The sequence below is a fragment of the Cavia porcellus genome, unplaced genomic scaffold (assembly GCF_034190915.1).
Source record: "Cavia porcellus strain 051 isolate PalLab524CR breed Dunkin Hartley unplaced genomic scaffold, mCavPor4.1 scaffold_30, whole genome shotgun sequence".
NCBI classification, from domain to species: Eukaryota; Metazoa; Chordata; class Mammalia; order Rodentia; family Caviidae; genus Cavia; species Cavia porcellus.
This window is the reverse complement of record NW_026947513.1, coordinates 46,779,048-46,851,136: the sequence shown is the minus strand read 5'-3', so window position 1 is coordinate 46,851,136 and position 72,089 is coordinate 46,779,048.

Genomic DNA, 72,089 nt, shown 5'->3' with positions numbered 1-72,089 from the left:
TAATATCATCTTGTTTTGAAGTCCCATCAAGGTTTTGTTCTTCTGTCTCCATCAGTTTTATCCTGTTGTGTCTTATTGAATTTTATTATATGTGATAGTACAAACAAAATTTTTTATACACAAAGAGATAATATAGAAACCATGGTTTGTTTTCTGTTAGTTGGTCTAAATACCCTGTAATACTTTCATTCTCTTGAATGGTTTTACACTGTCCTGATATGTTTGTTCAATGCTATAGTATATGAAGTTACACTCAAATATGTCAAGGAAAGAGACACTATGGTAACTACTTTTATGTTGGGTTATCTTGTGGTGAAACACTATGTTGCTTAAATTTTTATGTTCTGTGCTGTTGTGTTGTTATATCCTCTCTTATCTCAATCTCCTTTTTATTTATTTTTTATTTTTTAATTAAGGGAACAAATAAATAAAAATAATAACAGGATATATTATAGTAACCATTCTGATTTCCTATTAACTTGATTTGAAGGCTTGTATTGCTCTCACCATCTTTTTTTGACTTATATTACTCTATTCTGTTTTGTTTGATAGTATCAAGTTTGAGGGTATAGACAATTACTTTGAAGACAATCAGATTCACTACTATGCCCATTATGGTTTGCCTATTATCTTCTCTTGAAGTCCTGTAAATTCTCCAATGTTTTGGTTTTATTTTTTTATCCTTTACTATTTTGTTCAATTTTATTATACCTGATGATATAGGCAATTCTTTTTAAGGTGGCAAGAGGCATTATGGTAACCATTGTTGAACATCTTGTATTCTGTTTTTATATCATGTACTATGTCCATCATTTTGTTTTGACTGACTCTGTTTTCTTTTGTTGCATTCAGTTTTATTCTCTTCAAAAAAAGGTAATAAGAACCATGGGAATGAGAAAACCCAAAATGTGTAATTGTTATTGTAAAAAAGAGAGGAAAAGAAAGTGCTCTAAAAGATATAACTGCATGTATATTTAAGTGTGTAAGATAGATAACCATATCACTAAGTTTTTATTGGATCATTGAACAGAACTGTTTACAGTCTCACTGTTTGAATGTCCACTTTGCATATTTTAATTTTGTAACTTGAACAACAATTTCTAAGATGAAAAATATGTAATCTATTAACTAGTGTTTTCTTACTTTTTTTGAAATTCTGTATTACTTGTACCCTTTTTCTGTTTAAATAAAATTTTACAAAAAGAAAGAAAGACTATCATGAAGAAATCTAATAGTAATAAAAGCTGGAGAGCATGCAGGAAAATAGGAACCCTTCTCCACCATTGGTGGAAACATAAACTAGTACAATCACTATGGAAATCAATATGGAGATTCCTCAAAAAACTGAAACTAGAAATTCTATTTAATCCAGTTGTTCCCCTTACATGTATTTTACAGAAAGAAAGACATCATGTTGCAGAGATATTTGCATACCTATGATTTATGGCAGCACAATTCATATTAGCTAAATCTTGAAACTGGTCCATATGTCCACCAACAGATGAATGGCTAAAGGAAATGTCATATTTACACATAATGAATAGAAACTACTCTGCCTTTAAAAAAAAGATAAACTAGTCATTTGTAAAAAAAAAAAAAAGGGATGCTCCTTGAGACCATAATGCTAAGTGAAACAATTTGAACACATAAACTTAAATATCACATTTTTTCTATTATGTGAGAACCTCAGAACAAAAATAAAAGATATATAATAGAAGTAGGGAGGTAGATCATTCCCAAAAGGGAAAAGTATCAAAACATGGGGAGAGTGGAGAGGGAAAGGGTAAAGGATGAAAAAAAGGAACTGGGAAATACCAACTATCAACAAAAAATGTAAACAATATGTACTACATGTGTTCACTAACAAACTAAGATAATACTGATAGAAATGTTTAAACTGAAATACATTGCACATATCTGTTTTGGTTAATATCTAACTGGCCCCTCCTGTGCTCACAGCCGGGGCAACCAGATTAGGAGAGCACCAGAGTTGTCTTGCTGCAAAGAGGTGGGGCCTGGTGAGAGTGGATCTCCAGGCATGATCCAATCCTGAAGGGCATATCTTCATCTTGAGTTTGCTCCTTTGTGTTCTGCTTCCTGGCCACCATGACATGAGCAGCTTTCCTTCACTCAGACCCTCCCACCATGCAGTTTCATTTTTGAGTCATCAAAAATGTACTGGACCTTCTGAGGTATGAGGTAAAATAGACCTCTCCTCCTCTAACTTGATGGTGTCTGGTATTGAGTCCTAGCAAAAAGGAATTGATTAAGATGACATCTATCCTACTATACATCATAGTTTAGCAATACAGTATATTGCTAAGTGTTGATTGTTTATACTGGTGGTCATAAGGTTACAAGGGTAAATGTAAGCCATTGTAAAATCAAGGATTAGATGTATTTTGATATCATGGTTGAGAAATTTAGCTCAAATAAACCAATGTACTTTTTAAAGTCATTTCACAAAAAGTGAACATTGAAATGAAACTCAGACTTTTCACATTTAGTAAGAGTCTAATTTCTCTGAGATAAAAAAATATTATTTGTAGTACTCAAGAAAAATGCCTTTATGTTATGACTATGCTTAAATGAATCAGAAAATGTAATAGATCATTTGGCTTTCGTATTCAACACAGCTTTGAGATATTTATGTTTCAACTCCAACAACACATAATATTGCTGACAAATAGGTGATCTTACTGTGGCTTCACAATAATTTTATAACAATTCTATAATTTTAGATGGTGAGTAATTAAAATACTCTGGGGCTTAAATCTCTGGAAAAAGGGAAGTAATAGAAAGAAAAAGGGGAAAAAGGAACAGTACAAATCCTAAACAGAGAAAAGCCTCTGATTTTATCTAAACTGTGTATTGTATTATTGATTTATTACCATATTGTAGCTGTTTGAAATCATCAGCTAAATGTAATTTACCACTGAGATTGTTAGCTATATAAAAATTCAAATCCAATAAATTGTTTCATAAAGTTCATCCTCAATTATGGATAGAAGAAGTACACACAACTTGACAGAGCTATCCTTCTTTCATTTTAATTTCTAATTCAACATAATAATCTTTAATACAAGAGAAATCTTGTCTATTACCTTCATTGCCCAGAGCTATATTTTGCTGTCTCCAGAGTTGATGATCCTTTGTGTTCAACTTGGCAAAACTTTATGGTAATTAAAGAAAGCTCCATTCTTTTTCTTTTTCTTTTCTTTTCATTTATTTTCTTTCCTACCCAAGCAATGAATATCCTACTTAGACATGCAAACCATAGTGTATTTATAAGCCACACGTGTAGAATAATTAGAATATTCAAATATTCTTCCACAACCAGTCACCTAGTAGACAATATGTGAAGCTGGATCAATTTAAATATCAGTTTCAAAAACATGTGATGTAGAAAGAGCACCTGATTTGGGTGCAGAATATATGGATTTATGTTCTGGCTTTGGCTCATATATTCTTTCTTGGACCCCTTCCTTTGCCAGTTAATGGAGACCTTTCTGTTTCTCTAGTATCAAAGGCCCCTTACACTGCTAATGGGCTATGGAGTTCATTCTTGCTGGTTGAAAATATAGTTAGGTTTCACTGTGCTGGTTGTTAAAGATGACCTCCAACCAACTCTTCCTTAGTCTGATTCTGTTTATTATTAACTACATTTCAGATTAAATTGGTTTAAAAGCACAGTGTTTCACAAAATTTATATTTTTATTTTGGCTTTTCTTACAAAAGAAAAATTTCTTTTAGCATTTAATCTCTTTAGGATTTGTGTGCATTTAAAAAACTTCAAACTCAGAGTTTCTTACAGCAGATTCTACTGCAGTTAATTACTTGTGACATTACATTATTGGAAGATATACTTTGATTATCAAATATTATGTAATTGGAGGGTTTTCCCTATAGACCACAATATAACTGAGAATTATGAAAGAATCAGGAGGTTATATTAATACAAAAAATAACCAAAAACATCCTTTTTGAGGCACAAACACAACACTGAATCTGTAAAGGTATTCCTTTTTTCAAGGAAGAGAGACATATGGGATGAGATGATTTAGCAATGAGTAAAATTAAAGACCACCTAGAGAAGGTACTACTAAATAAGTTCATTCAGTAGATTCAAAACATGATGTGATTTTTTTTTCACAAATCCATAAAGATAGCAGAGGATTCCTTTTCCTGCTATAAAAGTCTTTATTATTTCCCAATTGTTATGAATTAAAAACTGGTGGTCAACATAATGCTAGCTAGATTACATTAGCATGGTGTTGAGTGTGGATGTTCCACCTGAGGAAAGTTGCCAGCATAAATAGAGATGTGGAGAAGGAGAAGCTATTGAATTGTGGTGTTGAAGCATTGAGGCATTGGGGGTTCTCCTATGTGTTGCTGTTTGAGCTGTTGGTTCTCCTGGGGAAGCTCTGGTCCTCACATCAAGCATTGCTTCCTGGTCCTGGAGGGGAAGACCTGTGCTGCTTGATCTCCAGATAAACTCGTCATGCTGGCTTAATGGCATGTACTTGACTGTGCTTGTCATCAGAGGAGCTCAGGACCTCCGTGTCACTGAGGATGGCTGTGGTGCTTTTCAGAACAGCCCTGGTCTTTGTTGTGTTACTTCTTGGTTCCAGCATAGAATCCTCAATCTACCAGCACAGCTCCTTTACCCTGCTGGCACAGACTTCCTAGCTTCCACTGCTGAACCTTTGGAACTTCCCAGCATGGATCCACAAAAGAGACTGGCATGAGTCCTTCTTGTGGGTTCTAGACCTCGAGTTGGACTCATGGGAGGCATTGTCACAAGCTGGACTCACATGGGACATTGCTGTGGGGTTCAGGCCCTTGGCTAAATATCCTGTCTTTAGTTTTGTGGATAAGATTTCCTGCATTTTCTTGTGTTAATGCTGGGTAATCATCATAAAAATAATATTATAAACTCCATGTCCTGATTCTAATTGTTCTCCTCACAACCCCTGACTACACCACCAATCATCAGAACTTTCTTTTAAATTGAGGCTATCAAAAGTTCTTTTTTTATTTAAAGAAAAAAAACATAAAAAAGGATAAAAACAATACAGAATTTCAGAAAAACAAACAGTAGGAAATCACCAGTCAATAATTTACATACCATCATCTTAGAAATAGTTGCTCGAGTTATGAAATTAAAGCACACAAAGTGATATTCAAACAATGATACTGCAAACATTTCTGCTCAACAATACAACAACAACTTAGTAATATGGTTATCAGTCCTAAACACACTTGTTTTTAACTTAAAGAGGGTAAGATTAAACATAACAAACAGAACAAAACAGTTTATAAGGAAATAATTTAAAGAAACACAGATTTCAAAGCAAGTCCACTGTCTATCTTACTGCCCCTAGTTTTCTTCCAAATAGTTGTCCCCATCTTCATACACATTGAATATATACTGCATATTATAGAACTAATCAGATCATTACAGGATGATGTAGGCTTTTTAGGTCTTCAAGACCTGATTTTGGGGAAGTCAGTAATGTCTACCATAATGTTTCTCAGTCTCTTCATGGTAGCTGTCTTTATCTTTATGTAAGCTGAAATTGAACATGAGACTAGACTAATGTCACTCTGTACAGTGAATGATAGTATTGCTAGATTTCATATCATAACACTACATAACACTACATGGGTTTCTTAGTGTCTCTTCTTCAGAGCATCCATTCATTACATCATGTATTATATAATCTGTTTCCATAAATAGTTTAGAAATTCTTCCCACGTGTGAATCTCGACATGTATATCCATTCTTTCTGTGTTATAGGAAAAAACAGATCAAAACAAGACAACAAAATAAATTCCTAGAAGAACATTAAATGAAAAACATGTTTAGGACCACAATATTAGGTGATCTACAATAGTTACTATGCTTTCTCTTGTTTTCAATAGAATTGTCCACATCATCACGCATAGCATAATTGAACATAACATTACATAGCTGCTTTAATAGAAACACAACTTTGAAGATATTGTAGGACTTGAAAGAAGTTAATAATCAAAACCAGAATGGATATCTTTTTTTTTATTTAAAGGGAAAGAAACCAAAAAAATAAATAAATAAAACATGGACAAAAAAAGGATAGAAATAATACAGAATTATAGAAAAATAAACATTAAGAAATCACTAGTTGATAAGTTACATATTGTCATCTTAGAAAAAGTTTTTCAGGTTACAAAATGAAAGCATATAAAGTGACATTCAAATAGTGACACTGCCAACAGCTCTGCTCAATGATCCAGCAAAAACTTAGTGATATGGTTATCAGTCCTCCACACTTGTTTTTTATCTTAAAGTGGGTAAGACTGAACATATCAAAACAGAACAAAACAATTCATAAAGAAACAATTTAAAGAAATACAGATTTCAAAGCAAGTCCCCTGGAGATCTTCACTGTCTATCTTATTTCTCTAGTTTTCTGCCAAATAGTTGTACCCATCTTTGCACACATTGAATATATACTGCATACTATAGAACTAATCAAATCATTACAGGATGATGAAGGCTTTTTAGACTAGCATAGTGTCTCTCATTCTCTTTGTAGTAGCTGTTCTTATCTTTATGTAAGCTGAAATTGAACTTAAGAGACTAGACTAATATCACTCTGAACAGTGAATAATAGTATTGCTAGATTTTATATCATAATGTTACAGAATTAGCATTGGTTTCTTAGTGTCTATTCTTCTTCAGAGTATCTGTTCATTACATCGTGCATTATATAATCTGTTCCTGAAAAATAGTTTTAAAAATTCTTCCCATGTGTGAATTTCTATATGTATATCTATCCTCTCTGTATTATAAGGAAAAACAGATCATAACAAGACAACAAAACAAATTCCTACAAAAACATGCAATGAAAAAGACACATAAGAGCACAATATTAGATGATCTACCATAGTTACTATGCTTTCTCTTGTTATTTTCAATAGACTTGTCCACATCATTAGGCTCAATATAGTTAAGCATAGTATTACATAGCTATTTTTATAAAAACACAACTTTGAAAACATTGTAGGACTTGAGAGCAGTTAATAATCAAAACTGGTATGGATGTCTTTTACATTTTAGCATCTTCAGAGTAGTTGCCTCTACTTTTAGATTTGATCATATCAAGCATACCAAATTCAAACAAAATCAACCATGGCAAACTGTTGTCTAACACACCAGATTCAAATAAGATCAGTCATAGGTAAGACAATGTAACTAATACAGGGTTTCAGTTTAAGTCAATAGGAAATTAAGGGTAGTTATGATTGTATAAGCTGCTATTTGGGGGTCTGATGTCTGTGCCCTCAAACAAAATAATTCAAACTAAACAGAGCAATAAGACTACTGTGACTTTTAAATCCTGATACACTATTAACAATGACCTATCCCTTCTTTTTAAGGCTATTTTTCATCTTTCCCCTTTTCAAGATGCTTTGTATGTTTTGGGTCTAACTAGCCCCACTAGTTTTTAGATTAGGGGGCCAGCCCATTGTCTCTCTGAGTGTTGCTGAACCTTTCTACCCCTGAGCTTGATTTTGAGCTGTACTCCTTTTCTCCCTAAAGTCATAGGGTTTTCTTTCCTTCCAGCTGTGTGGTTCTACACTGCCCAAAACTGTCATAGCTTTAATCTATCTGAGGCTGCTGGATGAATTGTCCCTATTTCTCTCTGGTTTCCTGTCACATATAGCTTTGCTTTCTCATCTTTGACTTTCAGTTTATTAACCTTCCTTTGGATTGAGTGTATATCCCATTCAGAGCATCTCATTGGAGCCTGCCTACTAATCTACTCTGCATTTTTTTATTTTAGTGTATCAAGGTTATCTATATTAAAGATTATAGCTTACTGTCTCTGCCTCATGTCTGCTGCTCCATTTTACTGCTATAATTTGTCCCCCTTACTCCCTCATTTCACTGTCTGCCCCATTCATTGAGGCCTCTCTGCCACTGTTGCTGGAATCCTGGTATCCCTTCCTCTCTCTCTCTGGAATGTCCTTCAGCACTCTCTGTAGGGTTGTGTTGGTGGCCATGAACTCCCACAGTTCCCCCTTGTCTTGAAAACATCTTATTTCTCCATTGATTTTGAGAGAGAGTTTTTCTGGGTACAACAGTCTTGGTTGCAAATTATTTTCTTTCAGGGCTTGAAATATTTCCCCCCAGGCTCTTCTCAATTTGAGAGTTTCTGTTGATAAGTCCATTGTTATTTTGATAATTTTTCCATTGTAGGTAATCTGTTTCTTTCCCTGGCTGCTTTTAGTATTCTGTTCTTTTGGTGGATTTCTGGAATCTTGATTGTTATATGTCTGGGTATAGATCTGTTTTGGTTGTAGGTGGCTGGAGTTCTGTATGCTTCATTTATCTGATATCATTTCTTTTTCCTATGTTTGGGAAGTTTTCCTTTAATATATCTGTGAATATTCTTTGTAGTTTATTTTTGGTTACTCCTACTTCCTCACTCACATGCTTTATTCTAAAGTTATGTATCCTTTTGTCATCCTCTAGTCTTTGAATTGTTTCTTTCTGATTCCTCATTATTTTTAAGAGGTCTTTTCTTTCACAATCATATATCATGAATCTCTCTTCAAGTTTCAAAAGGCCAACTTTAGTTTCTTTCAAGGCATTTTGCCAGTTTTCAATGGAGTTTTTAGTTTTCTGGTAATCTCTTTGGATCTGTTTCATGTATTCTAGGTTATGTTTAAATTCTTCATCAGAGGTTTCTTTTTCTTTTCTGGTTTCCTCTGTTCTTCCATCTGTGTTCTCTTGGGTGGGGCTTATCATTTCTTTAATTAATCTTTTTATATCTTGCCTTACTTGGATCAGAAGTACAGTTGTAAATTCGTCTATGAGGTCATAAAGGTATTTATCTCCGCTGATGCTGTGTCTAATATGGGATATATAATACATCACTGGTTCTCTTCTGTATTCACTTTTCATGGGCTTATTTTCCCAGGTTTGGCACCTGGAGATTTTTTTTTTCTATCTCTTGTCATGTTTCTGGATTCTTTCAGAATGGTGTGTCCTGGGGGTCTCTGGCAGTCTCCAAATTGCTTAGGGTCTTTCTGAAGCATGCTTGCTCGAGTTTTTGCTGCTCTCCCTATTTACTGTTATTCTAGGTAGGGATGCAGGGACAGTGCAGGCTAGACTTGAGCCTCTGTGCCAGTCAATCTGCAAGTTAGGCTATACCTGTGGATGTCACAGAGTTGTGATAATTTTGTATCTGCTTATTGGGTCCCAACCAGAGGTGTAGCTCAGCCCCAGCTGACCCTGCCAGTTCTCTGTGCCAGGGGCAGCTGGCTGATGTCACCACAGGTTGGGCTCTGCCCAACTTCAAGCTGTCCTCTACCAGACCTCTCTGCACCAGAGGTGAGTATCTGACATCACCTCGGTGCTGGGCTCTGCCCAACTCCAAAATTTCCTCCACTAGTCCTCTTTGTGTCACTGATGACACTGTGGCATTAGGCTCTGCCCAATTCCAAGATGTCTTCCAGCCAGTAACAGCAGCCATGGGACCCAGTCCCTAGCACTCACTGGGAATCAATGGAGATCCTCCTCTTGGGTCCTCTGCACACTGCACCACATGTCTTCACTGCATTTCCAGCACAGCATGGATTGGTCAGAAAACTGCGTGGTATACGGCTTTGTAGCCGAGGAGCTTCTCACAGTCTCCTCCAGTGCCACCAGGTGGCTCTGGATGCTTTGCAGGGCCCCAGGTCCCAATTTCCAGCAGTCACTGAGAGTCAATATAGCTCTTGCCCTTGGATCCACTGCTCACTGTGCCACATCCTCCCGTTAAGGGCCTGGGATTTGCTGATTCCCGCAGCCACAGTCTCAGCATGACCTTGGATTCTCTGTGTGCACCTGTGTGCACGCATCCTTCTGCATGCAGAACAGGTCTCAAAGCACAGAACAGTTCTCAGTGAGCTCGTCAGGCTTCAGCTCATCCCTCATGCTTTTCCTTCCTCTTCCTAGTTTTATTTTCCCTTCCATTACTGCCTTGGTTAATATGAATCATTATCCATTCATCTGGCCCTCTCCATGTTGTCATATGCTAGCATCTGATCTGATTTCTCAGCAGAGACTCTGCATCCAGTCCCCTAGCAAGCTGCCATTTTTCCCCCAAAAGTTCTTACAGAAGTTGTTTACACAATCAGGATCACTTTGAAGAGAAACAAAATGGGCTAAACCTTATGCACAAAGAACCTTACAGAAGATGGGGCCAGCCAGTGTGGACAGAGAGAACCAGCAGACCCACCTCTGCCTGCCAGGAGCTACCACTAGAAGGCTCCTTCCTGTTGGTGGCTAGCAGGAGCAGGAATATGCATCCAGGTAAGCCCCATGCACCTATACACCACCTTTGGAGGCCTTTGATATTTCAGGCAGCCATCATTCACCAGCAGAGTCAAACAAACACATTCCTGTGCCTTCCACCATTGAGGAAGTCAATGGTATAGACACATAGACTGAAAGAAGCATCCCCATCTCCATGCACCCCTGATCATCAGAGATGCCCTAGTGTATCTGTGCAGGTCTGGAGAAGCCTGCCCCATGCCCTGCTGCCTCCTTGTAAATCTGGAGTTAGAGGAACCCAGGTGCCTATTCCATTCCCCTACACTGTGTAGTGGCGGCCAACCTGGGAAGTGCCTGAGAACCCACAATTGTCTTATTGGGAAGAACCCAGGAGAATGTCAAAATGAATGAGCAAAAGGCAATCTCAGATCTCCAGTCTACACAGAAGAAATCTGGGTAATATAGTCATGGAAGAAAATGGAAACCACACATCGTAAATCTCTGAGAGGATAGCAACTAAAGTAAGAAAACAACTTCATGAGATTGTAAAAGCAGTCAAATCAGAAATAACGTCTCAGGTCAAAGAAGAAATCACAAACATACTGAAAGAATAGTTCAGTAGATCTAAAGAAGACATAGACAAAAAAGAGTAGCATAGGAAAATAATGGAAACCTTGAATGAACATAGAAGGAGTTGCAATGCATGCAACAGATTCAAGGAGAGATTCAGAAAATTAGAAAATAAATCAAAAGCTGAAAAAGCCACTTGAACGAGACTGAAGATAAACTTTCAAACTTTGAAGATAGGATTGCAGCTAGTGATTGTGAAAAGAAAAATCTCTTAAAAATAACAAGGAATCAGAAAATAGCAATTCAATGACTGCAAGACAATACAAAGAAGCATAATTTAATAGTGCTAGGTATCACTGTAAAAGCAGGGGTAAACACAAATGAAATTAAAAGGTTATTACAGAAGTAAGAACACTTCCCAAACATGGGAAATGTATCTGGCTTGCAGATAAGTGAGGCTTATAGGACTCCAAATAGCCATAACCAAAGTAAATCTACACCCAGACATATAATAATCAAGATCCCAGAAATTCAGCACAAGAACAGAATATTAAAAGCTGTTACAGAAAAGAAACAGATTACCTATAAAGGAAACCCAACCACAATCATAGCAGACATATCAACAAAAACCATCATGTCAAGAAGAGTTTCAAGTGTTTCAAACCCTGAAAGAAAACAACTTTCAACCCAAATTGACATACCCTACAAAACTATCTTTTAAAATTGACAGAAAAATAAGATACTTCCATGATAAAGAACAACTAAGGAATTCATGACTACCAAAATAATCCTACAGAGAGTGCTAAAGGATATTCTAGAGAGAGATAAAAATGACCATGGTTCTAGGAATAGCAGCAGTGGAGGATCACCAATCAAGAAGGAAATTAAATGAAGAGGAAAAGTGGAGGGCCAACAACAGGAGGATAGCATGGCAGAGATAAATCAATGTATGCTGCTTGTGTAACCATTAATGTAGATGGCCTCAGTTAAACAATGAAAAGAAACCCTGGGAGAGTGGATCAAGAAACAAGATCCATCAACGTACTGTATACAAGAAATACATTTAACTGGAAAAGAAATTCATAGACTGAAAATCAATAGAAAGAAAACAATTGTCCCATATGACAGGAGACCAGAAAAAACTCATGATTAACTTGCCTGTCAACCACAGAATGGATATGATATTTACATGCAGTGGAAAGCTACCCAGCTATAAAGTAGAACAATCTCGAGGCTTTTATAGGTAAGTAGACACAACTGGAGATGAACCAGTTTGAACTAATATCAGTGAATCTTCGCATAATAAACAGTAGGAATTAATGGGACCCAAAAGCCAAAAAGTTATTGTTAAGAGTGATAGGTGGAAACACCTGGGAGGGAAAGGTGGAAACTACTGTTAATTTCTTATTGTCTTGTCTTGACCTCTTGTATTGTTTTCACAATTTTGTTAGGTTTGACTTTGTTCTGTCTTGTTTTGTTAGATTTTTACTTTGTCTGATGGTGTGGGCAGCTACTTTGAATATAATGGATTATATTATGGTAATCATGGTTTCCTATTATATTGTTTTGAAGTCTTATAATGCTTTCATTTGTTTAACTGGTTTATTTTGTTTTGTTTGATTTTGTTATGTGTGATAGTATTAATATATTTTGAAGAAAATGAGGCATTATGGTAGCCATTGCTGATTTTCTGTCATCTTGTTTTGAAGTCTTATCATACTTTTGTTCTTCTGTCTTGATTGGTTCTATACTGTTGTGTTATTTGATTTTATTATGTGTGATGTTGTGGACAACTTTTTGAGGAAAATGAGATCTTATAGTAGTCATTGTTTATTTCCTGTCATCTGGTTTTGAAGTCCTGTAAAGCTTTTATTCTTTTGAATGGTTTTACATTATTTTGTTATGCTTGATGTTATTGCATGTGTGACGGTATGGTCACCTATCTCAAAGGAAACAAGAGTCATTATTGTAGCCACTGTTGATATCCTGTTGTCTTGTTGTGAAGTCCTGTGTTGCTTGGATTGTTATGTTCTGATTTGCTTTGTTCTGTTTTGTTGTGCTTTCTTTTATTTTATTCTCTTTAAAATAAAAAAAAAGAATGTTAAAAAAAGATGAGGTATAAGTGGTGAAAAGATATATTAGACACAGGGATAATGATTCACTGTTCAAAGCCATAAAGTAATTTGTGTGGGGCTTTCCCAAGCTTCAGGAACATGCCAGTCCATTGTGCAGACCTCAATGTTTGGCTGTTTCTTTATTCTTCAGATTGCTCTATACCTAATAAATCTGTGATAAAAGAACAACTGAGAGATAAATGAGATTGTAGCATTCTGAGCTGTAGAAATGAGGAAAACTATCTTGCTTAAGTTTTGGTATGTATCCAAAATTCTAAGAAAGTCAAGTTCACAAAAGTGATTGGAATACCTTAGAAATTGTCATGGTACTGATAATTCCTCAAGGCAATTCCTGTAAAAGAAGGGTAATCCTTGAAAACAGACGAAACACAATAAAAGCACTAATGGATGTGATACTTTTCAATATAAGATCAATTATTTATCAATAACATGTTCTATGCCTGAGTAATTCAGTTTCAACACCAAAATGCACAATTCACACAAAGAAATATTGATTATAAAACTAATGACCATTACTCTGCAAAATCTCCCATAAAATCATGAAAATTCAAGTTACTAATTTGGAAAAAGTCTGTGAAGAGGTACAGACTTGCAAATCACATACTTAACAAAAAACAAAGATTTAGAATACACTCTTTAATAGAAAAAAGTTATTTGTTATTTTCTTGATGATACACATTTCTATGGAGTGAGATGGAATCTAAATGTTTTAATCTGCATCTCTCAAATGACCAGTGATGTTGGATATTTTTTCATGTATTTATTTGTTGCTTGTATGTCTTCATCTGAGAAGTGTGATTCATCTCAGAAACCCTTTTTTAGATGAAGTCTTTGAATTATAGGGACCTGATTTTTTTCAATTTCTTATATATTCCAAAAGGAAAGTCCTTAGTCTAAGGAACAACTGGCTATAGTTTTTCCCACTGTGTGGGTTGTATTTTCACTTTGTTGTACAAAAACTTTTTTGTTGTATAAAAGCATTTGTTAATTCTTTATTATATTTTCCATGCAGCCTGAGTTTTTTTCATGATGTCTCTGCCTATACCTATGTGGCCATATCTTCAAGATTTCTACCTACTTTCTCTTCCAATAGATTTAGTGTTTCAGTTTTAGTACTTAAATCTTTGATTCATTTGACTTAAGTTCAGTGTATGGTGACAGACACAAGTCTAGTTTTAGTCTTCAACATGTGGAAATCTAGTTTTCCCAGCACCATTTATTAAACAATCTTCTGGTGAGCACATCTGGCCTTTTTGTCAGAGATAATGTGGTTTAGTGTACTTGTAGTTGTATCTGCATTCTGTATTCTGTTTCATTTATCTTGCTGTCTGGTTTTTTGCTGTTGTTTTGTTATGTGGTGAGTGTGTGTGTGTGTGTGTGTGTGTGTGTGTGTGTGTGTGTGTTGTCAATACCAAGCTAATTTTATAATAGTTTTATAGTATAATTTCAGGTCAGGAATTGTGATGCCCCCTGACCTTCTTTTGTTGCCCAGAATTGATTTTGCTGTTCCAGGTCTTTTCTGGTTCTAAATTAATTTTGTGAATGATGTTGATAATTCTGTGAGGTATGCTAATGGTATTTAGATTAAGATGTCATTAAATCTATGTAACAGTTTTAGGAGTAGGACCATTTTCACTGTGTTGATTTTTCCTATCCAGGAGTAAGGGATATCTTTCCACCTTCTGATATTGTCTTCAATCTCCTTTTGCAAAGTACTATAGTTTTCAAAGTAAATATCTTTTAGTCCTTTTATTTGATTCATTCCTAAGTATTTCATATTTTTGGATGCTATCATAAAGAGTATGGTTCCCCTCAATCCTCTCATTGTGAGTTTGTTGTTTGTGTAAAGGAATGCTACTGATTTTTGATACTGACTTTGTATCCAGCTGCACTACTGAGTTTTACTACTGATTATTAAATCTTTTGGTCTTTTGGTGGAACTTTTGGGATATTCTATGTAGAGGATTATGTCATCTACAAATAATAATAATTTTACTTCTTCCTTTCCTATCCTTAGTCCTTTTATTGCTCTCTCTTGTCTAATTGCTCTGGCTAATGTTTCCAAACTATATTGTATAGGAGAGGTGATAGTAGACATCCTTGTCTTGCTCTTGATTTTAGAGTAAAATCTTTCAGTTTTTGATCATTCAGTATGATATTAGCTGTTGGTTTGTCATAGATGGCTTTTACCAGATTAAGATAAAGATCTATTCTAACTTTCTGTAGGGTTTTTATCATTAATGGATATTGGACTTTGTCAAATTCTTTTTTTTTATCTATTGAGAAGAGCATGTGGTTTTTGTTTTTGATTCTGTTAGTACAGTGTATTGTATTTCTTGATCTGCATATGTTGAACCATTCCTGCATCTCTGGAATGAATTCTACATGGTCATGGCATACAATACTCTTGATGATTTGCTGCATTCTCTTTGCCAGTATCTTATTGAAGATTGTTGCTTCTATGTTCATTAGGGAGATTGGCCTATAGTTTTCTGTTTGTAGTTGGTTTTTCTCTGCTTTTGGAATGAGCTTAATGCTTGCCTCCAGCAGTGGTTTTGGAAGTACTGTTTCCCTTTAAATTTTTTTAAAGGCTTTGAACATTAGTGACATTGGTTATTCTCTAAATTTCTTGTAGAATTCAACTATGAATCCATTAGGGCCTTCTTTGTTTGTGAATTTTTAATTACATTATCGATTCCATTGACTGATCTTAGGTTATTTAGAATTTTTCTGTCTTCTTGATTTAGTTTTGGCAGTTGGATTTTGCTAAGCATTTGTTCATTTCTTCTGTGTTTTCTATCTTATTAGAATATAGTTTCTCTTCTGAATATCTGTAGGATCTGTTGTGAGTTCACCCTTTTCATTATTCATTATTTGAATTTGGGGGGGATGTTGGTTCCCTTTTTGATGAGGTTGACTAATGGTTTATCAATTTCATTAATTCTTTCAAAGAACCAACTTTTTGATTCATTGCTTATTTATATTGTCTTTTAGCCTGAATTATATTCATTTCTCTTCTTATCCTTGTAATTTTCTCCTTTGTGTGAACAATGGATTTGATTTGTTCTTCTTTGTCTAGAAGTTTGAGGTTTAAAATTAAGTTATTTGAACTCATTCTCTTTGCCTTTTCTGAAATTTGTTGCTATATATTTCTCTTTTGGTACTGTTTTCATTATGTCTCATAAGTTTTGGTATGTTGTATCAGAATTATCATTTAATTCTATATACTGTGTAATTTCATGTTTAGTTTTCTCTGTAACTCATTGGTTGTTCAGAAGTGTGTTGTTTAATTTCCATGTGTCTATGTAGTTTTTGTGATTTCTTTTGTCATTGTCTTACAGTTTCATTGTGCTATGGTGAGATAGTGTGCAAGGAGTGATTTCAATTACTCTATGTTTACTTAAATGTGTTTTGTGAACTAGTACATAGTCTATTTTGAAGAACATCCCATGTGCAGCTGAGAAGAATGTGTCTTCTTTTTGGGGGGTGTAACACTCTAGACATCTACCAAGTTCATTCATTCACAGGCTTGGTTTAAGTCTGATATATCTTAATTGATTTTTTTGTCTATTTGATCTATCTATTTGTGAGGGTGGAGTATTAAGGTCCCCACTATAATTGTATGAGTGCTTATTTGGTCTCTCATGTCTTTTTGTTTTGTTTTGTTTGGTACTGAGAATAAAACCCGTGACCTTGCACTTGCCAGGCAGGCACTTGTGCTATTGAGCTAAATCCTCAGTCTCTTTCATGTCTTTTAATATTTCTTGTATGTAGTGGGTGCACTGGTGTTTGGTGGGCATGTATTTATCATTGTTATCTCTTCTACTTGGAGTTTTCACATAATTCATCTGTAGTGATCTTCCTTGTTTCTTTTGCTCATGTTTGGCTTAAAATTTACACTGTCTGAAAATGCAGTTGTTACCTCTGCTTTTCTCTGGGTTGCTATGGCATGGAAAATTGTTTTTTATCCTTTGAGTTTTAGTCTATAAATTTCTTTTTGGATTAAATGTGTCTCTTGAATGCAGAATATTGATGGATCCCATTTCTTGATCCATTCTGGCAGTCTGTTTCTTTTTATTGGTGAGTTGAGACCATTTACATTGATGTTTATAATTGCTATTTATTGGCTTTTCTTTTTCATGTTATCTTATTTTTGTTGGTTCCTTTTCTTTCTCCTCTGTATAATTGCTTGCCCTACTTGGCAGTTTGTTTCTGTTTCTGTTTGTGTGTTTGTGATCTTATCCTTTTCTAATATATCTTTTAGTTTGGTAGTCACAAGTTCAGTTGTTCTTTCTCATGAAGTATCTTATTTCTCCATTGAATTTGAAAGATAGTTTTGCAGGGTGTGTCAAATCAGGGTTGAAGACTGTTTGCTTTTAGGGCTTGAAATATCTCACTCCAGGCTGTCTTTGACTTGAGGGGTTGTTTTGAGATATCTGCTGCTTTTAGTATTTTGTTCTAGTGTTAAATTTCTGGAATCTTGATTATTGTGTACATTGGTGTAGATTTATTTTGGTTATGTTTATTTGGAGTTCTATATGCTTCATTTATTTATATGGGAAGTTTTCTGACATTTATGTGAAGAGGCATTTGCACTGTCACTGGCTTTCTGTCTCCAGTCGATCTCACATTGTTCTTTTTTGCTTCACCTTGTAACATTTGGATTGATTTTTTCATGGTACCTTGCCATTTTTAAGATCTTTCTTTTCATGATTGCTAGTCACATTCCTGTCTTCTAGGTCTATACTCTATCTTCACTTTCATTCAACCTGATGATATGCTTTAGATGGAGTTTTCAATCTCGTGGATTTGTGTTTGAATCTGTTTCATTGATTTTGTTTCTTATTTATGTTGGGATTCATGATTTTCATAACTTTCCTAACCTCCTCAGTTATTTTTTACCTGTGTCTACTTCAGTTCCTTTCATTTTCATTGTCATTTCTTCTTGTACCTTGGCTATTATCTTTTCTATGGCCTCTTCCATTTGTTTTTGCACTTCTGCTGCTGTCCTTTCTGATAGTTTCAGTGGTCAGTTTCTGATTCCCTCTGTTCCTTTTTGCTCTAGACTTGTCCTGGGTGGGCTGGGTATTTGGGGATGCATCTTCCTCTTGTCATTTTTTTTAAAGTTTTATTATGTTTTCTGTCTTGATGCTTGTAGATTCTTCATGTTAGATAATTTTATTCCTAGTATGAAGGCTTTCCTTGGTGATGTCTCTTGCTCAAGAATGTCTTCTAGATACAGGTGGTTCTTTGTCTTTTGGTCTTTCCCAAAAACCTAGATTCCAAATACATTAAAAATATAGATTTGTTACCTTCTTGACTCAATGCCCATTCTTTTGGTAGTTAACTATGGTGGTGATTATGGCCCCTCAGTTTTGTCATACAAAGGAGAAAAAAAACTGATTATAACAGGGATGGCGTCCTGGTTAAACTGGTACAGTTAGCAATAACAATAGACTCACATACAGCCTGGCTACTGGCAAATGATGGTAACATTTAGCCTGATATCTTTAAGCATAGGACCAAGTTCTTTCATTATATAATATAATTAAACTTATACCAGGAATTTTTATTCAAGGTTTTCCACTCAGTAGAGTGATTTTATCCTGTTGTGGGAGATTTAAGAGGAGTGGGGTATAAGATGCAGAGGTGAGTGGATTTAAAAACTAGAAGTGAATTTGTTGGGCAAAGGATGATCATTTAAGTTTTGGGTAGTCCTAGGATACAAGAATAAGGGATTGGGAGAGAAAGCTCAGGGATATTGAAGTGAACCAGAAAGGGAAGAGACAATGTTTACCCACATGAAAGTCTCATAAAACCAAGCAAGATAGTTGAAGAAAGATGGAAAAGGATGAGTGGAATAATACAAAGGGAAGGTTAGAGATCTTAATTGTGGACAAGAGGAGAAAAGAAAGTATAAAAGATAAAGAAAAGAAAAAAAAGAGTAGAAAAAGAAAAAATAGAAAACAAAAATAATCACATACATGGAAAACAACAACATAGAAAGAAAAAACAGTTGTCTTGGTTACTTTTACTTCATTGCTGAGACAAAATACTTTACACCAAAAATGAAGGAAGGAAATGTTTTATTAATAACTCGCAGTTTTTGGAGGTTTCAGTCCATACTCAGCTGGTTCTAAGGCAGCATGGCATAGCTAAGGAGTGGCTGTTCATGGCAGCTGCAAGTGACAAGAATGAAAAGGGCAAAAAGGGAGGAATACAGAGACCAGATTTTTTCCATCCCTGTTATTGTATGGATGCCACACCTACTTGGGTGTAGCATTCACACTCATAATCCCAGCATTAGGCAATGAGTCATTCACAAACTCTAGAAACCCACCTCCATGACTGCATGAGGATTTGGGGGGACATCCAGACTCAAACCATAACAACAGGACAAAATAGAACAGAAAATAAGAAATTAAAAAAGCAAAAATATCAAAAACAAAAATGACAACCACAAAAATAAAAATAAACAGCAGAACAAACACATTATCTCAGTGGACTATCAAGAGGAAACCCCATCAGAGAAAAAAAATAAAAGTAGTGAGATTTCTCTAGCATCTGTGGTTCAGAGGCTGTGTAAATTTAATTTCAGTAAATTAAGCTAAAAAATATTAATATTCAGTTATTCAATTACATACCATTACAATGGTCAATATAATATTGGCCAGCATATATTTTAGCAAATCTCTATTATCACATATGTTTCTGAAAGCCTTGCCTCGTAAAACAAATTTTCTAAACAGAGTTGAACTAACAAAGCTAAATTATATACTTATCTTCCTGCAACTATAATTTTTCATATTAGTTTACTTAGTAAAAGATTTTTATTGGGTACTTGTTAGGCATGAATCCTAAACATGTAAAAAGAATGTTCCACCATTAGAGGTCTTGCTTTCCAGGAGGAAGAAACAGTAAAGAAAAATGAAAACAATTAAATTAACTAAGATTTGTCAGCAAGTACTGCACAGGAATTGAAATAAGAAAATACAATAGAGATTGCCTAGGGACAACAGTGGGGTAGAATTGTGAGATGATGCTTCATATCTCAGAATTTTGGAGAAAATTCTCAAGGGGTTGCATTCAGAATGCATCATCAAGGACAAAAGTAGCCCATAGGTCCTGGGCCTTCAGAAAGAAAGGAACAACTTCTGCCCATGTTCTTAGGCAGGAACAGGCCTAGCTCCTTCTAAACAGCCAGAGGCCTGTATACCCAAAGAATACTGAAAGAGAAAGAATGGTACAGAATAAGCAAAAATAAGGAGGATTGAGTCCTCTAGGGTCTCAGAATATTGTAAGCTTGTGCAAATTTTTGAAGGTATAGTGGAAAACCATTGAAACTTACTATTACGACAATGACAAATTGTGTAAAGCTTACAGATATCCAGGCAAAAATTCCTCAAGGTACTTAAGATTGATTTTAGGAACAAGCTTCTAGACTCTGCTAATGGAAACCTTGAAGGTAGCTTTTTACTTTTTTTATTTTAACAAATGGTAAAACTAAGCATAACAAAACAGAATAAAGCATGTAAGAAGAAAATAATGTGACACAGATTTCAAAGCAAGACAACAGGAAAGCTACAGTGCCTACCATATTGTCTCTTGATTTCTTATAAATGATTGTCTATGTCTTCACATACAAAAAATTCATACAAAAATAGTATAAAACTGATCATAACAGGATAATGCAGGCATTCAAAACCAGATAACATGAAAATTAACAATGGCTACCATAATGTCTCTTGTTCTCTTCAAAACAGCTGTCCATACCTTCATGTATGTTGAAATTAAAAAATACAAAACAGACAAAATCCACTCCAAAAAAGAATAAAAGCATTACTGGATTTCACAGCATGATGATACCAGATCAGCAATGGATACCATAATGTCTGTTTTTCTTCAAAGTAGATGTTCATTTCATTACATATAATATAATCAATTCTCATAAACTGTATAATCACTTAACATAATCAATTCTCATAAACTGTTCTAGTCATGTATAAGCCTCTACATGTATACATATGCTTTCTGAATTAGGGGGGAAAACAAAAGAAAACAAACAGTTAACTAGAAAAACAACAAACAAAAAGACAAATAAATAACAATAGCAAAGAGCCCAAAACAATAACAATATAGGCTTTCAAAACACGGTGGTAGGAACAGAATTAAGGTTGATTATTTTGCATAGTGATCTTCAAGAGTTCCTCAGGTCACCTGATACAAACATACAAAATTAATCCAATCCTATGAATATTAATTGCTTTGTTCTACAAACTTACAGAATTTGTAACACAGTCATCTTAGCTATCATAAGTGTGTATATGCAAATTTAGATACCATTTCTTTTCTCTTCCTTTTTCTTTTTCCTCATTTTCCCTGAGATATTTTTGCCCTTTTGAGCAGACTCTTACTCTTACACTGTATTCATTGAGGATTTTGTATCTTATGTACTCTTACTATTTCTTACACTAGGGAGACTATATGGTATTTACACATGTGAGTTTGATTTTTTTCACTTATGAGTATAGTTTCAAGTTACATCCATTTATTTATAAATATCTCAATGTGATCATTCTTTATAGCTGAGTAGTACACCATTATACAAAAAATACTACATCTTTTTTATCCACTCCTCAGTTGATGGGCATTCCGATTGTTTCCAAGATCTAGCTATTACAAATTGTGCTACCATAAACATGCGGGCACATATATCACTGTGGTATGATGCTTTCAGTTCTTGTGGGAATATGTGGAGCAGCTGAGTCATATGGGACTTCCAATCCCAGGTTTTTGAGGAATCTCCAGACTGACCCCCCACAGTGGTTACACCAATCTACATTTCCACCAACAATGCAGGAGAGTTCCTCCCCCTGCCCCCCAGCCTCTCCAGCATTGGTTTTTGGTAGTTTTCTTGACCGTGACCATTCTTTCTGGAATGAAATGGAATCTCAGTGTGGTTATAATTTGCATTTCTCTAATGACCAATGATGTTGAACATTTTTTCATGTATATATTTGCCATTTGTTTTCCTTTATCTGAGAACTGTGTATTCACCTCAGATGCCTATTTTTGGATTGGGTTTTTGAATTTTGGGGGTCTCATTTTTTAAAATTCTTTTTATGTTGTAGACAGAAGCCCCTTGTCTGAGGGACAGTTGACTGAGATGTTTTCAAAATTCATGAATTTCCTTTTTACTCTGTTGGATATTTCTTTTGACATGCAAAAACATTTTAATAAGATGAGACCCCAATTATTGATTGTGGGAAGTATTTCCCATGCAGTTTGATTTTTATTCATGAATTATCTACCTATCCCCATGTCTTCAACTTTTCTACCTGCTTTATCTTCCAGCAGATTTAACGTTTCTGTTTTAATATTTATATCTTTGATCCATTTTGGCTTTAGCTTAGTATATGGTGATAGGCATGGATGTAGTTTTAGTTTTCAGCATATGGAGAACCAATGTTTCCAGCACCATTTAATAAAGACATTATCTTTCTTCCAGTGAATGTTTGGCCCCTTTATCAAAGATAAGGTGGCTGAGTGTGATTGTAGTTCTAGTTGTATCTTTTAATCTATTCCATTGATTCTCAGGTCTGTTTTCATTCCAGTACCATATTTTATTACAGTAGCTTTGTAGTATAACTTCAAGTCAGGAATTGTGATGCCTCCCACCTTGCCTTTGTTGCTCAAAATTGCCTTTGCTATTCTAGGTCACTTCTGGTTCCAGATGAATTTTAGGAATTATTTCTCTAGGTCTGTGAGGTATACTATTAGTATTTTGATTGAGATTGCATTAAATCTGTATAACAATTTTGGGAGAATGGCCATTTTGATAATATTTATTTTCCTATCCATGAACAGAGAATGTCTTTCCGTTTTCTGAGATCCTCTTCAATTTTTTTGAGGGTATTATAATTTTCCTTGAGTGGGTCTTTTACTTCTTTTGTTAGAATAATTCTTAAGTATTTCATATTTTTGGGTTTTACTGTGAAAGGTGTAGTTTATTTCTCCCTCAGTGAGTTTGCTGTTTGTGCACAGGAATGTGATTGATTTTTGAGTGTTGACCTTGTACCCAGCTACATTAATGAATTTATTTATTATACCTAAGGGTCTTTCATTGGATTTTTGGGAGGCTTCCATGTAAAGTCTGCAAGTAATAATAATTTTTACTTCTTCTTTTCCTATCCTAACTCACTTTATTTCTCTCTCTTGCCTTAATAGCTCTGGCTAGTATTTCCAGCACTGTACTGAATAGGAGTGGTGATAATGGACATCCTTGTATTATTCCTGATTTTTGAGTAAAGGCTTTCAGTTTTTGGCCATTTAATATGATGCTGACTGTTGGTTTGTCATAGCTTTAATCAAATTGTCATGGTTTGTATCAAATTGGGGTAATGACCATCTATTCCAATTTTCTGTAAGGTTCTTACCACAAATAGGTGTTGAACCTTATCAAAACCTTTTTTATGCATCTATAGAAATGATCATGTGATTTTTATTTTTGGTTCTATTGATATGATGGATTACATTTATTGATTTGCATATGTTTAACCATCCCTGCATTCCTGGAATGAATCCTACTTGATCATAGAGGTTAACTTTCTTGATGATTTGCTGCATTCTGTTTGCCAATATTTTATTGAGAATTTTCATATCTTTGTTCATTAGAGAGATTGGCCTGTAGTCCACCTTTTTGGTTGGGTCTTAGGTTTTGGTACTAGAGTAATACTTGTTTCCAAGAATGAGTTAGGGAGAATTGCTTCCCTTTCAATTTCATTGAAGAGTTTGAGGAGTGTTGGCATTAAGTCCTCTTTGAGTTTCTTTTAAAATTCTGCAGTGAATCCGTCTACACATGGGCTTTTCTTTGTTGGTAAGGATTTAATTACATTTTCACTTTCATTAATTGAAACTGGGTTATTCAGAAGTTATACAACTTCTTGACCCAGGTTTGGTAATTCATACATTTCTAGGAATGTGTTCATTTCTTCTCTGTTATTAAGCCTATGACAGTACAAGTTTTCAAAATAGGTAATGATGATCTTCTGTATTTCCACAGGGTCTGTACAGATTTCACTCTTTTCGTTCCCTATTGCATGAATTTGAGTTTTTTGCTTTCCTTATTTAAATAAGGTTGGGTAGGAGGGTCAACTCTATTTAGTCTTTCAATCAACTCTTTGATTCATTGCTTCTTTGCATTTTTTTTCAGTCTCTATTGTATTGATTTCTGCTTTGATTATTTTAATTTCCTCCCTCCTTTTGGCTTTGGGCTTGACTTGCTCTTGTTTTTATAGATGTTTGAGGTGTAGTATTGGGTTGTTTTTTTGTTTTCGTTCTGTTTTCCTGATGTGGGAATTCACCGCAATAAATTTGCCTGTGAGGACTTCTTTCATTGCATCCCACAGGAAGTTGTATCCCAGGAAGTTGTATTTATATTTGCATTTACTTGTAGATATTGTTTAACTTCTTTAATGTACTCTGTGACTCACTGATTGTTTAGGAGTGTATTATTCTTGTGTTTGTGGGGTGTTTGCAGTTTCTTCTGTCTTTAATTTCCAATTTCATTGTGCTATGATCTGATAACATGCATGGGATAATTTCAATCCATTTGTATTTACTCAAGAATGTCTCTGTGGGCTAGTGTATGGTCTATTTTAGACAATGTCCTGTGTGCTGCTGAGAATAATGTATACTCTGATATTGTTGGGTGGAACACTCCATATATATCCACCAAGTCAATTTGTTCACAGGTGTGATTCAGTTCTGGGTTTTTTTTTTTTTTTCCGATTTTCTGTCTAGTTGATGTTTCTCTTTGTGTCAATGGGACGTTAAGTTCTCCCATTAAAATTCTGTTATTATTATTTCATTTTTCATTTCTGTTGTTTTGTATAGCTGAGTGCTCCCAAATTTGGTGCAGAGATATTTAAAATTGTAACCCCTTCCTCTTGAAGTTTTCCCTTAATTTGTATGTAGTTTCCTTCTTTATCCCTTTGGATCATTCTTGGTTTGAAGTTCACATTGTCTGCAAACAGAATAGCTACCCCTGCTTGTTTTGGGGATTCTGTTGCATGGAGTGTTGTTTTTCATCCTTTTTGGGTTAGATGAATTTCTTGTACACAGCACATGGTTGGATGTTGTTTCTTTTTAAATTTTCTTTATTTTAAAGAGATTAAGACAAAATAGGATGCAACAAAACAGATCAGAACAATGTAAGCAACACAATACTTTACCACAACAACGTGATATTAATAGTAGCTACCATAATGTCTCAATCTTTGAAGTAGTTGAGTACACCTTCACATACAATACTATCAAACATAATGAAAGAGTATAGAACAATTCAAGAGAATGAAAGTATTACAGGGCATTCAGAATCAAATAACACAAAATGAACAATGGCTACTATATTATCTCCCTTTCCATAAAAATTTTCTTTATATTATCACACATATTAAAATCCAATAAGATACAACATGATAGAGCCAATGGAAACAGAAGAACAAAAGTATGGTAGGGCTTCAAAGCAAGATGATATTAAATCAGCAATGCCTATCAAAATATCTTGTTTTCTTCAAAATAGCTGTTCATACCATCACACATAATAAAATCAAACAAAACATAATAAAAAACCATTCCAATTAATGAAGGAAAATATTATAAGGCTTCAAAGCAATGTAATGGAGAATCATGATTTCCATAAAATCTTATACACTGTTACTACTATTTTACACTATGGAGACTACATGGTATTTATACATGTGAATTTGATTTATTTTGCTTGTGAGTATGGTCTCAAGTTACATCCATTTATTTATAAATATCTCAATGTGATCATTCTTTATAGCTGAGTACTACTCCATTATATAAAAATACCACAACTTTTTTATCAGTTCCTCAATTGATGGACACTTAGGTTGTTTCCAAGATCTAGCTGTTACAAATTGTGCTGCTATAAACATGGGTGCACTTATATCACTGTACTATGATGTTTTCAGTTCCTCTGGGACTATATTTAGAAGTGGAATAGCTGGGTCAAATGGGACTTCCAATCCCAGCTTTTTGAGGAATCTCCAGACTGAACTCCACAGTGGTTGCACCACAATGCTACCAACAATGTACAATGGTTCCTTTTTTTCCACAGCCTCTTCAGCATTTGTTGTTGGTAGTTTTCTTGATCCTGGCCATTCTTTCTGGAGTGAGATGGAATTTCAGAGTTGTTTTAATTTGCATATCTCCAATGACTAACGATGATGAAGATTTTTTCGTGTATTTATTAGCCATTTGAATTTATTCATCTGAGAACTGTGTATTCATCTCAGATGCCTATGTTTGAATTGTGTCTTTGAATTTTGATGGTCTGAATTCTTTAAATTCTTTTTGTGTTTTAGACAGAAGTCCTTTGTGGATTTTTTCACAGTTTTCTTTTCATTAAGCTGAAGAGTTTTTTGGACATGCAGAAATTTTTTAATAAGATATGAGTTTTTGATTCTGGGAAGTATTTCACACTGAACTTACTTCATGCTGAATTTATCACAGTACATTTGTAGTATAACTTTAAGTCAGGAATTGTGGTGTTTACTGCCTTGCCTTTGCTGCTTAGAATTGTCTTTGCTATTCTAGGTCTCTTCTTGTTCCAGATGAATTTTAGGAGTGATTTCTCTAGATCTATGAGGTATGTTGATGGTATTTTGACTGGGATTTCACTGAATCTATATAACAGTTTGGGAAGAATGGCCATTTCCACAATATTTATTCTCCTTATCCATGAACAAGGGATGTCTTTCCATTTTTTAAAATGCTCTTTGATTTATTTTTTCAGAGTATTATAATTTTCCCTGTATAAATCCTTTCCTATTTTTGTTAGATTAATTCATAAGTATTTCTTTTTTTTGGATGCTAATGTGAAGAATGTGGCTTCTCTTACTTCTCTCTCAGTGATTTTGTAGTTAGTGTTCAAGAATGCTATTGATTTTTGAGTATTGACTTTGTATCCAGCTACATTGCTGATATTATTTATTATATCTAGGAATATTTCAATGGAGTTTTGGGGGTCTTCTATGTGTATCATGTCTTCTGTAAATAATGATAATTTAACTTCTTGTTTTACTATATTTGCTCCTTTTATTTCTCTCTCTTGTCTAATTGCACTGGCCAGTATTTCCAGTACTATGTTGAATAGGAGCCGTGATAAGAGACATCCTTGTCTTGTGCCTGATTTTAAGGTAAAGGCCTTCAGTTTTTAGCCATTTAATGTGATTCTGGCTGTTGCTTTGTCATGTATGGCCTTTATCATATTGAGGTAAAGACCATGTATTCCAGTTTACTGTTGGGCCTTATCAAAATCTTTTTTTTGCATCTATAGAAATGATCATGTGTGGGGCTGAAGCAGGCAGTAGTGAATTCGATCCCTGGTACTGATAAAAAGGAAAAAGACAAAAAAAAAAAAAAAAAAAAGAAATGGTCATGTGACTGTTACTTTTGGAGCTATTGGTATGTTGCATTACACTTATTGATTTATGTATGTTGAACCATCCCTGCATGCCTGGGATGAATCCCACTCAGTCATGGTATATAATCTTCTTGATGATCTGCTGCATCCTGTTTGCCAATATTTTATTGAGGATTTTTGCGTTCATTAGGGAGATTGGCCTGTAGTTCTCTTTCTTAGTTGGGTCTTTTTCAAGTTTTGGTACTAAAGTAATATTTGCTTCCAGGAATAACTTAGGAAGAATTGTTTCCCTTTTGATTTCATTGAAAAGTTTTAGGAGTGTCGACATTAAGTCTTCTTTGTATTTCTTGTAAAATTCTGCAGTGAGTCCACCTGGGCCTCAGCTCTTATTTGTAGGTAAGGACTTAATTACATTTTCAATTTCATGAATAGAAATTGGGTTATTCAGCAGTTTTACATCTTCTTGACCCAGCTTTGGTAATTCATATGTTTCTAGGAATCTGTACATTTTCTTCTGTGTTATCGAACCTATGAAAGTAGAAGTTTTAAAATAGGTGTTGATGATCTGTATTTCTACACAGTCTGTAGTGATTTCACCTTTTTATTCCTTATTGCATGAATATGACCTTTTTCTGTCCTTTTTAAAATAAGTTTGGCCAGGTGCTTATCAATTATACTTATTCTTTCAAAGGACCAATTTTTCAATTCATTGATTCTTTTGATTGTTTTCTTATTCCCTACTGCTTAGTTTCTGCTCTGATCCTTATTATTTCCTCCCTTTTTTGGCTTTGGGCTGGACTTGCTCTTGTTTTTCTAGATGCTTTGGGTATAGCATCAGGTTGCTTATTTGTCCTTTCTGTTTTTCTGATTTGGGAACTCAGTTCAATAAATTTTCCTCAGAGGACCACTTTCATTGCATCTCACAGATTCCGGTAAGTTATATTTGTATTTTTGTTTGCTTGGAGATTTTGATTAAATTCTTCTTTAATTTCCCCTGTGACCCCTGATTGCTCAAGTATATTTTCCAAATTCCATGTGTGTGGTTTTCGCAGTTTCTTTTATCATTAATTTCTAGTTTCATGTTTGGGAAATTTTCAGCTATTACTTCTCTAAATATCCTCTTGATATCATTTATGTTGTCCCCTTCTTTTTCATTTATCCCTATCAATTTTATGTTTTTTTTCTTTGAATCACCTTGCAGCTGTTGAATTATTTCCTAATGCCTTGTTATTTTCAAAAGATCTTTCCTTTCCTGTTCACTAGCTGCAATCTTGTCTGTGAGGGCTGAAGTTCTTTCTTCACTTTTGTTGAGGCAGTTTTGACAGCTTTCAAAGGAATTTTTCATTTCCTGTATATCTCTTTGAATCTGCTTCATGTATTCAGTTTGTTGCTTATATTGTTCATCCAGGGATTCTTTCTGCTTTGTTCCTCTAATTTTTTAATTGTGTCTTTAGATGTGTTCAGCATTTTTTTCATTACTTTTATCATTTCTTCTTTGACCTGAGAGATTATTTCTAATTTGAACTTCTTTAAAGCTTCCTAGATTTGTTTCTTTATTTTAGTTGCTATTATTTGAGGTATTTCAGATGTATGGCATATATTTTCTTCTATGTACATGGCTCCTAGGCTTTCTTGGGATGGACTGGAGGGTTGAGATTGCATTTCGGTCTTTCATCGTGTCATTTTCCTATATTTCTGTGTTTCAAGTGATGTTCCAAAGCTTCCCCTGGGCATGTTGGAAATCACCTTCTATGCCCTTGGCTCCTGGGACTGAATGGAGATTGCTGAGTGTGGTCCAGTCAGACCCACAGAACTTCCTTTGCCACCTCTGGTGTTCCAAGAACCTGGGCGGGCTCCTATCCACTTTGGGTAATGGTCCAAAGCTCTCCTTGGGCTAGCACTGATGGGCTGGAACTCACCTCACATGCCCTTAGCTCCCCTCATTGAAGAAGGTTCCCGGGCATAGTCTCTTGGCCCAGGAAACCTCCCAAGCCTCGTCTCATGTGGTTGGAAGCTGGGCATGCACTTAACCACTGGGAGTGATGATCTTAAACTCTCCCTAGGCCTGTGCCAGGGTACTGGAACTCACCTTGTTCCAGTTCCCCAGATTGAAAGAAGGTCACTGGGCATGGCCCCGCTAGTCCTGTGAAATTTGCAGAGGCCAATCTAGTGTGGCTGGAAGCTGAGTGGGTCCTTAAGCACTGGGAGTGATGATCTTAAACTCTCCCTGGCCCTTGCAGGTGTGCTGGAACTCACCTCGTGCAGCCCCAATTTGGATGTTGTTTCTTGATCCATTCTGTCAGTCTGTTACTTTTAATTGGTGCATCGAGGCCCTTTACATTGATGCTTATAACTGATATGTATATTGGTTTATTTTTGACATGTTATTCTGATGTTCTGCTGTTGATTTTTACCTTTCCACTCTGTTTAATTGTTTACCTTGCTTAGTGGCTTTTTTCCTATATCTGTCTAGAATGTCTTCCAGTATTCTTTGCAAGGTTGGTTTGGTGGTCATGAAGTTTTTCAGCTGTTCTTTGTCATTTAAGTGTTTTATTTCTTCATTCATTTTGAAGGACAGTTTTGAAGAGTACATCAGTCTAGATTGGAAGTCATTTTCCTTTAGGATCTGAAATACTTCATTCCATGCTCTTCTTGACTTCATTTTTGTGTTGAGAATTCTACTGTGATTCTGATAGGCTTTCCTTTATATATGATCTGTCTCTTCTGTCTAGCAGCTTTTAATGTTCTATTCTTATGTTGAATTTTTGGGATGTTGATTATTATATGTATGGGTATAGTTTTATTTTGGTTATGGCTATTTGGAGTTCTATATGCTTCACTTATCTGTATGTCAGTTTCCACTCTTATGTTTGGGAAATTTTCAACTCTTACTTCTATAAATGGCTTCTTGATATCATTTGTGTTGTCAGCTTCTTTTTCATTTATCCCTGTCAATCTTATGTTGTTTTTCTTTGAATCATCTTGCAATTGTTGAATTGTTGCTTCTTGATTACTTGTTATTTTAAAAAAGATCTTTCCTTTGCTTTTCACTAGCTGTAATCTTGTCTTTGAGGTCTGAAAGTCTATATCTTCACTTTCATTGAGATGGTTTCACCAACTTTCAATGGAATTTTTGATTTCCTTTATATTTGTTTGAATGTTTCATGCATTCTGTTTGTTTCTTATATTGTTTGTTCAAAAGTTTCCATCTTTTTGCATTATTCCTCCAGTTTTTTAACTGTCTTCTGTAGATCTGTTCAGCATTTCTTTCATTACATTTATCATTTCTTCTTTTACCTGGGATATTATTTCTGATCTGAGTTGTTTTATAGCTTCCTGGAGTTGTTTCTTTACCTAAATTCAGCAGTTTCAGGTGTATGGATTACATTTTGTTCTATGTTCATGTCTCCTATGCTTGCTTAGGATGAGCTGGAGGTTTGAGATTGCATTTTGCTATTTTGCTTTGTCATATTCCTATATACATTTAGGGAAGCCAAATGCAAGGTGTCAGTTGTTTCTTGGGTGAGAATATCTATCTGCATTGCAGGGAGTTTCCCCAGTTGAGTGGAGGTCCTTAGCCTGACGTTACCAGATGGCTCCAGCCACTTGGGGTCACTAGGAGTGGCCTTCCCAGTCTGAGTGAAGTGCCAAAGCTTCCCTGTGGGTTGGAGAGCACTACATAAAATTTCAGCTTGCCAGCCCAAAGCAGGCAGCTGTTGTCAGCTCAGAAATTATTGGGTGTGTCCCAGATAGACTCAGTGCGACCTCCTGTTGCATTTTCCAGTAATTTGGGGGGCAGAACAGGGCCTTACTAGTCGCCCAGTGAAGCACCAAAGATTCTGTGAGCTTAAGAGTGCTGCATGCACTTTCTGTTTGCCAGGTGGAAAGTAGGCAGTTCAGCAATCTATGGGCAGGTCCAGTAGGCCCTGGTGCAGGGGGCACCTCCTGATTCATCCTCCAATGATGTGGGAGGCAGGGCAGGGTCTTACCTGTCTCCCAGCAAAGTACCAAAGGTTTCATGGTCTGAAGGGTAACTGCACACTTTTGGCTTGCCAGGTGAAATGTGAGCAGCTCAGCAATCACTAGTTGGGACCCAAATAGGCCCAGAGGAACCTCCTGGTGCATTCCCTGGTGACATGGGAGGTCGGGCAGGGTCTTAACAATCTCCCAGTGAAGTGTCAAAGCTTCTGTGGGCTGGAGAGCACTATGCCCTCTTTGAGCTTGCCAGGCAGAATTTGAAGGCAGCTTTTTAAGAATGAACATGTGTAAAAGTCAGCTCATCTTGTTGAAGAGCTTTTGAAATCATATCCTCTAAATCTTTTAGGCAAAACCTTACATCCACTCTATACAATAAATAAATAAAAATAAAACATGCATCCAGTAAAGAGGCATTTGACTTGTGCAAATCAACTCTAAAACTTTTCCTTCTCATCTTCCAACCAATGAGCAGTTTCTCCCTTCTGTATTCCTATGAATTCTCCCAATATCAACTGATCTGGGAGGAAAACTTGAGTTCAACTCCTAACCTCCTTGCTAGTCAACCATACAATAGAATTCTCTCTTTTTGCAATAACAAATTAGGTAGTATTTGTTTATATGCATATCAGGCACCAAGTCTTTGGTATAAGTGACATGATGTTAAACAGTGGCTCTCACTGTCACATCATGGTCTCATTAAGGACATGGACTCTTTGTTTCAACATCTGTATTCTACTCCTAAATTGTTAAACAGTCCTGGCCATATCACTATTTTTTAGCTGTTTGTTAGGTCATCCCAATCCACAGAAAGATCTTTGAAAGTGAAAGATAGGTCTCCATTAATTGAAATATACTATCCTAGCTACATGTTGCATAAGCTACAAAATGTTCATGAACATTTTATTACAAAAACATCACATGAAACAAAAAATGTCACCCAGAAGGATAAAAACACTCAAGAAGAAAACCAATGTGAGTATGTTTCATCATGCACAGCTTCATATTTTGGGTTATGCTTTGATGATTAAGTAAAACATTTTAAAGCACTCAATCTAGTAGTGTATATAAGCTCTCATTAATATAACTAAGCCTAGTCAAGAGTGATTTATGAAAATTTCTTTTTAAAATGAATATTTAAATCCCAAGAACAAGATAAGAATAAGGATGTTTTATCATTCTGATGTAAATCTCTCAAATTCTTAAAGGACTTATCTATGAAACTATTGGCATTATCTTAACCTAAAGACATTCAACTTAATCTATTATCACAGCAAACTATAAGTATGATGAAACATTCTATTGGTTACAAATGAAATAGTAACAAATAAAAACATACAATCCAGGTAGACTGGTGGACATGAAGTTGACAGTTTCTTTTAGAATCACATATTTTAAAGTTCAGTACATTTTTTTCAGTTGACAACTAAACCAGCTTGAAATGTGAGCTTTTATATCTTTGTTTTCCTCTCTTTGCTTAAAAGCAGAGATGAAAGCAGCCTTTAAATGTCAAAGTAGAAGTTTGCCTAAGTTTAGCATAGATTTTTGCTTTGCTTTTTTAGCTTGTGTCCATAGAATCCTAATCATTTTCAACAAATTCATATATCTTCTATTACAAGTTAAGTTCAAGTAATATAATTCTGTTCCACTGTATGAAATCTTTAAGAAAATGATTCCAGGAATTCTATCATACTGTTTCTTAAAACCTTACAAAGAAGGCACCGGAATAAATTCTAACTTCTCATTTTATTGCTCCAATGTCATAACAGATAGCTTAATAAACTCTTCTATAGCATTTTTGAAAATGGCTTTAAATATTAATTTTCATGTAAATTAAAGTAGGTATGATTATTGTCCATATTTTTGGAGGGGGTACTGGGAATCAAACTCATGACCTCACACTTGCCAGACAGGTGCTTGTGCTCCTGAACTAAATCACCAGCCCTATTGTCCATATTTTACTAGTTTAAAAAAGACAAGCAGAATTCAAATAATTTGCATAAAAGAAAACAACTAATAAAATAAATTTTAAAAACTGTGATTTTTTTAAAACTCAAGCCTTCTATATTTTTATAGGAAAATATTTTCTATGTGATAGAGACAGTCAACTAAATATTTAGAGAAAAGTGGTAGCTACAGATCACTTCTTCACAGCCTCTCTACCAGATTACAATGAAAGGAGGACTGCAGACAAAATCATTGCTGCACACACATTCATTACTAATAGGAACCAAGCAACTATACAGTGAATCCCAACTCTCTGGTAGCAACCCTGGTAGTTTCTACAGCAGCAGCTTGTGTGAATGGTGCATGTGACAATGCCTAGGTCCAGACTCAATTTTTCCAGTCAGAGTGCAAGGCCCAAGAAAACTTTCAATTAGCAGCTGAGCCCATAAATATTTGAATCACTTATTCAGTTCACAAGATTCTGATTACCCAAAACAGAAGTATCTCTGTATAACTCTGGACAATTTACATACCATGAGAATTGCAAATTTATCTTTCAGAAGCCACTTATACAATGACTAAAATAATATCATCAATACAATAAACTGAACACTGGAAGTTTCACAATATATTGCAAGATTGGCTAGGAATGATGTGGATGAATTTTCCAGGATAATTACTGTAATGGTTGATACATTGTGATAACTTGAGAAGTTTAGATATTTATCTAAGGGATTCAGCAAGGAACCAGGGTTCTTACTTTATAAACACCATCATACTGTGCAAGAGGAGAGCATGGAGATGGTGAGAGTGTTAAACCTGCCCTAGTGGGGTGGTAGCCGCTTACAATTTAAGGAAGAAAAAGAGGCTTGCTCTCCTTCCTTTTGCTCTTATTACTTTTACTGTCTTGTTACTTTGGCTGCCCTGAACTGTTTTCCCTGTGTAATACCACCCTACCTTAAAGTCAGCTGATTATGGACTGAAACCTCCACAAACTGCAAGCTAAATAAACATTTCCATCTTTAACTTTGAGTGTTAGGTATTTTGTCCCAGCAGCAAGAGAAAAGTAACCAAGACAATGGCAATGTTCTTTAATTTAATAGGAATTTTATTTGCACAGGTGAAAACTTAGTGAACATATATGTAAGATGTGCATTTTAAAATATGCAAACTAGAATAGAAGCAAGTGCAAACAAATACAGCATTACACTTTATAGTGAGTAAATTCTATGCTGAATTTTTTAGGAAAAACTGTGCAGAAGTCTTCACTTTGCATTGAAATACATTTAAAAATATGATGAATGAATAGGTTTGTTTAGTGAAAAAATAGATGTAAAACTTTGATGGAAAAAAGTTACAGTGGGGTGTTAATGAAAAAGTCACAGTTCTGCATAAGATTTAATACAAATGTCTCTCAATTTTACTTTGGAAAAATGTTCATAAGTATAGCCAAAGTGGAGAGTCTTTGTGCTATGGCAGTGTGTGCTGGATAGAGATCATCTCCAGACTGGTCTTATGGGGAGGCATAGAATCTTCAAGAGGCACAACTTACTAGGGAGTCCATTAAGGCTCTGAAAATTGCACGTAGTTCTTAACATCACATGTTATTCCTCATTAGAGGGTTGTTATAAAAGGAGCAAGCTTTGTCCTTCCCCATTTCTCTGGTCTCCAGTCTGAAATGTTATCTATTTCTCCCAGACATATACCTGCCATTCACCTTAGAGTTCTTGCCAGAGATGGCACCATTATTTTTGAACTATCAGCCTTCACAACCATGTACTAAATAAATTATTTTCTTCTTAAGTAGCTCATCTCAGATATTTTGTCACAGTAGTAGAAAACTGATAACCTTTGTAATATTTAAAATTCAGCAATATTTTGAGCACTTAATAAGGGTCAATTATTATATAGGGTGCTGGAAATATAGTGGCCAGTAAACCAATATCTTTGCTGCAGTAAGGCTAACATCTCTAGAAGAGAAATAACAACTAGTCATGCACATGAGTAATGTGTCAGGTGGTGAGAAATTCTAAGGAGAAAGATAATGCAGAATAAGTGAAGTTGCTATTTACATAGTATTAACAGAATAAAGCTATCTAATGAGGTAACTTTAATTGAGATTCTAAATGAAGTGAGGAAGTATGTGTGGCTTAATAGCATTAAGGCAGGAGAAATAGTACATGAAAAGGTTCTGGGATAAGTATGTATATGATCTAGAAAACAATACAAAGTAACAAAAGGAGACTTTAATGACTGGAGCAAAGTAAAAAGGTGATAGAAAAATAGGATCAGAGAGGGGAGTAAGCAAAAGCACAGGGTAGAGGAGACTTACATGTGGGTCTTACAGACATTGCTTTAATCATGTGAGAAGGCAGTGAACAAGGCGAACTGATTTACCCTGTAAAAGGATCAGCTTCACCACTATCTTGATAATGCACTCTAAACTTCATAGCAAGTCCTAGGAGGTAAAGATACGAAGGAGATCAGCTAGGTCTCTACACAGCTGAAGTCTACTGAAAAGATGAAGGTCTCTACAATTCAAATAGTTTTAACAGATGAATTAGTATATAAGTCCAGGTACTATTCTGGATGTATGTAGATGAGATGGCTCACAGAATTTCTTCATAGGTTGAATGTAAAGTCGAAGAGAAAAAAGGAGAGCGAAAGAAAAAATAAATAATGAAGTTGCCCACATTGACAAAATGACCAGTGTTGAAGTGGGAAGGAAGTTAAGAATTTACGTGAAGGTCTGTCAACACTGACAAATCTTTTTAAACATCCAGATGAGAATGCAAATGCCAGCTGAATAAGCTGAATCCAAAGCACAGGGAGTGGCCTGGTGTTCAACCACGGAAAGGGATGAGATGCCTCAAGAGTACTTGAAAATTGAATAAGGGACAGTTCCAAGCCTAGGACACAACTCTGAAGACTTCATCCTCTTAAAATCGGGAAGATAGTAATTATTCTCTAGGATGTCTTGTAAGGTAAATAAAGAACAGTTCTCAAGAAACAAAATACTGAAATGTTCCTAATGCGGCCAACAGGGTAAGAGATCGTGACTGACCACAGCTGACCATTAGAGCTTTTCAGTAACAAAAACACAGCTCACTACAGTACAGGCCTTATATTTCCATTGTTAGGAATTATATCTGATTTTGCCCTTTATTGTACAATTCAAATATTCTTATGCTTTTCCTTTAGTTTGAATTATGCTAACTTCAGTGCATAGCCTTGAAGCTGCAGTTTTTTCCAAAGGATAGACAAAAAAAAAATCGCAGAAAAGGTAAAGAGATAATGTTCTATTTTCCTCTAGTGCCACAGGAAAGCATACCATCTTCTTCTTAATAAAACCAGTTATGATAAGGTAGCAACTTGAAAACATTCACAAAAAGATGCATCTTACTCCTCTGATTCATTATATATGTTCTATTTTTCTAAGAGTGTAAAACTGCCCTTAATGGTATTTTTTATACCAAATTATACAAGAAAAGCTTTTCAATTTTTATTGTTGAAGAGATTTTTCTGAGTGTTCTAAGAATATAACCTTGTGCAGTCCTTATTTTATTATTGTTTGTTGTCATAGGTAATGATATCTCAAAAGACATTTATCTTACAGAATTGTAAATAAAAATGTTCTCTGTTTTAAACTAGAGATACAAGAGTTCCTCGTTTTCCCATTAGTGATAGAGACAGTACTTCTCACGACTGATGGAGCTCTCAGGAAACTAGAAGCCCTCAGTCTTTCCCTCCTTTAATTAGAAATGTCCTCATTCACAACCCGTAGGTGGAATGGTGAAAATAAGAACCTGAATGGAGTGAAAGAACAAGAGACTGGGAAGACGGGGCTCACAGACAGCAAGGAAGGAGAACTTCTCTGTGGAAGCCAGGATAGAGTGGAATTAGAGTGTACAGTGGTCCCATCAGCTTCAGGAATGATTGCAAGCAGCATTTAATTCAACAGAAGAAAAAAAATAGCCTCAGGGAAGATGCTGTTTTCAACTGCAGAGACAAATGAACATTTTCTCCGCATTTCTCCTTGAAGAAAAGGCCATATCAGAAGGACAAATTAGGAAACAGCGGGAAGAGTAGGAAAGAATATGCTGACCAAAGAAAAGTAATTCTGTTTTAAGCTTTACTTGGGGCCCAACTGAAATTCTGGATCATGAATTTAAGGTGAGAACACCTTGGAGATTTCACTGAAGCATAAATACCAAGTGGAATTACATACAGAGAAACAATCATAATGTATAGTCTATATTCTTACCTTCTCTTTGTCGGACAGAAATTCAGGCAGCTAGATACTGTATATGCACATATTTACACATACATAGGCATATGCGATTTTTAATATTTTGAAACCATGAATTGCTTGGATCCAGCATCCTGAGCTTAAAGGGTACTTCCTCAGAAAAGCTTCCCTGACTCTAGCTTTTCTTTTTTTTTTTAATTTATATTTTATTTATTTCACTCCTACAGTCTTTTATTGCAACTGTACTTCTCAACAGCCTTAATCTTGATTATTAGTAAGTTAATGTGCATGTAATTTTTTGTTTATCTTTCCTTATACACTTCATAAGGGCAAAAATCTAACTGAGCCATCTCTAGGATGTCTCTACTGGATTGCTGGTATTAACAGAGTTTGATTCATTAAGTATTCAATATCTATCATTGATTCATCTACTTAATCAGTCACAAAATATTTATGAATATTCATTATAAGCCATAAATTGCAAATACAATATTTCCATAGAATTTATGATCCAGCCAGAGAGGAAACAATAATTAAATCATCACACAAATATCTAATTACTAATTATGATCAGTAATACATTAGAAATACAGCATTTTTTGAAGCATTTAGAAAATTTGATCTGATCTGAGATATCAGCTTTGGTTTCTCAGGACAGGTATAGTTTAAGCTGATAAGAATTAGCTAGACTAAGAGTAGAATAAAAGTATTCTTAACCAAGAAGGTAGCAAAACCAAAGTCACTGTAGTGGAAACATAACTTTCAGCAAATTAAGTAAGCTATAGACAAGAGTCAAGGGGAAGCAAAGTAACAATGATTAGATGAGTTTGAAGGAGGAGGCATGGACAGAATTAAAACATGAATACATGTACATATATGTATACATAGAAGCACACATACATTCACACACATAAATTACAGACACATACAATTCATTTCTTCTGAGAGTAAACTAACCATTCTCATTATATGGCTGGATCCAACTCTTCTCATCAAAATGTTTCCTACTTCTCAAGAGATTTTCAAGTAAAACAAGGGTATAATGTATTCATGCTGATAGAAAGTCACTATACAGTAAGATAAATAATAATTGGAAATGAAAAATATGAAAAAAGATAGTCAAATAGAATCAACCTGTATCACAAAAGAGTACAAATAAGCCAAATTCAAAAGATCCTATAGAGTAATGTGGCAGTTAGCATTAAATCACTGTAACAAATACCTGAGACAATAAGCTAAAAATTAGAACAGGTTTATTTTGATTTAATGCTTCAAAGGTTTCAGACCTGGTCACTTGACCCTGTCGTTAGGGTATGGGGCCATAAAATACACCGTGGTCAGAGTACATGGTGGTGAGATTCAGTACACAGAGCCTGGGAAGCAAAGTGGAGAAAAGAGGATAGGCCTTAAAGCTAATATGCTTTCAAGGGTGCACCCCAAATGACCTAATCTTCTTTCACTAAGCTTCCAGACTGGGGCAAAGTTTTCAACCTTGAGACGTTTGGGAGACATACAAGAATCAAACCAGATAATGATAAAAACCACAGGAAACTATAAAAGCAAAAACAAATTATAATGAAGTCATTAAAGTTATATTTATTTTAACTAATAGAATGCTAAACGTCATGGGCTGGGCTGAGCATTCTCTGTGCTGAAGTAAGAAAACTATCCCACCAATTTTTAGAATAAGTTTTCAGGTTCACTGACTTCAATCTGGAAAAAGAAATTTCAAGACATGTCAGAGGCACAGAAGTTTCTATTAGACAGAGGTTCTAGGCGCACTCAAGAACAAAGTGTGGTCACTCAGAAATGAGACACACTGCAGTTAGCAGGTGAAAAGCTTATATGTTATTTTGATACTGGGAATCTGTGCAATTTGATCATCAATACTTAGTCTCATTTGGTGGTTGGGAAAAGATAGTCCACCATAGTAAAATCATGCTCCATTCATAAAGAAAATACTAATTTACTAATGAAAGTGTCATTTACTCATAGAGGAAAGAGGATCATCCACAGATAAGGGAAAGGTTGAGCCCTTTTCCAGGTGGAAGGGAATCCTTCAGGCTTACTGTGTTCCAGCAGAGATGAAAAAGAAAAAAACCTGGACTTGTGTCCTAAAGCCAGTTTTCATTTTTCCTGTCTCGTTTTATTTCTGCTTTCCTACTTCATTTAAAAAAGACAACAATGTTGCTTATATTAGGTTGACTTTGAGATCATTACTTGTTGAAATCCTAAAATGTTCACACCTAAAATCACAGAATACCAAAGATAACTGCTTCACTCTAAACGTGAGCAAGAATCATGTTCAGTAATGGTGAATTTCATATGAATTTTGTGCTTCCTGAATGAGAGATGGAATGAGATGGAATGTGCTTCCTGAATGAGGGATGGAATGAGATGGATTTGAAATTTTTTTAAAAAAAAATCTTCCATACTTTTGTGTTCTGAGAAAAGACTCTTAAAAGTTCTGAGAATAATTACTTGCCTCCTAATTCACAAAAAAAAATCAGTGAAGACCCACCTGACCTGAAGTCCCTGTGACCAGGACTTCCTTATTTTAAAAGAACAAACATACAAACAAAAATCAAGTCATCTCACCTCTCATAGAGAAATTAACATTACTGACCAGGACAAGATTAACCTTCCTGGGTTCCAGTAATGATGGCAGATAGAGAACAGCAGGTTACAGAGGCTCCCTGAGATAGTCAATGTAGAATTCAAAATATCATAATGTGGGGAGTCCTGAACATAGGGAGATGAATATTCTTGATCCAGAAGGAAACTAAGATGGGAAGAATCAATCAAACATACAGTCCCAGTGCTATTTGGAACAGCTAAATGCTTGGTGCCCCGCTGTAGTGTCTGTACTCGCACGGCAGTGATTTACAGAGCTGTCTGAAATTCCACCGCTTTGACCACTGGAAATGCAGTCACAGTGAGGCTGGGGGTTGCTGAGCCAAATAGATAGCTGAGCTGGTGGGGAAACTGCATTGACCTGCGGTGAAGGGAATAAAGCCATTCCATAGAAAAAGGGGCTCCAACGGACATTCTGGGACTGGGCAGACTGGCAAGAACAAAGAGCAGCAATGACTTCAGTCAGTTGCTCCCTTCTCAAACAGGATTGGTGGGGAGCGCTTGGTCTAGATCACACCCCTGGCTGAGATCCAAAAGGTTATCCCAACCCAGTTCCCTACACCTTAGCATAAACTAAGCAGTGAAGGCCTCAGCAGGTTGACTGATCTGGAGGGAAAGGGCCAGCATACACTGCCCCTGTTTGCATCTCAATAGCACTGCAGTGGGCAGGACCATCTAGCTAGTGTGCTTCAGAAGAATCCTAAGCAATAAAGAAAGAAACTAAGGACTTCTATATACACCTGTGTGGAAGAAACAAAAAATATGAGAAGAGTAAACAACAAGAAAAAGTCTGAGAACATTGATCCAGGAAAGGTAAATACAAAGGAGATTGAGGACAGAAAACATACAATATCAGGCACAGCACCAGTGGACATAAAGAGGTATATTCAGGACCTCATAGATGAGTTCAAAAGTGATACATTTAACCAAGGAAAGCAAGATATAAATAGATTAATAAATGCTAAGCACTCTCAAGACACAGATGGAAGAATGGAAGAACACAACAAAAGGGGAGAATTGTTTGATGAAGAATGTAAAGAAAACATAGACTACATGAAGCAAGTTCAAAGAGATTATCAGGAAATTAAAAACTCCATTGGAAGCTGGCAAAACTGCTTGAAAGAAACTAAAGATAGATCATCCAAACTGGAAGACAGGTTTGCAATGGGTAATCATGAAAGCAAAAATTTATTAAAAATAACAAGAAAACAGGCAGTAACAATACAAAGGCTAGGAGGTGACAAGAGGATCTATAATTTAAGTATAAAGAATGTGAATGAAGAAGCAGAGGTACAAACCAAGGAACTACAAAGGCTATTCACAGAAATAATTAAGGAAAACTTCCCAAGCATAGGAAAAGAAAATGATATTCAGATGTATGAGACATACAGAACTCCAGTCACCTACAACCAAAACAGAGCTACATCCAGGCATATAATAATCAAGATCCCAGAAATTCAGTATGAGAACAGAATATTAAAAGCCATCCAAAGGAAAAAAAAAAAACATATCACCTATAAAGGAAGGCCCATGAAAATCACAGCAGACTTCTCGACACAGACCATCGAATCAAGAAGAGCTTGGAGCGAAGTATTCCAAGCCCTGAAAGAAAATAATGTCCAGCCCAGATTGATGTACCCTGAAAAACTGTCTCCAGGAATTAATGAACAAGATGCTTCCAAGACAAAGAGGAACTGGGGAAATTCATGACCATCAATCCAACTCTACAGAGAATACTGCAGCACATTATAAAGAGAGAGAAAAGCACCAGGATTCCAGGAACAGTGGCATAGAGGCCTCAATGAATGGATCAGAAAGCAAAATGAAGAACACAAACAGACAACTAATGATGGAAAAAGAGCACAACAGAAATGAGGCAGAGAAGATTGGCTATAATCTCTAATATAGATGGCCTTGATACACTATATTAAAAAGAAGAGAGAGAATCACAGGCAGAGTAGATCAGAATGTAGGGTCCACTGAGATGCTCTAATATAATTAACCTGAAAAAGGGCTTATGGACAGAAAATCAAATATGAGAAAACAATGTTCTATGTGACAGGGAACCAGAGAGTAATAGGGGCAACTAGACTAGTAATTGAGGATAGGTGGGAAGGACATGCTTTAATAGGTAAAGGAATACAACTAGAGATCAAGTCCAGGAGGGAGAAGGCTTGGAACCACTTAAGAAAATATCAGGTTGCCCCCCAATTTAAAGCTGAGGGTGTTGGTAAGACCCAAAAATGCACAGTATTCCCTGGGTGAATGAAAGGGGAGGAATAGTCTTAAAAAGACAGAAGAAGGTATTAAATTGTGTCAGGAATCAAAACCCATATTACTTGCACTGCTCTGCTTAGATAGAACTTATTTCTGTCCCAGTTTGTCTACAAGCACTAGATCTGAGGGCACAGACAACCATCCCAAAAATGTCAGGATATAGCACAGTAATCATCTTTGATTTCCTGTTAACTTAATCTGGAGTCCTGTATAACTTATACTGTTATTACCAAGTTTCGTTGGATAGCTGAATAGAACTATTTGCAATCTTCCTGTTTGAATTCCCTTATATATTCCATTTTTGTATCTTGAATAATTATTTATGAGGACAATATGTAAACATCAACTAGTGATTTATTACTGTTTATTTCTTTTTCTTTGAAAGTATGTATTATATCTACTCATTTATTGTTTTTTTAGTCTTTCTTTAAATAGAAAAGATTAATCTTCCTCTTCAAAGGACTTAATTTTAGCCAGATTTATTCCTTATGACAAGGCCTTTATTTTGTTTTTCTTAAAGATTTTACTTTAGAAAAATTCCAAGTATGAAGTCTTTATGTGTCTGCTTCAGATAAAAATCTCCCCTCAGGCATTTGCCAGTTTTATAATCCAAGAATACCTTTTCAAGGACCTTTGAGATGACTTTCTAATATCATTAAGAAAGAAAGTACTGTATCTTCCTGTCACCTTGGAAGATGTGTCTAACAAAGAGGAGTGCCAGTTAGTAAACACAGAGGCCTGATCATATTGAACAGTCTCCTCCATTGGGCTTGCACCAAGGCTGTCAGTATCTTTCCACTGGCTCATCCCAGGGCATAGATCCTCTCCTGTCTTTTGCTTCAGTGGATTTGTGCTCAGCCTCTGTCCTATTGTGATAGTGTTAAACAAAGTCCTACTTCCAGTATACCTTCAATGGAACATTCTTGATTAATAAACATTGTCCCTACTGCAACAGCTTTAGTAAAGCCATCTCCTCAGCAATCCACGATGTTTTCTTTTTCATAGCTTCAGAGTCATCATCATGAAAAAGAATCTATGGTGTACAAAATTGTGGATATAAAAATGGGCAATATTTGTCATAGTTACTTGAGGTAAAACTCTTAATACTCAGAGTTAAAGGAGGAAAGGTATATTTGATTCACAGTTTGCAGAGGTTTTAGACCATGGTTGACTGGCTCCAAGATGGTGACATGGCACAGATGTATCACAGAGAGCAAACAGTTCATGACAAACAGGGCAGGCAGAAGGGAGCAAGCAACAAGCAGGAAGTGATAACCCATGCCACTACCCTCTTACTGTCCCCTTATATTTTATTCAGGTTACTTTCCCTTCAGGAGAGTACCACTCACACTAGAGTGCATCTTACCCAGAACTATGCCAAATCAATCAGTGGACTACATAATCACACAACCTTGACCCCAGTGTCAAACACTTCAGATCCATCCACCTCTGAAAAGCCCAGCTGATGACTATGTGAGGCTTTGGGAGTATATCGAGACACAATCCATAGGAGTATACCAGTGAAACAAAGTCTTCATTTATCTGATGGAGCTCTCAAATTGTACTACAGGTGTAAATGGAAGGGATAGGCTATGCCCTCCCATTCACTTGTACCTGGGCAACATTCTACAGCCAGCTCCCAGACAGAAGGATGTGAAATAGGAGAATCAGAAACCCCAACCTACTAGATGTCAGATGTGTCAAAAGTTTGTGTCCCCTGAAACTGAAGAATGAATTCCAAAGAACAATGGAAATTAAGGGTAGGAAAGTTTTATTGAGAGATAGATCCCAAGAGACAGAAAGGGTCCTGAGAAGGTTGCCTCTGAGTCCTTTACTCAGAGGTAATTTACACAGCCAAGTTACAATTCGGGTACAATATGGGTAAAACTATAATCAACCAAAAAGATTACAAGTTTAGTAACTTAGCTAACATTGAGCCAATAGAGAAGTGGAGCACATACAGCTAACATCATTAACCTTGGCTTATCTATGACCTCCAAAACAAGAGCATTTTGAGTAAAGGACAGATCCATGTGTACTAGTCACCAACCTAGATGTTTGATACTTCTCTGGACTTCATGGACTGTGTGTTAACTAATTATAGTGTGATTTCAAATTACCCTTGTTCCTTAGGGAAGTATGCAAATCCAGACACAGTGACTAGCTAGAAGCTTTGTCTTCTTCAGATGCACCTCAGTCACATTCTGATGTCTTTATTTTTCACTCATTTCCTTGAGAGCCCATTCTCTTTCTGACCATATATTAACTTATCTAACTTAGCTGCCCATAATATTTCCCTCTCTAAAGATCTAAGCCTAACTGTGGCTAGGGGAGAATGGGTGAGGTTTCAATCTAGCTGCTTTCAGCTAGGGGAAATTGCAGTTAGGGATCTTCTCCAGAGAGCTAATTTACTGGGCTTTGGGTAAAAGCATGTTGGAATTTAGCAGTTATGAATCCTTTACAATGTCAATCTCCTGGATCCCAGTAAAAGGGATCTGGCACATTTCAGTTCTAACTGCATGATCACTTGGAGTTTTACAACCTTTTGCAATGAACAAATAAAATTTTACAAGCGATTAAAGCATATATACTCAAAACATGAGCACTAGAATGAAAAGGCAGATTGGGGGAAAAATCCATATCCAGAAACTGCTCTTAATGAACTGGAAGAGCAATTGTAATCACCTGGCCCCCTAGACCTGTCTATTGATGAAAGTTATCTGTAAGTCTAATATTTCTTTTAAGTTTTTCACCAGATATGAATTATTTACCTAAAGACAACAAATTTAATGCACAAGTCCCTCCAGTTTTAGCTATAATAAGATGAAAAGTTTTGTAATTCTGAAGGAAATTTTTAGATAAAGAATTTAAAGATTTTTGATAAACTTTAGCTTCTGTTTTACTCCTGATATTGTTTTCTAGCCCTAGTAAAGTGTTCAACCACAGGTATAGCTGGAAAATATCAGCAGGTCTGATCACTGGAGTCTCCACTTATCTTCTCTATATAACTATTACTTCAATATGCTTTGTGTTATACTTTTCTGCTGGGTGTTTAAGAACAAGTTAAAGTGAGACTTGCATTTTAATAAAAATTAATATCTTGGTATCTAACAAGGTCAGTTAATTTTGTAACCACAGGGAATCAGGGTTTATTTTTAGAACAATGTACAGAGCCCCTCAAGTCCTTTATCAGTGTCACCCACCAGGATGGGTCATCATTTTGTTTGACCATTTAGCTTCCGGTGAAACATGGGAGATTTTCTCTCCCTGATGACCTTTTTTTTTTTAGCACATTGTACATTGGATGACTCGTCCTCCAGTGTCCAATAGTCTTGGCTTGGGAGGTTGGGTGACTCGCCAAAATTGTAGAATCCTATAAGTGTTTTCACCTCATATCCTGGTTTCTTGTTGATCCTGGAGGATCAAGGCTGAAATATTGGCTGTCCTCTTAGCCCAGGTATCTTTTCTGGTCTCCAAACCTCAGCTGATAAACACCCAGGAGGACAGTTGCAGTATATAATGTGACTGGAGAAGTGTTATTTCCTAACTAATCATGGTATTTTGAATCCTTGCAGAATGTTAATAGACAACAACTGTGAAGTCCTTCATAGAAAACATGAGATCAAGAACAACACAAAATTTTAGCATGATAACCCATGATGACATTACCTCTCAGTTACATTTTTTTTTTTTTTTTTTTTTTTTTTTGGTGTGGGTATCAAACTCACGACTGCACACTTGCAAGGCTTACGCTGCTGTCATGGTTTGTGTTGGTGGTCCCCAGGCCCATGCATTTGCATTATGCATTTGTGATAGGTTCATTGTATAGCGATCTGAATGATGGTGTCAGTGCTATATCCACCTAGGGGTAGAGCCAGCATACAATGTAATGGCAGGAACAAGACATGTCTTGCTCTCTTGCTGGTTTCTGCCTTGCTGTTTGCAGCCCCCGTGAGCTACAGCCCCACCATGCCACCCTACCTTGGAGCCAACTGAATGTGAACTGAAAACTCCAAAAACTCCTTTCCCAACTTTGGATATCAGGTGTTTTGTCTCAGTGAAGAATAAAAGGTAACTAAGACAGCTGCTGAGCTAAATGCCTGGCCCCTGAATTTCATTTTAATCTCCATTTAAGTATAAAATAGTCCTTCAGTGAGTTATTTTATCTAATTACAAAATGTTAATGACATAAAGAAACTTTTTCCTAAATTTGTCATCCTTCAATAAAGTGTCACCTGAAAAGAATGCACCTGTCCATAAATACACTTCACAGGTTGCTAATGTCCAATCTTTAAATTTTAGGATGATATTCCTTCAGCTGCATAGTATCTGCAATACATATATAATATTCACATAATAATTGCAAAGCACAAAACTGAAAAAAAAAATCCACATCGTCTGACTGGCTGTCTCATTGGACTGGCATGCACATTTCATTACAAATAGCTGGAACACAAGTAATGGAGAGCGAGATGTTTGAGTCTCCCCAAAAATGTATCATCATAAACAACTTTAGCTGGGCATCACCTACGTGGTAAGATATTTTTAGTTGGTTTCTTTGAAGATCTATATACTTGGGAAACACAAATATAATATTTGATTTATAGAAATTTTCACATAATTTCTGCTTTTAAGATAAATTTTAGACTGCTTTAATGGGTTTTATAAGGTGTAACTTTATTGAAAACTATAAAGAACAACTTTTCAGCTCTGGTGATTTTGGAAAACTAGTAATGATCACCAATAGACTTATTATCCAATATACAAGAGTATCTCACTTATGCAATAATATAATGCTTGTTTAAACAAGGTTAATATATGATTAACTTTAAATATTGGGACAATAGTTAAGAGATGCCAAATTCTGATTGATTGGTATGTTTAAGGCCTAAAAATAGATTGTATAAAAGACAGCACCTACTAGCTATTTTGTATGTATTAATTGTATTTATAAACTTTTAAACTTAAAACTTGTAAATTGTAAACTTAAAAATTGTGCTTATAACTTTATAAACTTAAAACTTTAAAGTTTGGAACCATAGCATAACTAATTGTTAGATATACATCTCAAATATGTCATGTAATAAACTGGGATCATAATGCTAATTTAATCAATCCTGAACTGATTATTGAAAACACTTTATATGTTAACACTTATAACCTCATTGATGCTTAAAACTCACATTTTAGTAACCAAAAGCCTAACACCAAGAACACAAAAATATATTTTAGAAAATCATAGAACCTTTGGCTTTAAATTTAGGTTATATAGTTAACCAGGAGCGTCTCAATATTTTAGAAAACCACATTGTTTTAGACATAGAAAACTTAAAATTTTAATTATAGCAAAAAAAGATTGGATAACACATACTAGTTAACACTTTTTAAATAATCTTTGACCAAGAAAATGTCTCAAATTACATTACACAAATAATAATACACATTGCATTTATAAAACTGATTTTTTAGTTTTATCTTCATTACTTAACAACCTGGATGGGAATGTGCTAACAATTTTAAACACATTCCTATCCTTAGCATGTGATCTAAATTAGCCCATTGCTGAACTATATGAACCACAAACATTTGAGGCAATGTCTTGAGCATTTGTTTAACTATAAGTCAACCTACATAGAACTTTTGGAGGGCAGTATATACTTAAAACTTACCATATAAAAACATATATATGAAGTCAAATCATATGTGACCTTTATGGTTTCAAATTTCAAGGTCTTCATTCCTATGAAAGCTTTGAGCATGTCTGCATTTATCTGATAATCGTTAAATTAAGTTTGGCTTCCCAACAACTCATAAATAGCTTTCCATGGAAATTTCAAAAAGAACTCCTCCTCCCAAAAAAAGCTAAAAATAAACTATTAAGCTCAAAAAACCACTTTTTTTCTTAATGAAGAAGCTGCAAGTGCCTTAACTCCTTATTACAACATGTTGAACACACAGATAGACAAACATGTAAAGCAATTCTTTTAAATTGGAGTGCATGCTCAGATGTCCTGGGAGATGTCCAAATTGAACTAAAACAACCCTTTCAGAGTTATAGGTTTGTAACTATAAATAGACACACTGGAATTTTTCTTATAGGTCATCAATTAACAGAGATCTTTCATAGTAAAAGTCAGGAGAAAAACATGAATTTTATTTCTGTGAAAGCGAAGACTGTTTTTAAGAAGGATTTGAGGCTACTGATCTATCTTATAGGAAAAGCCAGCTATATAGATCTCATGGTTGTTTTGATAGCCATGATTGTGTGATAGCCATAGCTGATAGCAAAAACTGCTGTTTTGATAGTTGCAGGCACCTTTACACTCTAAAAGGATAGACTTTAAAGACAATCTCAATTATTTCCATAGAACTGCTCAGACCAGGTTTGGTTTTAGATATTCTTTGGAGCTAATTATGTATTCCAAAATGTGGAGGAAGAAGGTCTCTCAAGGTACCAATTTGCTCTGTCATATGTTTCTTCCCATTTTGAAAAGAATCAAGAAAAAACAAGACATTCCCTGTTTACCATTCTTGCTCTGTGCCCAATCTAAGGCATTTCTCAGACTTAAATCCTTCCAGTGCTTGTAGTATCAAGCTGGACATGGAGGAAGCAACCAGAACTGGGTTAGCCACTCTTACCATGTGCCTGGGGCATCCTCATGATCTTTTGGCCCTTGGACCATACTTAGCTCTCAGCTTTCCCTTTGTAGATGAAAGGTTCTTGCCTTAGTAGAAATTATGGTGGTGGTCTAACGAGGCAAAAGGCCAAAGCAAAAATGCCTACCATTTCCTGCTTCCTCCTCAGCCTTAATTGCAACTCCCTTCCTGTTTGCACACACAGAAAATTCCAATAAGCTCCTCACGCGTCATCAATACCCGCCCTAAGCACCACTCTGACCAGAGGTTATGTATATATCCCACACCCCATGTTCTGGCAGAGAAAGCCAAGCTGCCAGCGGCATGGAGTTCTCTCCGTGTCCTTAGAATAAAGGCTATTTTCTACTTTATATACTCTTTCATCATGCCAAAAACTCTTTCAGTAGAAGCTCAGTTAACCTATTTCTGAAATAGTGGCTGCCCTGGCAAGATGTTCTAGAAAGAAATTGTGACAAGGGTGAGGCAGTCCTCCGGAGACAGGGGCTGTGGCTATCCTTTAATACCTGTTTCTATTTAAAATTGTTATTAAATTCATAAGGATATCAGGAATTATTTTTGTTCTATCAATAAACTTATCTCTGTTATAAAAAATCAAGTCAGTCTTCCCTGTGGAACAGCTTTCTTAAAAGGAGAGTGAAGTCAAAGGAGTCAATTGACATTTCTGTCTAAGGGCAAAAGTTCTGATAAGTTTGAACAAAATCTTTATTTTTATTCTTTGAGAATTTGAGGATTCACTCTAGACTAGTTGTTTAGAATATAGCCAAGAGAAAGGTGAATGTCAGCTTTACTCAGGAAGGGATGCAGGGAGGGGCAAACTCAACATTTTAGAAACCTGGTTCTGTAATCCTGCATCCACAGAGAACAGAATTGCCTTGGACAAAATAGAATTGTTTTAATTTGAATTATATCTCAGGGCAGGTCAGTGGAAAAGGGACGTGAATTGTGCATAGCACAAGAACCAAATCCTAACTATGCCAAGGGCAGAAAGACAAGACTAAAAGCTTTCCCAGGATGAGTCTCCAGTCACTGACAAAATGTGCCTCAAATGACAAAAACTGTGATTAATTCCAACCACATTGCTAAGCAGAAAACCAGCAATGAAAGAACACGAACAAAGGTCTCTCCTGCTTGTTGCATGAGAAGCTTCTGCCCCAGTACCAAGTCAACCAAAGCCCTCAAGTGTGCCTTCCTGGATGAATATAAATTCTAGTTCCCTTCTAATTCAAAGATGGGATTAACAGAAGTGAACTTCCCAAACTTGATCTGTAGTCTTTGGCTGAATCCTTAGACACATCCAGATAAGCTATCAGTCAAAACCCTTCCAAAAGCTGGCTGTAAGAGACTCATCTTGTAACAACCAAAAAAGTCAAGTAAATTACACAAAGCCTTGTTCCCAAAAATAAAAATATTCCACCAAAGGAACCCACATCACAATCTTCCATATTTTCAATTTTAACATAACACAAATTGATACAGATGAATGAAACTCCCAACCTACTGTATGTCTGGAACAAGTTCATGTTCTCTAAAATTGAAGAATGAATTTTAGGAACAATGGAAGTTAAGAGCAGAAATATTTATTGAGAGAAAGAAAGCTTCTGTCTGAGAGAGACAGAAGGGGTCCTGAGTGGGTTGCCAAAGATTCTGTATTTTCTGTATAGAGTAAAATTCTGTATTTTCTGTATAGAGTAAAATCACAAGATAAGGTAGATCTAAAGTTGGGGAAAACTGAGAACTCACCATGTTCAGCCAGTAAGATTCATAACTCAGGGAAAATTGATTAAATTGGGAACAAACGGAAAAATGAGTCGCATAGAAAGTGGGGGGCATTCTTAGAGAGCAGTGACTTCCCTAGGGATTGGAATGGTGACTCCTGTTAGACGTAATCCCTAAGAATTATGCTTAAGGGTGTGGTTGCATTTGTTTTGCCTTCTGTCCTGAGATCTGGCCAACAGCAAGCAGTGTGTCTTCTCCAAGATCACCAGATGTCTGATCTTCTGTGCCAGCTTCTTCGAGAGCCTAACCCTGTCTGACTTGCCTATAATATTTCTAACCAGCTCAGCTGCCTGTAATAAAATAACTAACAAAAATCATGAGGAGCCAAAAAAAGATAGATAACATGTAAAGAAAGCCAGGCTTGGCCTACATGCTTATTTAAGGTATAAGGAATAACTTGAAATTATTCTGTGACTAGCACCACAGGTACAATACAATCCAGATGGATATGCGGATATTAGAGTGCCCAGAACCTTCAGACCCATTCCTTCCAAAAATGCCTTTGTTCGTTCCATGTATCTTTACTATGTGACTTGCTTTCCTATTAAATTAATATTAGCTAAGCAGCAATATATAGTCCTATAGATTGATTAACTTGACCTACGTTGTACCCACATGGTGGCTTTGCCAGATGACTTACCTCTGACAAAAGTCCTTCATGGCAACCTACTTCCGAAGCCCCTTCCTCTCTCCCAGGAGCTATTCCTCAATAAAACTTTTCTGTCTTAACTTCCATTGTCCTTTACAATTTATCCTTTGATTTCATGAGACAAGACTAGTGCATTTGACATCTATCAAGTTGAGGGTTATACCTCCTTCTATGTCAGTAGATATATACATCCAGATTTCCATCCTGAAGACACTCCCCAAAGTTTATGAATATACCTGACTCTGAATCATGAGGCTTGTCTCTCTGTCTCTGTCTCTTTGTCTTCTGTCTTTGTCTCCACCTCTAAATCTGTCTCTGTCTCTGTCTCTCTGTCTCTGTCTCTGTCTCTGTCTCTCTGTCTCTGTCTTAGAACTCTCATCTGTTGACACACTTTGGATAAACTTTACAATTTGTTGAAAAGTTTCTTGATTAGCATTTTAATAAATGAATGTCTAATGAAATGACTTGTCCTTTAGGATGTTATATTCTGTTGAAAGATGCCTAGGATAAAAGGGGTTTCATCTATTTATTTATTTATTTACTTATTTATTTTTGATACTGAGGATTCAACTCAGGACATTGTGCTTGCGAGGCAGGTCCATGTCACTGAGCTATATCCTTGGCCCAGAGTTTCATTTATTTATAGGCATCAGTAATATTTACCATTGTGTAAAACACACTGTAAAATGGAACTGTAAAAGTTTTTTTTATTTTCTTTTAGAGATAAGCAACTTCCCCAAACTTTCTTCCTGTTGAGAATACAGCCAACTTCCTATCCTCTCCTTTGTCTAAAAAAAGTGACAGAACATGCAGATGTGAGCTCCAGGAGTCCAGGAGCCTGGTTTATTTTCCACAAGATAGAGGAGGAGGAGCTGCAGGTGGCTGGAAGTGATAAATCAGGGGTGGCATCTCCATGACCTCCTTGCTCCCCTCCCCCATTCCTTACTATAATAACACATCCCACCTGTACACCGGAGATGGTGATCTGAGGCAAAGAGATTCTTCCATGTGTTTGGAGCTAGATTTGAATAAGCCCTTTTTCTTTTTGTCTAAATATATGACCTCCTTTGATTTATCAGTAGTGAGCAAGTGAACCTCAGCATATGAACGTAAGTGGTCAGTAACAGTTTTGGCAACCTTGCAGAGGTTTTAGCCCTGCTCTGGTAAGCCATGCATGCTGGTAGTCACTTGGGAAGAGGAAAGACTGCTCATGGCTTACTGAACCCATGCTCAGGATTCCAGGGACATTCCAGTAACTTTTGGGAGGTGATTTTGTACCTGTGGATTTCCCTCATTTCATGTCCACAGAATTAGCCGCCTCTAAATGCTTTTGTTGTTAAAAGTAAAAAGGTCTGGAAAGTTGACAAGCTCAGACTGATTTGGTGAACTGACAAGTTCTATCAGCTTTTGGAGCTGATGATCTCTGCTGGTTTCCCCCCTGGCAAGTCTTCTCTCTGTAATGGGGACCTTCTGCACCTCACTCAGCAAAGCCATTTCTGTGAGCTAAGGACCTTTGCCTCTTACAGTGGAATCAGCCAAGAATAATCCAAGTTCTTTTGTAAAACAAGGAAAGAATTGTCAAAAGAACCAGGAGAAAGTAGTAAGTATTGGAAATAAAGCCTTAGGTTTAATTTGTTTCAGATAATGAAGCATTCATTCAGACAACAAGAAATCTCAACAAGGCTTTTACTTTTGTAAAAGGGCACAAGCACATTCCAGCAGTGAGGTAGCATGCCGTCAAACCATAGGATGGTTACCTCCTTTTATCCCTAACAGAGAAATAGCAATTGTCTTTTAAATCAGATTTTTACAATTTAAAGGGCAGACACTTCACTTAAGTGCCTCCCACTGGTTCTCTTAAGTGGGTTCACAGGAATGACTGACAGGATGCTGGGTCATTTTGGAGACTCTTAATAGGGTTTGCTAGACTTCATTCCAGTCATGATGATATTTCTGACATGTAGTGCATATTTATGAACATGTAATGAGGTGGGAGTAAGATAAATGTTTCCATAAAGTCAAAGTAGGAGATTAAACCTGCATGTTCTCTATCCTAGAGCCTCAGTGATCTCCTAAGCTTTGATATTTTATTCTCCATCTCTCTTATGACAACAGAAGCAGGAATAGCTGCATAGTACAGTTTAGAATTAATTAAAGTAAGAGAAGTGACTCAATCAACTCCATTATTTCTAATGTATTACACTGTTCAGGAACATTTCAGACCTGTCACCTGTCATAGGAGGCCACTGACTGGTCATTTAGGATGAGGTAACTGCTAATGCAATTTATAGCCATTGGGACCTATTGAAAGTTATTTGAGGATCCTGATAGGTGTAAGAAGAGATTCAGAGGTAGAAAAAAATTCCCAGACATTTGTTTTCATTTGTTTTTGGTTTGTATAATGATGGATACATTGTGCAGACTTGAAGATTGAGAAGTTTAGAAGCTTAAGTGACTCACCAAAGGGCCAGGGTCCGCACTTTGTAATTCCTGAATTTGTAAATTCTGAACTTGTGCAACACAAGTGTATATCACACGGAGATGCTGTGAGTGGGTGCCCTGCTTACATAAGGGAGGAAAAGAGGTTTGCTCTCCCCTTTTTGGGCTCTTGTTCCTTTTCCTGTTTTCTGCCACCTTGACCTGTTGCCCCTATGCCATGTCACCTTGCCTTGGAACCAGCTGACTGCAGATTCAAGCCTCCAAAAGACATTGTAAAAAGAACTAAGTAAACATTCCTTCCCTTAATTTTTGGAAACAGATATTTTGTCTCAACAAGGAAAGAGAAATAACTAAGGCAGTTTGCTTTTATTTTGCTTTTGTCTCTTTTATCTTTGTCTCTTTATAACCACCTTTATACAGGAAAAAGGGACAGATAGGTACATAGGGGAACAGGACAAAGTTCTCAGTGTTTTGGATAATTCTAACTAGAAAGATTTAAATTAAAGCCTCATTGGAGAAAGCAACTATCAAGACATCAAAAAAGTTGAAAAGCTAGTCAAGCACTCTAGTAAAGTTAGCCTAGATAGCTCAGGCTTCTTTTTAAGCCAATGCAGAGGTCAAGATATTTTAAGCACTTTCCTAGAACAATGAAAGAAGTTCAGATTAAGAGACTGTAAAAAGATATAGACACTGCTGGTATGTTTGAGAAGTTCATTATAAACTCAAGAATAAAAGTGCCTGTGCTATTTTGCACTTCCCTAGATAATCTTTAGTTAATCATGACTTAGAAAAAGGTAATTTAATTTTGTGTGTTAAAGTACACTTTATTTGATGTATAAGAAAGAGCTTTCTCTGCACACTGATCGTGCAGCTACTTGGCTATTGTTGGTGAGTTCATTGAGACTTAAATTTACCATCATTTTGGCTAACAGTACTTGATGCATCTGCTTCAAAATATTCATCAAAACCTCTTTGCTGAAAGTTGATTTCTGCCTGTATAGTGAAAGACTTGAGTTAGAGACCACCCAAGCAGGCTTGTGTACAGGCAACACAGAAGGAGGTTTATTATACCAAGGTGCAGGCAGATGGAAGATGAAAAGATCACTTGTGGGAAACAAAGGAAATTTGGCTTTTTATAGGGCCTGGAGGGAAAGGGGTCATGTGAGAAACATCTGGTGAGGGTCATCTTATGAGGTGGGTCTGAATAGACATTCATGACCCAAGTTCTCAGATTGTCCAGTGCAGATGTATAGATGTTCTGACACTGATGAGGTCTCTTGTTCTGCTTTACCTCTGCTTCATAACATCTTGTCCCATTTGTCCAGGGATGACTTGACTCATTTTATGGTTTCTTACTGTTCATCAATAATCACACATTTATTGGGGTTTGTAGCTTATGGAATACAGTAAACAGTGTGGTTGCTGAGAAATAGTGAGGGGGTACGAGAAAAGTTGGGGCCAGATCATGCCTGACAGTCACAAGCTACCTCTATCATTTAACTAGAAATTTTGACTATAGGAGTTTTACCTGTGTGTGTGTGTGTGTGTGTGTGTGTGTGTGTGTGAAGTATTGCTCCTAAACTAGTTTTCTTTTTCATACTAGAGATCTTGAGCAATAGAGATAGTATAAGATGTGTACATTTCTAGCCATTGATAATTAAATTTGAACACAAAAAATTTTTCTTAAAACCTCAGAGAAGAAACTGTAACTTAGCCAGTATTTATTCAGTGAGAACAGAATAGTTCAAGAAATCTAAATTTAGATTAACTAGCCAAGATATATTTTTTACACATCATTACAACCTCCTACATTCAGTTATACAAATTTAAGATTATTACTTAGGACTAACAAAAAAGAAAAACCATGTTAATAATATAACTTTTTAAAAGCTGGTAGATGACTTCTGGGAGAACATGGTGGACAGATAGCAGCAGCTACAGAGGCTCTCTGAAAGACCTAGCTTAGAATTCAGGAATGGTGTGGAGTGAGGAATCATAAGCAAGTGGAGATATGCCCTGCTGACCCAAGAATGAACTGGGCTGAGAGAAACCAACTGGGAACGCAATCCTGGTGCTATAACAGGAACAGAAAAGCCTCAATGTGGAAGCTGGAGCCCGTGCCATTGGAAGCCGTGATTTGGGTTTCCCGCCGCCGCTGCTGCATCCACATCGGCTCGGCAGGGAGAGAGAGCACGGAAGCTCTGAGAACGGGAATCAGTGAATTGAGTTGAAAGCAGGACGGGCGGGGAGCTGTGCATTGACTTGCGGTGAGTGAGAGAAACGGACTCTTCCACGGTTTAGGAGACTCCAACAGAGGACATTCTGGGATCGGGCAGACTTGTGGGAACAGGGCGCTGCAGTGACTTCAGCCACGTATTCCCCTCTCAAGCGGGATTGGTGAGCAGTGCCTAGCCTACGTGACGCTGCTGGCTGAGACCCAGTAGGCTAGGTCCAAGCACCTGAATAGAGATTGACCTGGAAGGGTGGGCCCCACATACGCTGCCTGGTCTGCAACTTCCTGGTGTGCTGCGGTGGGCGGGAACACCTAGCCAGCGCAATTCAATCAGACTATGGCTGACAGGGAAGGAAGCTGGGCCTCCAATATATGCTTGCATATATAAGGAACAAAGAATATGGGAAGAGGCAGCAACAAGAAAGGGTCCTCAGCCCCCAATCCTGAGAAAGAGGCAACAGCAGACACAGCAACAATAGATATAAAGCACTATCTCCAGAGCCTCATAGACAAGTTCAGGAATGAAGCTATTAATGACCCGAAGCTAGACATAAGCAGAATAGTTAGAGAAATGCTAAGCACCACCCAAGAAAAAACAGATGGTGGAATGGAAGAACAGAAAAAGAGGGGAGAATTTTTTGATGGAGAAAATAGAGAAAGCATAGAATACGTGAAGCAGGTTCAAAGAGACTACCAGGAAACTAAAAACTCTATCGAAAACTGGCATAACAGCTTGAAAGAAACTAAGGACAGATTATCTGAACTGGAGGGCAGATTTGTAATATGGGAGAATGAAATGAAAAACTTCTTAAAAATAACAAAGAAACAAACAGCAATAATACAAAGACTAGAAGATGATAGGAGGATCCATAACTTAAGAATTAAGAATATAAAAGAAGAAGTAGGGACACAAACAAATGAACTACAAAAGCTACTCACAGAAATAATCAAGGAGAATTTTCCTAATTTAGTGAAAGGTAAAGACACTCAGTTGTATGAAGCATACAGGACCCCAGCCACCTACAACCCAAACAGAGCAACACCCAGGCATATAATAATTAAAATTCCAGAAATCCAATACAAGAACAGAATATTAAAAGCCGTCAGAGACAAGAAACAGATCACTTACAAGGGAACACCCATCAGAATTACAGCAGACTTCTTGGCACAAACCATCAAATCATGAAGACCATGGGGGGGAGAAATAATTCAAGCTTTGAAAGATAATAATCTCCAGCCAAGATTGATATATCCTGCACAACTATCCCTGGAAATCGATGGAAAAACATGGTGCTTCCAGGATAATGAGGAACTAGGGGAATATGCAACCACCAATTCAACTCTAAAGAGAATACTGCAGTATATTCTAAAAAAGAAAAATATGAAGAATCCAGAAATAGTGGCAGAGAGGCCACAATGAATGGAGCAGAAAACAAAATGAAGAAGACAAACTGATAACTAATGACAGAAAAAGAGCTCAACAGAAATGAGGCAGAGAAGATTGGGTGAGAGGAACAGCTATTTTGGAGAAAACTACGTCCTAATAGGTAATGCTGATTTAGTATCATCTTGTTTTGAAGTCTCATCAAGCTTTTGTTCTTCTGTCTCCATTGGTCTTAACATGTTGTATCTTATTGGATTTTATTATATGTGATAGTATAAACAAAAACTTTTATAGACAAGGAGATTATACAGAAACCATTGTTCATTTTCTGTTAGTTGATTCTAAATACCCTGTAATACTGTCATTCTCTTGAATGGTTTTACATTGTTTTGATACATTTGATGCTACAGTATACGAAGTTATACTCAGTGATTTCAAGGAAAGAGACAATATGGTAACTACTTTTATGTCGGGATTATCTTGTGGTCAAACACTATTTTGCTTAAATGGTTATGTTTTGATCTGCGCTGTTTTGTTGTTATGCCCTCTTTTATCTCAATCTCCATTTTATTATTTACTTTTTTATTTTTATCTTTTTAATTAAGGGAAAAATAAATAAAAAATAGCAGGATATATTATAGTAACCCACTTTGACTTTCCATTATCTTGATTTAAAGCCCTGTATTGCTCTCACCATCTTGTTTTGACTGATGTTCCTCTATTCTGTTTTGCTTGATAGTACCAGGTTCGAAAGTTTAGGCAACAGCTGTGAAGATAGTGGGATTCATTATGACACCCATTCTGGTTGACTATTATCTACCTTTGAAGACCTATAATGTCTCCAATGTTTTGGTTTTGTCAGTCTTGTTCTTTACTGTTTTGTTCAATTTTATTATAACTGATGATATAGGGAATTCTACTAGAGATAGCCGGAGGCATTGGTAACCATTGTTGATCATCTTTTATTATGCTTTTATATTATCTATTATGTCCACCCTTTTGATTTGACTGACTCTGTTCTGTTATGTCACATTTGGTTTTACTCTCTTCCAAAAAAGTAATAAGAACTGTGGGAGCAACAAAACCCAAAATGTGTAATTGTCATTGTACAAAAGAAAGGAAAAGAAAGTGCTCTAAATGATATAACTGCATGTATATTTAAGTGTATAAAACAGATAATGATATCACTGAGTTATGTTGGATCATTGAACAGAACTGTTTGCAGTCGCACTGTTGGAATGTCCACATTATAAGCTTTAATTTTGTAACCTGAACAATTATTTCTAAGATGGCAATATGTAATCCACTAACTAGTGATTTCCTACTGTTTATTTTTACTGTAAATCTGTATAACTTGTACCCTTTCTCTGCTTTTTTTTTCTTTTTCTCCTTAAATAAAATTTTTAAAAAGCTGGTAGATGATAAGTATAAGCTTTTGTTTTATGTGTTTCAGTACATATGTGTATATTACATTTTATGCCCTATGTATGTATCATATTTGTATATTGTTTAAATGTAACCAGGTTAACCTTTTTAAAATTTTATTTTATTTTAAAGAGGATAAAATTAAACATAACAAAACATAACAAAACAGTTCGTAAGAAAACAATGTAAGAGACATAGATTTCAAAGCAAGACAACCATAGATCTTTGCTGTCTATCGTATTGTCTCTTATTTTCTTCCAAATAGCTGTCCATATCTTCAAATACAATGAATTCATACAAAACAAAGTATTATTAAAGTGAACAGAATAGGATGATGAAGGCATTTTAGGTCTTCCAAACCAGACAATAAGGAAGTCAATAATTGTCTCATTCTCTTCAAAATAGCTGTCCATACCTTCATGTATGTTGAAATTAAACAATACAAAACAAACTAAAATCACTCTGAACAAAGAATAATAGTATTGCTGAATTTCACACCATGACGGTACAGAATCAGCACTGGGTACTTTGGTGTCTCTTTTCCTTCAAAGTAGTTGTTCATTTAATCATGCATTATGTAATCAGTTCTCATAAACATTTAGAAGCTCTACACCTACCTGAGTCTCTACACGTATACCTATCCTTTCTATATCAGACGGAAAAACAAAACAAATTCCTAGAAAAACATGAAACAAAGAAGACAAATAACAATAGCAAAGAGCCCAGAACCTTGATGATATAGGCCTTCAAAACAAGGTGGTATGAGCATAACTATGGTTGTTACTTCACACAATGAACTTTAAGAGTTTCCCAGATCACCATGCAATAGTATGCACAATTGTTCCAATATTATGAATGTTAACTATTTTGTTTCAAGAATTTATAGAATTTGTAGCACAAACATCTTAGCTATCCTAAGTGTGTTTATACAAATTTAGATATTTTTCTTTCCCTTCGTTTTTCTTTTACATTTTCCCTGACATATCATTTTTCTCCTTTAAGCAGATTCATATCCTTTGACTATATTTATTGAGTTTTTGTATCTTATTTACTCTTGCCATTTCTTATGTTAGGGAGACAATATGGTATTTACCACATGTGAGTTTATTTCACTTATGAGTATGGTTTCAAGTTGTGTCTATTTATTCATAAATATCTCAATGTGATCATTCTTTATGGCTGAGTAGTACTCCATTGTATAAAAGTATGACTTCTTTTTTATCCATTCCTCAGTTGATGGGCATTTAGGTTGTTTTGAAATCTGGCTATTACAAATTGTGCTGCTATAAACATGGGTGCACAAATATCACTGTGGTTATGATGATTTCAGTTCTTCTGGGAATGTGCCCAGAGGTGGAATAGCTGGATCAAATAGGACCTCCAATCCCAGCTTTTTGAGGAATCTCCAGACTGACCTCCACAGTGATTCCATCAGTCTACACTTCCACTAACAGTGAAGGAGAATTCCTTTTTCCGCATAGCCCTTCAAGCATTTGTTGTTGGTAGTTTTCTTGACCCTGGCCATTCTTTCTGGAGTGAGATGGTATCTCAGTGCTGTTTGAATTTGCATTTCTCTAATGACCAATGATAATGAACATTTTTTCATGTATTTATTTGCCATTTGTATTTCTTCATCTGAGAACTATGTATTCATCTGAGATGCTCAATTTTGGAGTTCATCTTTGAATTTTGGGGATCTTATTTTTTAATTCTTTGTATGTTCTGGACAGAAGTCCTTTGTCTGAGGGACTGTTCACTAAGATTTTTCCCCCAACTTGTTGGTTTTCTTTTCACTATGCAGATTTCTTTTGACATGCAAAAACTCTTTAATAGGACATGACCATAGTTACTGATTCTGTGAGGTATTTTACATGTGGTTTGGTTCTTGTTCATGAATTTTTTACCTACCCCTATGTCTTCAACATTTCTACCTATTTTGTCTTCAAAAAGATTTAGTGTTTCTGTTTTAATATTTAGATCTTTGATCCATTTAGATTTTATTTTAGTACATGGTGATAGGCATGGGTCTAGTTTTAGTTTTTGACATATGGAGAGCCAGTTTTTCCAGCACCATTTGTTGAACAGATTACCATTTTCCAGTGGATGTGGTTGGCCCCTTTAACAAAGATATGGTGGGTAAGTATGTTTGTAGTTGTAGTTGTATCCTCTAATCTATTCCATTGATCTTCAAGTGTGTTTTTTGCCAGTACCATGCTGAATTTATCACAGTAGATTTGTAGTATAACTTCATGTCAGAAATTATGATGCCTCCTGCCTTGCCTTTGTTGCTTAGAATTGCCTTTGCTATTCTAGGTCTCTTCTGGTTCCAGATGAATTTTAAGTCATTTCTCTAGATCTGTGAGTTATGCTAATGGTATTTTGATTGGAATTGCATTAAATCTGTGTAACAATTTTGGGAAAATGGCCATTTTCACAAAGTTTGATCTTCCTATCCATGAACAAGTGATGTTTTTCCATTTTCTGAGGGCTTCTTCAATTTCTTTTTTCTAGGTATTATAAATTTCTCTGAATAGTTCTTAACTTCTTTGTTAGATTTATTTCTAAGTTATTCATTTTGTGGATGGTATTGTGAAGGGTGTGGCTTCTCTTATTTCTCTCCCAGTGGTTTGGTTGTTAGTGTGTAGAAATTTTATTGACTTTGACTTTGAATCCAGCTACATTACTGAATTTATTTATTATATGTACAAGTCTTTCAATGGAGTTTTGGGGTCTTCTATCTAGAGTATCATGTCATCTACAAGTAATGATATTTAACTTCTTCTTTTTCCTATCCTTACTTCTTTTATTTCTCTCTCTTGTCCAGTTACTCTGGCTAGTATTTCCAGCACTATATTGTATAGAAGTGCTGATGTTGGACATCCTTGCTTTGTCCCTGATTTTAGGGTAAAGACTTTCAGTTTTTGGCCATTATATATGATGCTGGCTGTTGGTTTGTCACAGAAGGCTTTTTAGCATATTGAAGTAAAGACCATCTATTCCAATTTTCTGTAAGGTTTTTATCATGAATAAGTGTTGGACCTTATCAAAAGCTTTTTCTGCATCTACAGAAATGGTCATGTGGTTCTTGTTTTTGGTTCTATTGATATGGTGGATTAAATTTATTGATTTGCATATTGTGAACCATCCCTGCATTCTTGGGATGAATTTCACTTGATCTTGGTGTTTAATCTTCATGAGCTCCTACATTCTGTTTACCGATTTTATTAAGAATTTTTGCATCTATCTTCATTAGGGAGATTGGCCTGTAGTTCTCTTTTTTGGTTTGGTCTTTCTCAGGTTTTTTTTTTTTTTTATTAGAATAACATTTCCTTCCAGGAATCAGTTAGGGAGAATTGCTCCACTTTCAACTTCATTGAAGAGTTTGAAGAGTGTTGGCATTAATTCATCTTTGAGTTTCTTTTAAAATTCTGCAGTGAATCCATCTGAACCTGGGCTTTTCTTTGTTGGTAAAGTAATGACATTTTCACTTTCATTAATAAAAATTGGATTATTCAGAAATTTTACATCTTCTGGACCCAGTTTTGGTAATTCATATGGTTCTAGGAATCTATCCATTTTTTCTGTGTTACCAAGCCTATGAGAGTAGAGATTTTCAAAATAGATATTGATGATCTGTATTTTCATAGGATCTATAATGATTTCACCCTTTTCATTCCTTATTGCATGAATTTATGTTTTTTTCTTTCCTTTTTAAAATAAGGTTGGCTAGAGGCTTGTCAATTTTATTTAGTCTTTCAAAGAACCAACTCTTGGATTTGTTGATATTTTTTGTTGTTTTCTTTGTCTCTATTGCACTGATTATCCTCTGGCTTTTATAATTTCCTCTGTTCATTTGACTTTGGGCTTGATTTGCTCTTCTTTTTCTAGATGTTTGAGGTATAGCATCAGGTTGTTTACTTGCATTGATTCTGTTTAACTTGGTTAACAGATTCGTCCATTTGCACTGTGGAAGTCATATATAGATCTTGTTGCAAAGATAGACATAGCCTGAACACACAGGTAGACACAGTTGGAGAGATGAGCATCATCCTCTGATAGTTGGAGTGCTGTTCTTAGAAATTGGTAAGTGTTGAGAAGGTGAGGCATGGGTAGATGTATAGGATCAAGTCTGGAGAGTAAGGAGGGGGATAAGAGAGTGTCTATGTCAGGTATATAATCGGGAGAAGCTTTTAATGCAGTGTTTTTGAAAGTAGGTAATATGTAGTTGAAATCCCCATGTTTTACTGCAGGGAAGTAGTAGAAATGTTTCTGTGTTTTTTATGTGAACATGTAGGACATGTGTCCAATATGTGCGTGTGGTAGTTATATTTATATAGATATAATCATCAATTTGCCCAAAATTGAATATTACTACAGCCTATGGATTCACAACCTGAGTGAGGGCAACAAAAACTGGAATGGTCAAAACATGGCATGTGATTGGGGTTTTCAGGGCAGAGGCAAAACTGGTGAGGGGGCATACACAAGCACGGGGACCTGTAGTAGCAAGCACACTTCAAGGGATGTTAAACATTAAGGACCCTGAAATCCAATTGGCCTAATCAATAGTGGTGCGGATTAGCCAGCTACCTCTCCATGTTTAGTAAAATAGAATTTATGGGTTGGGAGGATGGAAAGTTGTGGTTGTGAAAGGGAATTAGGAGTAACACACAAATTTGGAGAAATGCCATGTTTGATAAGACAATTGAGAATTGTGAAAAGCCAACTTATGAACATGAAGAAGCCTGTGAAGGAAATCTTATGTATAACATGAGAGACCTTGAGAACAACTGTTAACAGGGCTACTATGGAGATAAGAATCACAAAGCACTACAGGGCCAAAAACCAGTTTCAGTAGCAAAGCATCTGTCAAGTGGGTGTTTGTAGCTGTTGGTTTTTAGTGAGGCAGAGGCAGGTGGGGGACAAGGATAAGGAAGACCACTCCATGTGTTTCAGGTTGAGATTACTGGATAATAGATGATACCTTTTGTCTGGGTGATGTGGTAGTCCAAAAACATTGACCAAGATGGTAGTCCAAAAACATTGACAGCTGTTAGGGTTGCAAAGTAGACCAGGCAAGGTCTGTCCCACTTTTGTTGGAGTCCTGTACCTGTGGACTTAGGAAATTTGAGATAAATTAAGTCTCCTGGAGTTATAGGAGGGTCAGGAGGTGTTTTATCGAAGGTTGAGGGAGACAAGGTCAGCATGTTGACATAGCAGTTTCAAAGAAGGGAAAGAATTGGAATATAATCAGCAAGAGGAGAGGAGTCCGGGGAATAGGAAAGATTGTGTAACAGGAAGGGTTGCCCCTACATGAGCTCAAATGAGCTTTAAAAAGTAGGTTCTTTGGGAAGGGCCCTATGTTTAGTTGGTGTTAAGGGAAGAAGTTGAGGCCAAAGCTGATATAACTCTAAAATAAATTTTGTCAGGTGAGTTTTTCAAAATTCATTTGCCTTTTCTACTTTTCCTGAAGATTGTGGGTGGTATGATACACATGAAACCTGTTGAGTGATCTGTGAAATAAAAGCTGGATCATTGTCTGATTGCAAACTCTGAAGCAGACCAACCCCCGTGTTATGGACTAAAAATTGGTGATCAACTTAACGTCAGTGGAATTAAATCACATGCTGCTGAGCATAGATGTTTCACCTGAGGAAAGTTGCCAGCATAAATAAGAGACATAGAAAAGGAGAAGCAAGGACGTTAAGGCATGGAGGTGCTGTGGGTTTTCCTATGAGTTGCTGTTTGAGCCATTGGTTTTCCTGGAGAAGCTCTGGTCCTTACACCGAGCATTGCTTCCTTACTCTGGAGGGGAAGATATGTGCCACTTGGTATCCAGGATGAACTCATCTTGCTGGCTTCCTGGCATGTACTCAACTGTGCTTATCATTGGAGGAGCTCAGGGCCTCCATGTCACTGAGGATGGCTGTGGTGCTTTTCAGAACATCCCTGGTCTTTGTTGTGAGTGTGACTTCTCGGCTCCAGCGTAGAACCCTCAACCTACCAGTACAGTTCCTTCACCCTGTTGGCATACACTACCTAGCTTCTACTGCTGACCTTTGGGTCTTCTCAACATGGATCTGTAAAAGAGACTGGTGTGAGTCCTTTTGGTGGGCTCTAGACCTCCAGTCGGACTTGTGGGAGGCATTGTCATGAGCTCTGGGTCTTCATCTGGACTCATGTGGGACATTGCTGTGGGATTGTGGCCCTTGATTGAATATTCTATGTTTTTAGTGTTTTGGATAGATTTCCTGCATTTTCTTGTGTTAACTCTGGGTGACCATTATAGAACAATATTATAAACTCCATGTCCTGATTCTAATTGTTCTCTGTACAACCCCTGACTACAACACTGGGAATGATTTCTTGTAATAAGGCTCTCACAACTACACCAGCAGTTTCCCTGTTTGTAACAAAGGCCTCTATCCATCCTGAAAAGGCACAGACAAGAATAAGAATATATTTAAAAGTTTTGTATCTAGGCATGTGAGTGAAGTCTGACTTCCAATCCTGACTGGTACTTGTCCATGATATTGGTGAGTAGTAAAAGATGGAGGGGGTGCATTTCCCTGAGGAGAGGTTTTAGTACAGATCTGACAACTGAGTTATCTTGTGGATAATAGCCTCAGAGAAGGATGTGGGACCACTGGAGCTAAGAGTCTGTAGTGACAGTGACCCCCACATGAAAAAATGTTGTGTAAATTAGTAACAATATCTTGAACCTGCTGATCTGGACAAACAATTTTTGACCCTTGGAAGATCCACCCTTGAGTGTTTTGTATGTATTCTGGTTTGTGAAGCAATTGTAGTTGTTTTGAAGAGTATTTAGGAGAAGGAAGATCCCTGGGAACTAGTGGAAGAAGATGGGAGGGACACAGCTGTTGTGCTAGTTTAGCTTGTATGTCTGCAAAAGTATCACCCTGATAGATAAAGTCTGTTGAAGTCTGGTGTCCCTTACAATGAATGACTACTGCCCATTCTGGGAGTTGCACCATCTCTAGTAGTTTAAAAATGAGGGGTGCATTTGTGATAGGAGCTCCCTGAGTGCTGATGAGACCCCTTTCCTGTCATAAGGCAGCATGAGAGTGAAGAATACTAAAGGTGTACTTTGAAGTCTCTGAATATATTGATTATTTATCTTTGGCTAATGTGAGAGCACATATAAACGCTGTAAGTTCTGCCTTCTGTGAGTTCCTGGGGGCAGTGGGTTTGCCTCAGTCACTCCAGACTTGCTGACTGTAGCACATCCCACTCTCTTCTGAGTGTCAGTGTGTTTGTTGAGCTGCCATCTACAAACCCCATGTCTGAAGCTGTAGATAAGAGTGTGCTGCTAATGTGAGGGGAAGGAGTGGGAGCCATTTGAAGGATTTCAATGCAGTTATGAAAAGGAGTTGTGTTTTTTTCCTGAGAATGGGAGAAAATTTGCTGGATTGAGGATGCTGCTAGTTGAGATTGTGACTATAGGATCTTGTATAAGTGTTAGATGTACCTGTGTAAGCATGATGGAGTCATAAGAGGAAGAAGTATCTTATGTGAGATTAAATTCACAAGGTGATAGTGAGTAAATTGTGACTGTTTGTCCTAAGATGAACTTTTTTTGCCTTCTGAGTTAAAATAGTGCAGCTGCAAGTGTTCGAAGGCAGTAAGACCATCCACACACTGTTGTCTAATCATTTGGAGAGATAAGCTACTGCCTGATATGAAGGTCCCTTTTGGTGTCCTAGGACCACTACAGCAGTTCATTTTTTTGAGTTGAGATGTATAATATAAAAGGTAGGGTAAGACTGGGGGAAGCTAGAGCTGGGGCTTTAAGTAAAGCATCTTTAAGTTTGAGAAATGAGGAGTGAATTGGAGCTGTGAGGTCTAGTGGTTCTGATAGGGATCCCTTTAAAACCTGATATAGATGTTGTGCCAAAGAGGTGAAGTTAGGGATTCAAAGGCAAAAAAAAAAAAAAATTGGTAAGCCTAAAAAAGATAATGCCTGTTGTTTTGTAACAGCATCTAGAGGTCACAAAGTAAGACTTCACAATCAGAAGTTAGGGAACATGTGGTAGGAGTGAAAGTGAGCCCTAAGTATTTGACTTTTGCTGAAGCTACCTGAACTTTGATTGGGGAAACTCTGTATTCTCCATCAGAGAGAAAGTTGATCAAGGTAGCCATGTTGAGTATAGCTGAAGTGTGGGTAGGGGAACAAGGGAATAGATCATCAATATATTAGATGAATATACTAGGTCAAAGGCCAGCTGCAGTGAGGTTCAGTGGCAAGGGCTTTACTAAAGAAGTGTGGGCTATCTCTGAGGCCTTCAGGTAGAACTGCCCATGTAAATTGTGCAGATTCAAAGGTTTCTGGATCTGTCACATAAAATCAAAGAGATCCTGGCAGTCAGAGTGTAGGGATATAGTAAAGAAGGCATCCTTGAGGTCTAGACTGAAAAGTGGGAGGTGGATAGGAAAACATGAGACAGGATAGTATAGGAGTTTGGGATAACTAGATGAATTGTTCTGACTGCATTATTGATAGCCCTGATATCTTGTACTAATTGGTATAAAATGTCTGGTTTGAGTACAGAAAGAATTGTATTGTACAGTGAATGTGTAATCTTTAAGAATCCATTAGATAGCAGACAGCAGATAAGAGGTTTGAGTCCTTGTAGGTTTTTAGGGGCTACAGGCGATTGTGGAACACAAGGGAAAATAGAAAGATCCTTGAGATGAATTAACACTGGTGCAGCATGAGAGGCATTCATAGCATTGAAGTATCCCAGACTACTGGATCAATGAGGAAGGGAGGTGTAGCAATGCATAGGCATTGGAGTTGAAATATGAGGGCTGTGGGAAGAATGAAGATGTGTGAAAAGTTGAGTTTTTGAAGTCTTCATTTAAAAGAAGTAAAGAGCAGGTTAAGATGACTAAAAAGTTGTGTGAAGAGTAAGTCTTGAAATTGACAGGGAAGGAGGCCGGTCTGTAGAGGCTGTGTTGGTTTACCGTAAATCTTCACAACAGAAACATGTGACCGAGAGCACTGGCCTAAAACCTCAGGTGTAACACTATACTTAGCCCCCATGTCAATAAGAAAAGAAAATGTTTTACCTGAGATGTCCAGGGAGACTCAGGGTTCCGAGAGAATCACCATGGTGGGGGCTGTAGACCCTGAGCCTGTCAAGCTTCTCGAGCAGTGAATCCAAGCAAGTAAGTCAACAATCTGCCCACAGGCAGAGGTTGCAATGTTGTTAGCTCCTGTGAGGGCAGGAAGGTTGATGATTTACCCACTTTCTAGCAGACAAGGCAGTCAACCTTCTAGTGGCTCTCTTGCTGCAAAGGAGACATGGTCCCAGAGGAGGCCTTGGGTCAGGGCAACCCAACACTCAGTGTCCTGCCTTGTTGCATTTGAAGCATGATCCTGGAGAGAACTGGGGTTTGGAGGTCATACTGATTGTTTTACCAGTTGGTGTGTCTCTCTGAGCCCTGAGTGCCACAGTGAAAAGCTGACCCTGGAGTTTGGCCTGAAGTCTAATATTTTCTAAATCCTGTTTAGCTTGTAATTTGAGTTCTTCTCATTTGTCCTGCTTTAGCTGTTGCTCTCTATCATTAAAATCATAGAAGACCTCATCTAAGAGATCCTTTTGTGGGGACTGAGGGCCTAGATTAGATTTTTAAAATTTGGTTTGTGTATCTGACACTGCTTAGGAAATGAAGTGAAAATTAAGTAGGAAGGGAATGACAAAGAGATGGTGCAGTCAGTACGGGGAGGGGAGGCCTCAACTATTGTAAGATGTTAAAGGAGTTGAGAAGGGGAATGAAGCTGGAGAACACAGTGGAGATGAGAGGAAGGGAGGAGAGGAGGAAGTTGATGATGATGGAGGAGGAGATGAAGGTGGAGGGTTGGAGGGTCAGCCAGAGAGGGGGACTGTGATGCAGGGGTATGGTGAGGGCTCACATGGAGGAGAAAGGATAGAAGGGACAAGCGAGGGAGGGTCCTGGCATAAGCCTACAACCTAAATGACAGGCACCCTGAGCAAGAATTGGCTCACCTGTGAGAATCTGGAGAGATGAGGCCGGGCCAGTGTTGGGCTGGTGGCAGCTAGTAATGGCAGTGGCAGGGATTCCCTGTAAGAGAGGAAAGAAAGAGTGAAAGTGGCTGGTAGCCCAGGGAAAGCTCAGGCCAGCAAATAGGCCCTCCAGGAGCAACAGCCCCTGTCCACTCTGAGTCTATCACAGCACTAACTGTTTGGTCTTCCATGGCATAAGAAAGAGAGACAGATGGAGAGAAAGAGAGCACAGAAAAGGCTTTACCTGAGGTCCTCCTCCTGAGGTCACAGGAGGACTGCCTAAGAGATGCAGGTACCCCCTGGAAGCTCCAGGAAAGAACTGCAGACTGTATTTGGAATTTGACAGGGACAGAACTAAAGGTGGGGGTGCAATGACATGTTGGCCACAGCTGACTGGAAGAGCATTTGCATGTGCAAGAAAAACAAGTGGGTTCAGGAGAAGCATGCAGGGAGGTACTTTCCAGGGAAAGCCTGTCACAAATTAAGGCCCAAATCAGCCAGTTTCCTGCTCCTATAGTGGTTTCTATGTCATAAAACCTCAATTTCAGGCTTGTTTTTACCAAAATGTTCTCAGACCTGATTTCTTAAACAACAGTGTTTTACAGAGTCTGACAGCTTCCACTTGGTTATTGTACTCAGCAGAAGTTGAGTTAGAAACTCTAATGGTTCCCCTGTGGTTTTTACAGTGGTGAAGTGGGACCAACAAAATGTTCTGTTTGTTAGGAATTGTCTAAAGAAAGTCCATTTGGGAGCTTTCTTAATAAGTCTGTGTGAAGGAATAGACAGTTTCATTTTATGCATTAATGTGTATCTGAATAATATAGGGGGAAAAGTACAACTCCCAACTTGCTAGATGTCAACTACACTCAGATTCGAAGAATAAATTTGAAGAAGCAACAGAGGTTAAAAGTAGAATAACTTATTGAGAGATACAGTTCCTGAGAGAGAGGAAGGGACCCACAAGTGTGTTGGCATGGACATCACTTCACACAGGAAGTTTTGTAGAGCAAAATTAGTGATGTGGGTACAAGGTGGGTCCACACTATGATGAACCAATAAGATTACATGTACAGCCACTTAGGTCATATAAATCCAATGGGAACGTAAGTCACATAGAAAGTGCATATGGAAACAACAAGGACCTCTGAAGAAAGGAATCAATTAAGAAGTCAAAGCCACACCTTTGATTGACTAATGTCTTCATAGAATTTATTGGGCCAGATGACATGAACTGTAGTATAATCCCAATTTACTGTTAATCTCTTGGGGAAGGATGTAGGCCTGGTCATTCTGTCTTTATCTTGAGGACTACCCTTCAACAGATGCATCCCTTGCCACAGTTGTAATGCATTCTTATCTTCGTACTGACTTCCTCAAGGGACTATTCCTATCTGACTACTGATGGACTGGAACCCACATGAAACCAGACCAGACATTCTGCCTCAAGAGAGACTGGGAGCAGGGTGGACTGCCTTGCAAGCCAAGACAGCCACCATTTAGCTTTGGAAAAGGGGCTTTAAGGGTTGCGGGGGGGGGGGTGTCTGTGGGTGAGCCAGGTGCAAGTAGCAGATCGTGACAGAGACCATCATAGGGTATATTCCTAGGCAGACTGACTTTTGCCATTAGAATAATTCTGGGAAGTTTCATTTCTTTAGCCCAAGCTGGAACAGGTTGACCACTTGGGAAGTTTCTTTCCTTGCAGTCCAACCATGAATAGGCTACAGGGATAGGCTGACTGTTCAACTACCTATATTTTTACCTAATTTAGCTGTCGATAATATGAGTAAACATTACCTAGTCAAGTTTTACTCTTTCCTAATTGTCTGAAAAAGCTTGGTCTATATTTATATAAGCAATCTCTTCAAGAGCTCTGGAATAATAAATCCAAGAGGTGCTAATATGGGACTAGTTTGTCTCCTCACAGTACTTAGAAATTTTTAGCTCTTCTGAGCCTGACCATCTTAAATGCCCATGATTAGTAAAGTTCCTTTTGTAGTCTTCCAAGTGGACTCACTTATGGCTATCATTACTGCCCAAGACAGTTTCCTTTTATTGACATAAAAATTTTGTTAAAAATCCTTCATTGGATCAATGTAAATATTCAACTTCAAAAGCCCCAGAAAACCCTTCAAGAATTTTAAAATAGCATTCTGTGTTAGTACATGTAGATGAAATTTTGAGCTACTAACTACAACATTTAAAGTTTTTTTCTTCAAGAAAAAACTTCTTTTAGAACATTAACTTGTGTTTGTGAGACATTTTAAATGTTTTGTATAATGCATAGGTAATAGTTAATTAATTTGATATATAAGTAAAACATCTAAGTTATTTATAATTAAGGTAATAAATATTTGTTAAGTATAAAACCATGTATTCTTTCTTTCTCAAAATATATTAATAGTAGATTTGAGCCTATTAAATGTGTTTCATAGTTTGTTGGTATATGTATAACATATATGTTGGTATTTGTATAACACTAATGTAAGAGCAAAATATATTTGATTGTTTTAATATATTTCAGAGTAATTATTTGATAGGGCCAAAAAGTATCTGAAAGGAAAGACTTTCATCAAACTATATTTCAACTGGTTAAAAATGAAGATTTAAAAATAAATTTCAAAGCAATTGACAGTTTTATCATGTTAAGATATCCTAAAGTTAGTAATTTTTATAAGCACAACTTTAATATTCTAGTAAGAGATGGTTTTAAGGAAAAGACTTCTTTAGTTGCAAAGAGTTAATGCAATTGACATATAAAGTTTATTAATAGGTTTATACTTCCTAATGCTAGTAATTGTAAGAGATGTTAAAAGGCTTGCTTTGTTCTCTGTAAAAGGTAAACTGCGGCTATTTGATAGCCTATTCATTAGTTAAATTAAGAACTTAATTTTTTTTTTACTTTTAAATCACTATGCTTTCATTGAAAAATATA